General features: G+C 46.1%; 1 protein-coding gene across 2 annotated transcripts; it reads left to right on the top strand.

The window, feature by feature from the left end:
* The first annotated feature begins 23,034 nt into the window (after positions 1-23,034).
* LOC144668992 (CD209 antigen-like protein C) lies at positions 23,035-70,121 on the top strand. 2 transcript variants are annotated; one of them, XM_078531530.1, is made up of 6 exons: positions 23,035-23,138; positions 23,866-23,985; positions 33,305-33,376; positions 44,357-44,508; positions 58,710-58,822; positions 68,128-70,121. In XM_078531530.1, the coding sequence occupies exons 1-6, from the start codon at positions 23,048-23,050 to the stop codon at positions 68,267-68,269; spliced, it is 690 nt and encodes a 229-aa protein (XP_078387656.1). In that variant the 5' UTR covers positions 23,035-23,047; the 3' UTR covers positions 68,270-70,121. The 2 variants fall into 2 exon arrangements, with proteins under 2 accessions (XP_078387656.1, XP_078387657.1); XM_078531531.1 differs by lacking the exon at positions 58,710-58,822.
* Positions 70,122-72,089: the final 1,968 nt, after the last annotated feature.

Raw genomic sequence — 72,089 nt, 5'->3', positions numbered from 1 at the left:
TGTAATTGTTCTAAACACCAGTATCGATCCTACACTTAACAAGGTATTTTTAAGAAAAAGAGAAAAAGGAAAAAAATGACGAGAGACATAAACACAAACTAAAGACCTTACTTTTACTTTAAAGACTAGAAATACTCACAAATGCTACACTGCAATCAGCTGCTCTCTGTGCTCTTTAATTGTCCCTCACTCTTCTCTCACACTCTCACTGTTAGTAGCCCCACTGTTCCTCTCTCTCTCTGTGTTAAACGCCCCACTGCTTTTCTTAATCTTTCACTGTTAATAGTCCCGCTGCTCCTCTCTCTCTCTCATTGTCAGTGGCCCCACTGTTCCTCTCACTCTCTCATTGTTAATGGCCCCACTGCTCATTTCGCTCTCTCACTGTTAGTGGCCCCGCTGCTCCTCTCACTCTCTCACTGTTAGTGGCCCCACTGCTCCTCTCACTCTCTCACTGTTAGTGGCCCCACTGCTCCTCTCACTCTCTCACTGTTAGTGGCCCCACTGCTCCTCTCACTCTCTCACTGTTAGTGGCCCCACTGCTCCTCTCACTCTCTCACTGTTAGTGGCCCCACTGCTCCTCTCACTCTCTCACTGTTAATGGCCCCACTGCTCCTCTCACTATATCATGGTTAATGGCCCCGCTGCTCCTCTCGCTCTCTCACTGTTAAAGTTCATATGTAAACCACCCACTCCCTTACCCCAATAGCCCGCTACCTTGAACCTCCTGCTACTTCAAGGAACCAGCCACCCTCCCTCATCCTTGCAAGAAGACTGCAGTGTCAACCTGCTTGTCGGCATGGCAGAAGCAATTTGCTGGCTCACCCCACGGTTCAGTGTCAACTCCCTGCGTGTTCTCCTCCAGGATACCTGTGAAAGCTGCGAGATCCTCTTCCCCAGGGGACAGGAGGAGGAGGAGACCTCCCTGCCTAAGCCAGCAAGCCTGGATGGAGGTCAGGGAAGAGGCGAGCAGCCTGGAAAACCGTGCTGCAGTGGAGCAAGTGGGTCAATGATCTTCTCCGCCCTGCAAGAGTGAGTACCGCACTGTGGGGAGTAGGAAATGGAAATGTGTGAGGGTGCAGATGCTGGGTAGGGACTGCCCACCATGCTGGTGGCAGTGGATAAAGCTGGCACCATCTCCTTGGAAGGGAATGGGTGCAGTTCCATCAGGAGACGCGGGCCTGATACTGATGCCCTTCGCAAGGTTCTCTAGAATGGCCCAGTTCCAAACTCGCCTTGGCTGGTGCCCTCAGTCCTTAGGCAGCCAGAGGTCACCCCAGGCAATGGGGCAGCAAGGCCAGGAGCCTGCCTCTACCGCAGCAGGTAGTGAAGGGAATGCCCCACTTGGGGGAACACGTAAAAGAATTAAGAAAACACACCAGATACACTTGGGCCTCACAGGTGATTGGTCAATACATGATTAATGTAATAAATATCTGAATCTGGAGGGTGAAAGTTTTAATCCAGTGTTGGCTGGGCCCCTGACATTGCAAGAATGCCATGTGTTGACCCCTGGCCTGCTGGGGGTGACCATGACACATGTGCTGATCATTTGGACACTGGGGAAGTGCCAGGTGCTAGTAGCAGAGGGGCCTGCACTTCCAGCAGAGACAAGTAGTTTTCGTGTGCTTGGAGTGTTCAGCTGGATGGCTGAACTGGTAAAGGTCACCGAGACATGTGAATATAAGTGCCTCCTTGGCCTCCCTTGCGCCTGTATCCTGGCACTCTCCAAGTGACCTCTCACATTTGTCAGGATGCTGCTGCTCCTCTTTGGCTTCCTCATCTTCCATCTCAGCTGAGGGTGCCTCACGCTCCACTACATCAGCGCCAGTGCCAGGAGTACCTTCTGAAGAGGAAATCTGTCATTGCCTTTGTGCAGTGATGTGCAGCTGATTGGGAGATGCTGCACATAGCTCCAGTGGGCCCCTGGAACAAACCTGAGGTCTATAAACTCAGGTTTGCAGTGACCTTGAATACACCAAGGCTTTTTCGACAGCACCTTCCAAACCCATGACCACTATCATCTAAAAGGACAAGGGCAGCAGATAAATGGGGACACTACCATCTTGAAGTTCACCTCCGAGTCACTCACCATCCTGACTTGGAAATATATCGGCCGTTCCTTCACTGTCGCTGAGTCAAAATCCTGGAACTCCCTCCCTAACAGCACTGTGGGTGTACCTACACCACATGGACTGCAGCGGTTCAAGGAGGCAGCTCACCACCACCTTCTCAAGGGCAACTAGGGATGGGCAATAAATGCTGGCCCAGCCAGCGAAGCCCACATCCCGTGAATGAATTTTTAAAAAAATGTGGGACTTTATCAAAAGCTTTCTGAAAATCCACTGTTTTTTTCCTATCTATTCTGCTAGTTACTTTCTCAAAAAACTCCAATAGGTTTGTCAAACATGATTTCTCTTCCATAAATCCATGATGACTTTGTCTAATCCCACTGGTATTTTCCAAGTCGATCTGTAGAAGAGTCATACAGACTCAAAATGTTATCTCTGTCTCTCTCGTCAGAGATACTGTCAGACCTGCTGAGTTTTTCCAGCATTTTTTGTTTTCGTTTCAGATTTCCAGCATCTGCAGTATTTTGCCTTTAATATATTGCCGATATTTTCTAAGTGTCCTGTTATCACACCTTTATAATAGACTGTAGCATGTTCCCTACCACTGATGTTCAGCTAAACGGTCTGTAATTCCCTGTTTTCTCCCTCCCTCCTTTTTTAAGTAGTGGGGTTACATTTGCCACCCTCCAATCTGCCGGGACTATTCCAGAATCTACAGAATTTTGGAAGGTGACAAACAACGCGTCCATTATTTCCATGACCACCTCCTTTTGTACCCTGCGGTGTAGATTATCAGGCCCTGGAGATTTATTGGCTTTCAGTCCCATTAATTTCTCTAGCCCAGTTTTTTTAGTAATACTGATTTCTTTCAATTCCTCTTTCTCCCTAGACCCTTGGTTCCCTAGTATTTCTGAGAAGTTATTTGTGTCTGTCCCCCTGAAGACAGGACTAAAGTAGTTGTTAACTGCTCTGCCATTTCCTGTTCTCTAATATAAATTCTCCCGTTTCAGACTGTAAGCGACCTACACTTGTCTTCATTAATCTTTTTCTTCTTACATACTTATACAGTCTTCTTTTATATTCCTTACAAGTTTATTCTGATACTCTATTTTTCCCCTCTTAATCAATCTCTTGGCCCTCCTTTGCTGAATTCTAAACTGCTCCCAATCCTCAGGTTTGCTACTTTTCTAGCAACTTTATATGACTCCTCTTTGGATCTAATACTTTCCTTAATTTATTTTGTTAGCCATGGTTGGGCCACTTTTCCTGGTGTGTTTTTGTGCCAGAAAGGAGTATATAACTGTTGCAATTCATACATTCATTCCTTAAATATTAGTCATTGTCTATCCACTGTCATGCAGCCTCATACCTTCGTAGTTTCCTTTGTTTAGGTTTAGGACCCTAGTTTCGGATTCGACTGCTTCACTTTCCATCCTCATGAAGAATACCATCATTTATGGTCGCTGTTCCCTAAAGGACCCCACACAATAAGGTTTAAGCCAAATCTAGGATAGCCTGTTCCCTTGTTGGTTTCTTGATGTCCATCCAGGCTATGAGCACTGTGATCACCCACTCTTCTGAACTCATGGCTTCCTCCTTAGAGAGACTGGTGACTGTCACGGATGGCCAAACCCAGGAGTTCACTGATAGGATACTGGGTATGCATCCTGACTTGCATTCTATCACTTTTTATCTGAGCTGTGGTGCTCAGGACCAAAGTGAGAGGGGGACGAGGTGTTAGGAGCCGCAGCCAAGTCCTGGTTCCTCTCAGGAAAGCAGGGAGAGCTAAATGGACCTCACAGTGCCAGATAAGCATTGCCATTGGGTGCTTGTCTTTGGGACATCCTCTCCTCTGCTCCTCTGACATTGATGTAAAAGCCTTAGAGTGCTGTGCCGAGAGATTAGCCTTCTGCCACTGTGCAGGTGACCCCACCACCATGCCCGGGCCCTCAGGCAAACAGAGAATGGCAGCCAAGGTCATCTCAGGCAAAAGGGCATAAGGGTCAGCAGCCTGCCTCCAGCACAGCTGGCAATGAGGGAGGAAGGACCATGCTGTAGAACCTGTAAACGATTTAAGAAAATATATTTGCCACACTCGGTTTTGTTCAGTCTGAAACCTCTCGATTTATTTTGTCAATAAATAACTGTTCTTTGCACTTGCGGCTCTGGCTGCATTAGTGTTCCATGCTTGTGACGTGCTAGTTTCGATTTGGATTGACTGCACGGTCTAAAGGGAGTTTGTGCTCAACTGGGCCCCTCAAGATCGGCCTCGTTTTGTACCTCTACATTGGCACAGGCACAGGCAGCCCTGCTGGTGATGAGTGGGAGGCACCAAAAGAAGGTGAGGCTGAACAAGATGGTCTCATACATCAAATTGCAGATTGCTAGTTAAATCTTTACATTATTAGTGAACCTGGCATTTCCCCAGCACCCAAAGCATCATGGCTTGCGTAACTGGCTGGCGCGGCTTATCCTCCTCATCATCAGACTCACCATCTGACTCCTCGACAGAGGATGAGGTTCGCTGAAATTGTTCCTCTTCTGCCCAGGGTTTCCCTCTCTGTAGCGCCAGGTTGCACAAGCCACAGGCACCACAACCACAAGCGAGTATTGAATCGAGTATCAGCAAAGTATTGAAGAGTGCCATCTGACCAGTCCAAACATCACAGTCTCATTTTTTGGCCCTGGTAGAAATGTGGCTCTCACTGTCACCCCCTCTCCAGTTCAGTGCGTGGATTTTGGATTGGAAACATCAGGCACCTCTTCAGGGGGTGCCCTTTGTCACCGAGAAGCCAGCCATCCAAGGGTTCAGGTCCACAGAACATCCCTGTCACCTGGGAGTGTCTCAAGTATGTGGACATCATGATTGCTACTGCAATAACATGCACACACCTGCCTATTCCTTTGCTTGTGGTCACATACAAGCTGTACATTGATGGAATAGTAGCCTTTTCTGCTAACGAATACCCCTGGCTGTCCCAAAGGTGCATTAGTTGTGACATATGTGCAATCTATTACCCCTCGTGCCTTTGGAACACCTGCAATGTTAGCAAAGCCTCTGGCTCTGTCTGCCTGGCTATGTTAATACCTGTTAATTTATGCACATCTCTGAAATAACATTTTAACCGTCATTACAGGATTCACAACAATACGTTCCATAGTTGAAAACATCACAGAACTTACACAGTGAAACTGCAGTGATTAGAGCCACTATAGACAGCAGGATGGAGAGACCTAGGAGAACGTAGATGACAAGAGGTAACCATTTCCATCGGACAGGCTCTGCTGATTGCCCACCACGTTCTGTAAAGTTTAAGAGAAAGTCATCACTGAAAGGATTAGGGGGACCCATCACGAGAGAAATATCCCAAACCTTTACTAATTTTGATCTGGAGAAGAAACAGGGAAGCTGAATGTTATTGTCAACACTGGAATTTTTTAAGCTTTACCCGGTTGAGCCTATCAAACCCTCATTTCTTCAATTCAAGACCTTCATTAACAGCAGGGCAAAATAACTAAACTGGACAGGAAATTGAAATGTTGTAAGTTATGGACAGTTACAAACAACATCTGCTTTATTTCACTGTTCAGCTCCAAAATCCATCTGTTCTTCTGAAGAAGTGGAAGTCCCTGACAATATATTCTCTCAAGCATTGGACCTTTCATTGTTAAATGTTCTGAAGGTTAAGAAATCCTAGTTAATTTTCTCAGAAGGTATATACTGTACAGTAATGATCAGATCACTGTAATGTACCTGGGTTCAATGCTTCCTGCCTTCCTCCGCCTTCCTTTTGTTGTTCAGGTTGAAGCTCGCCAGGATTTCGATGTTCTCTTAGCTCCATGTTCTCAGCTGGAAGAACATATTGTCTTTGAGGAATAAGTAAGAGGCAACCAGGGAAATATTGCTTTCTTTTAAAATCTCAGCCAATTCCTCTTGCTGGTCTGTCAGTGTTTCTCAGAAAAACCGCAACTGGATTGCGGCTGCTCGATATCAAGATATTTTACTTCTGTTTCTTAACGATAGATTTAAATAGCAATGTCCTGAAAAGAATGAGGGGTCAGCCAGGCAACTCCTGGCTTGAACATGCTTGCAGACCGGGGCGGTGGGGGGTGGGCTTTTAAGACAGACCTTCCTGGGTTTGTAGATTTTCACGGTCAATCTGAACCCATCAGTGAAAGTTGTGGGTGCAATGTGTTGTTCCAATGATAAGAATTATTCCAGGTGTTGTTTAGTTCCCAGTTCGGTATAACCAGTTACAAACACCACAAACTTTAGTAGAATCTCAGGTTCCTCATTAATATGGTCAATGGGTAGTGGTTTTCTACCCAATCTTGTTAAGTTAGCTTCCACCTTGGCACACATTTAACCAAACAGCTCTGCAAGCCTCTGAGTCATGTCTCAGACCTGAACCAACAAGAAGAGTGTACTCTCATTCCACTGAGTGTGCGCTCTCATTCCACTGAGTGTGCACTCTCATTCCACCGAGTGTGCGCTCTCATTCCACCGAGTGTGCGCTTTCATTCCACTGAGTGTGCGCTTTCATTCCACTGAGTGTGCGCTCTCATTCCACTGAGTGTGCGCTCTCATTCCACCGAGTGTGCGCTCTCATTCCACCGAGTGTGCGCTCTCATTCCACCGAGTGTGCGCTCTCATTCCACTGAGTGTGTGCTCTCATTCCAGCGAGTGTGCGCTTTCATTCCACTGAGTGTGCACTCTCATTCCACTGAGTGTGCGCTCTCATTCCACCGAGTGTACGTTCTCATTCCACTGAATGTACACTCTCATTCCACCGAGTGTGCGCTCTCATTCCACCGAGTGTGCGCTCTCATTCCACTGAGCGTGCGCTCTCATTCCAGTGAGTGTGCGCTCTCATTCCACCGAGTGTGCGCTCTCATTCCACTGAGTGTGCGCTTTCATTCCAGCGAGTGTGCCCTCTCATTCCACTGAGTGTGCCCTCTCATTCCGCCAAGTGTGCGCTTTCATTCCGCCGAGTGTGTGCTCTGATTCCACTGAGTGTGCACTCTGATTCCACTGAGTGTGCGCTCTCATTCCACCGAGTGTGCGCTTTCATTCCACTGAGTGTGCGCTTTCATTACACTGAGTGTGCGCTCTCATTCCACCGAGTGTGCGTTCTCATTCCACTGAATGTGCGCTCTCATTCCACCGAGTGTGCGCTCTCATTCAACTGAGTGTGCGCTCTCATTCCACCAAGTGTGCGCTCTCATTCCACTGAGTGTGCGCTCTCATTCCAGTGAGTGTGCGCTCTCATTCCACCGAGTGTGCGCTCTCATTCCACTGAGTGTGCGCTCTCATTCCACCGAGTGTGCGCTCTCATTCCACTGAGTGTGCGCTCTCATTCCACCGAGTGTGCGCTCTCATTCCACCGAGTGTGCGCTTTCATTCCACCGAGTGTGCGTTCTGATTCCACTGAGTGTGCGCTCTGATTCCACTGAGTGTGCGCTCTGATTCCACTGAGTGTGCACTCTTATTCCACTGAGTGTGCGCTCTCATTCCACCGAGTGTGCGCTTTCATTCCACTGAGTGTGCGCTTTCATTCCACTGAGTGTGGGCTCTCATTCCACCGAGTGTGCGCTTTCATTCCACTGAGTGTGCGCTCTCATTCCACCGAGTGTGCGCTCTGATTCCACTGAGTGTGCGCTCTGATTCCACTGAATGTGCGCTCTGATTCCACTGAGTGTGCACTCTTATTCCACTGAGTGTGCGCTCTCATTCCACCGAGTGTGCGCTTTCATTCCACTGAGTGTGGGCTTTCATTCCACTGAGTGTGGGCTCTCATTCCACCGAGTGTGCGCTTTCATTCCACTGAGTGTGGGCTCTCATTCCACCGAGTGTGCGCTTTCATTCCACTGAGTGTGCGCTCTCATTTCACCGAGTGTGCGCTCTCATTCCACCGAGTGTGTGCTCTCATTCCACTGAGTGTGGGCTCTCGTTCCACTGAGTGTGCGCTTTCATTCCACCGAGTGTGCGCTCTCATTCCATTAAACCTCATCTGGTCCCCTCAGGGTCCAGTTAGGTTTAGATTTTAGCTCTCTCTTCAATTCGCATTCACACGGTCCCTTCTTGGAAAACCTCTCGCATGAGTGCTCGTTGTTCCTGGTTCCTACTTTGTCGTCTTAGATGACAAAAGATAAACAGGAGACAGAGCAGTATCACAAGCTGTATTACAATCAATAATGTGAGAACATTCCGATCTGGGGGGAGCCTACACATTCATTCCCCAATCCCATAGATCCTCCCACCAGGCAGTTACCTGGATTTGTTCAATGTTTCACTGCACTGTTTTACTCCTCTGCTGCAAGTGGTAATAGGTTTTCTGCACTCGGTCAAACCCCTGCTTAACTTTTGTCTGGTAATAGGGGTATGGGGTATGAGAATTGGTTTATATATAGGCCCTGTCTGTACCTCAGGCCTTCTGTGGCATTGAGAGCCACTGCCTCTCGCTGGTGTATGTCTACTAGTTCTACCTGGCCTAGCCTCGAGGGGAGCATTGGGGTAAAGCACAGAGTGCTGTCGTTTAAAGGCCATTGTGTTTTACCATGTCAGAACAATGCCCAGGAGGTAGTCACACTGTATCCTCTCTTTCCTACATATACCTGCCGTGTCAGGCCCATGACCACCGATCCGGCTTCCATAGTGCAGTTGGTGCAATGCCTCCACCAATCAAAGACTACTTTCCAACCAGTCAGCACTCTCTTCTCATACAGTACAAATTGTTGTTTTCCCCTTATGTTATTCCTGCCAAGTGCCCTGATGAGGGTGAGACAAAAAGCTTCGACAAGTCTCTTTTCTTCAGTAATTTGCAGCTTGAATGTCAGGCCTGGGAGGTTGGTTTTAGAACATAAATTAAAGATTTTTTTATGGTGGTAGAGGGAGTAAATGTTGAAGGTGGTGGATAGGGTGACAATCAAGCGGGCTGCTTTGTCTTAGATGGTGTCGAGCTTCCTGAGTGTTGTTGGAGCTGCACCTATCCAGGCAAATGGGGAGTATTCTATCATCCTCCTGACTTGTGCCTTGTAGATTGTGGGCAAGCTTTGGGAAGACAAGCTAAGGAGGTGAGTTACTCGCCACAGGATTCCTAGCCTCTGACCTGCTCTCATAGCCACAGTATTTATATGGCTGTCCAGTTTAGTTTCTGGTCAATGGTAGCCCCCCACAATGTTGATAGTGGGGGATTCAGTGATGGTAATGCCATTGAATGTCGAGGAAATGGTTGAATTCGCTCTTGTTGTAGATGATCAATACTTAACACTTGTGTGGCACAAATGTTACTTGCCACTCATCAGTCCAAGCCTCAACATTGTTCAGGTCTTGCTGCATATGAGCAGGGACTGCTTCAGTAACTGAGGAGTCGCGAACGGTGCTGAACATTACGCTATCATCAGCGAACATCCCCACTTCTGACCTTGGGATGGATTGATGAAGCAGCTGAAGATGATTGGGCTTGGTATTCTACTCTGAGGAACTCCTGCAGTGATGTCCTGGGACTGAACCATCTTCCTGAATTCTGAAGAAGGGTCATACGGACTCGAAACGTTAACTCTTTTTCTCTCTCCACAGATGCTGCTAGACCTGCTGAATTTTTCCAAAATTTTCTGTTTTTGTTTCAGATTTCTAGCATCCGCAGTATTTTGCTTTTATTATAACTATCTTCATTTGTGCTAGGTATGGCTCCAACCGGTGGAGAGCTTCCCCCCGATTCCTTTTTTTGTTAGGGCTCCTTGGTGCCACACTTAGTCAAATGCTGCCTTGATAGTATTCAATGAACGGCATGGCACTAGGAAGTTGTGAGGAACAAAGAGGCCTTGGCGTGTGTGTCCATAGATTTCTGAAGGCGGAGGGGCATGTTAGTGGGCTGGTGAAAAAAGACATATGGGACACTTGCCTTTATCAATCGAGGCATAGATTACAAACGTAGGAGGTCATGTTGGAGTTGTATAGAACCTTGGTGAGGCCACAGCTGGAGTACTGTGTGCAGTTCTGGTCACCACATTATAGGAAGGATGTGATTGCACTGGAGGGGGTGCAGAGGAGAGTCACCAGGATGTTGCCTGGGATGAAACATTTAAGTTATGAACAGAGGCTGGATAGACTTGGGTTGTTTTCGTTGGAACAGAGAAGACTGAGGGGCGACCTGATCGAGGTGTACAAGATTATGAGGGGCATGGACAGGGTGGATAGGGAGCAGCTGTTCCCCTTAGTTGAAGGGTCAGTCACAAGGGGACATAAGTTCAAGGAGGTTTAGGAGGGATGTGAGGAAAAACCTTTTTACCCAGAGGGTGGTGACAGTCTGGAATGTGCTGCCTGGGAGGGTGGTGGAGGCGGGTTGCCTCACATCCTTTAAAAAGAACCTGGATGAGCACTTGGCACATCATAACATTCAATGCTTTGGGCCAAGTGCTGGTAAATGGGATTAGATAGGTAGGTCAGGTGTTTCTCACCTGTCGGTGCAGACTCGATGGGCCGAAGGCCCTCTTCTGCACTGTGAGATTCTGTGATTCTGTGTGATTCTGTGTGCTTCTGCGTGATTTTGCGTGATTCTGTATGATTCTGTGATTCTATGATTCTGTGTGATTCTGTGATTCTGTGATTCTGTGTGATTCTGTGTGATTCTGTGATTCTGTGTGACTCTGTGTGATTCTGTGTGATTCTGTGTGATTCTGTGATTCTATGATTCTGTGTGATTCTGTGATTCTGTGATTCTGTGTGATTCTGTGTGACTCTGTGTGATTCTCTGTGATTCTGTATGATTCTGTGATTCTATGATTCTGTGTGATTCTGTGATTCTGTGATTCTGTGTGATTCTGTGTGACTCTGTGTGATTCTGTGTGATTCTGTGATTCTGTGTGATTCTGTGTGATTCTGTGATTCTGTGTGACTCTGTGTGATTCTGTGTGATTCTATGTGATTCTGTGTAATTCTGTGTGACTCTGTGTGATTCTATGTGATTCTGTGTGATTCTGTGTGACTCTGTGTGACTCTGTGTGATTCTGTGTGATTCTGTGATTCTGTGTGACTCTGTGTGATTCTGTGTGATTCTGTGATTCTGTGTGATTCTGTGTGATTCTGTGTGACTCTATGTGATTCTGTGTGACTCTGTGTGACTCTGTGTGATTCTGTGATTCTGTGTGATTCTGTGATTCTGTGTAACCAAGGGCAATCACTCTCATCTCACCTTGATTTGTGAATCAGAAGCCATGATTGACCAATGTTGCAAGTTCCTTCAAGTGATCAACATGCCTGAAGACAGGATGATCTCCAAGTAATCATCTATCTCATTATGAAACTCAATCTAACCACCCCTCCTCCTCTTCCGCTCTGTCACTGTATCTACTGAGTTGTAGAATTCACTCCACAAGTTTAACAGGAGTTCATGGCTGTCCTTCCTGTACTTGTGACATCCCTCTGCCTTTGGCTGCTTCCTCTTCCCAAAGAACAAAGATGTGGCCATGCTACTGGCTAACTAACTGCTCCATTTCACCCAGGTGTGTGCAGTTCTTTCTTTGTGATAATCCTTTCAGGAATATTCTTCCTGCAAACTCTATGATTATTGAGCAGTGGAGGGGTAAAGTGACCCTCCGGTGTGCAAGGCTCCGGGGTGGGGGGGGTGCTGCTGCCGGGAGGCCACACCTACCAGGCTCCAGCTCTAGTGGGGTCATGCCTATTGCCGGTAAGATCCCTCCAGTGTCATCAATTTACCCCTAAATAGGCAATTAATCGCTCCTAATTAGCTTGCTGTCACAGCTGGACAGGCAGCTGCTGCTGTTCTCACCACCACCCCTTCCACACCCGGCAAAAAATTTTGGAGACGGGAACATGTTGGGCAGCTGCACCAACGTGGGATGTACTAAGACTTCCTCACGCCCAACTCTGAAGCCGCCTCTCTGCAGCTGATAAGATCCTGTCCTCAAAGAGCCAGCAAAGGCACGATGAGCCCACTGGCCTTCTGTGCTGTATCATTCTACACGTCTTTGAAGATCCTAGAGGAAATCACAAAATTGTCAAATGCTTGCTGTGCCGATTAACCCACTCCAGGCCACTCCAGAAGAAGCACCATGGATTCTCTGTTTGTTAGTACAGGTACGCATGGTTCTGGGTTGTGCAGTATAATCGTGACTATTTCTTCAACATGAAAGTAGCTTCACAAAATTACAGAGCAGGCTTTGCTCGAAATGTGTTCATAGAGTGAGGAGATCCAGTTATGATAATGAGTGAGATTCATATGAATGTGGCTGTTATGACACAGCAGTTGGTAAAGGCTGAGATAGTTAAAATCCCAGAGGGAAACTTTAAACAACTGTCATAACCTATATTTTCAATTGGTATGTTTGAAATACATAGAAACATAGAAAATAGGAGCAGGAGTAGGCCATTCGGCCCTTCGAGCCTGCTCTGACATTCATTATGATCATGGCTGATCATCCAACTCAATAACCTGCTCCTGCTTCCTCCCCATATCCTTTGATCCCTTTCATCCCAAGAGCTATATCTAACTCCTTCTTGAAAACATACAATGTTTTGGCCTCAACTACTTTCTGTGGTAGCGAATTCCACAGGCTCACCACTCTCTGGGTGAAGAAATTTCTCCTCATCTCAGTCCTAAATGGTCTTCGCCGTATCCTCAGACTGTGACCCCTGGTTCTGGACTCCCCCACCATCGGGAACATCCTTCCTGCATCTACCCTGTCTAGTCCTGTTAGAATTTTATAGGTTTCTATGAGATCCCCCTCATTCTTCTGAACTCCAGGGAATATAATCCTAACCAACTCAATCTCTCCTCGTATGTCAGTCCTGCCATCCCAGGAATCAGTCTGGTAAACCTTCGCTGCACTCCCTCTATAGCAAGAACATCCTTCCTCAGATAAGGAGACCAAAACTGCACACAATATTCCAGGTGTGGTGTCACCAAGGCCCTGTATAATTGCAGCAAGGCATCCCTGCTCCTGTGCTCAAATCCTCTCACCATGAAGGCCAACATGCCATTTGCCTTCTTTACCCGCCTGCTGCACCTGCATGCTTACCTTCAGTGACTGGTGTACGAGGACACCCAGGTCTTGTTGCACATTCCCCTCCCTCAATTTATAGCCATTCAGATAATAATCTGCCTTCCTGTTTTTGCTACCAAAGTGGATAACCTCTCATTTATCCACATTATACTGCATCTGCCATGCATTTGCCCACTCATTCAGCTTGTCCAAATTACACTGAAGCATCTCTGCATTCTCCTCACAGCTCACCCTCTCACCCAGCTTTGTGTCATCTGCAAATTTGGAGATATTACATTTAGTTCCCTCATCTAAATCATTAATATATATTGTGAATAACTGGGGTCCCAGTACCAATCTCTGCGGTACTCCATTAGTCACTGCCTGCCATTTGGAAAAAGACCCGTTTATTCCTACCCTTTGTTTCCTGTCTGCCAACCAGTTTTCTATCCATCTCAATATACTACCCCTAACCCTATGCGCTTTAATTTTTCACGCTAATTTCTTGTGTGGGACTTTGTTGAAAGCCTTCTGAAAGTCGAAATAAACCACATCCACTGACTCCCCCTCATCAACCCTACTAGCTACACCCTCGAAAAATTCCAGTACATTTGTCAAGCATGATTTCCCTTTCATAAATCCATGCTGACTCTGTCCGATTCTGCCACTGTTTTCCAAGTGCTCAGCTATTAAATCTTTTATAATGAACTTGAGGATTTTCCCCACTACCGACGTCAGGCTGACTATTCCATAATTCCCTGTTTTCTCTCTACCTCCCTTTTTAAATACTGGGGTTACATTAGCTACCCTCCAATCTGTAGGAACTGTTCCAGAGTCTATAGAATCTCGGAAGATGAACACCAATGCATCCACTATTTCCAGGGCCACTTCCTTAAGTACTCTGGGATGTAGATTATCATGCCCTGGGGATTTATCGGCCTTCTATCCCAAGCAACTCTGCATTCAGAAATGAAGCCACCAAGCCCCCAGAAGTTTTTTATGTAAATTAATTTACACATTTATTAATTTTACAAGGTATTAAACACATACACATCTGCAAACTATTACCATAATAACTATTAAATGAATCCCCAAATTAATCATTCCTAAAATCTTCACCAAGGCAACAATAACCCATAGAATTTAAACAGGCACCAGGCAAAGTACATTTTATCTGACGAATTCAAAATAAGGTCCCTTTCAATTTGTTCCTTTGCAGACACAGTCGTAGGGCTTACAGGCTTAGATATCACATGCCTCTGACCTCCACACATAAAGCTCTGTTCGGTATATACCCAGCCTCCCCTTTGAATATAAGTTCTCATTGTATCACCAGCCCTTTGAACTCCACCTCTTCTAACAATAAAATGCCTTTCATAGTACCAATTTTATTAGTAATATGAACACATTGTTTGGTGTCTCCTAGCTAGGTACAAGATTTCGCCCTCAGTCTTTGAATGGTTTATTCAACAAAATGCAAATGTACTCTTTACCTTACTGTTTAACATCTCAAAACTATTACACATCAAAGCACCCAGACTGTCTAGCTTTAATCCAATTAACACACACCCAATCAGAGACACAGATGCAGAGCCTACTACAAGTCCAATTTAAAATAATTTCCAATAACATTATACACATTAATATCTCTTCATGACATCCCCCTACCTATCGAAAAATGAACCATCCTAATTCTAAAAGACGGCTTCATTTTTTAATAACCCATCTCACACTATCTCCTATACTTATTACACTGTCAGATGCGTGCATCAACATAACAATAGATATACACAAGTCCTTGGTATCAACAGAAATCACTCCAGTTCAGTGTCCAGGTTTTTCTAAATGTCCAATTTTCCTTTAAGCTTCAACCTCTTGATAACGCATCTGTGAACAGATTCTCTCTACCAGCAACATGTATAATCCATAGATTAGATGGTTGTAATAATAGACTCCACCTGAAAAGTCTTGCACTTTTGTCTTGAAATTTGTCCAAATACTTCAATGGATTGTGGTCTGTATAAACAATTGTTTCTGATGAATTGTTTGCAACATCAATTTCAAAATGTTGCAAAGCTAACACAAAGCCCAAGGTTTCTTTATCGATCATTGAACATCTTCTCTCTTGTACATTCAACTTCCGTGAAAAATACTCTATTGGTTTTTCAATTCCAGTGTCATCTTCTTGTAACAGTACAGCCCCAATAACTATATCGCTTGCATCAACAGCCAACTTAAATTGCTTGGCATATTTGGGTACTGCCAAAACTGGTGTCGTAGTTAATACAGTTTTCAAACTGTCAAATGCCTCCTGACACTCCAGTGTCCATTGAAACTTCTTGCTCTTTTTTAATAGTTCAGTCAGTGGGGCAACCACTTGGCTAAAATTTGGTACAAATTTCCGGTAAAACCTACTCATGCCCGGAAATCTCAAAACTTTTCGTTTTGTTGTAGGCACTGGGAAATCCACGATATCCTTGAGTTTTGCATCTCTCAGAGCCACCTTACCATGTCCAATGGTATGGCCTAGATACGTAACCTGCACTTTTGCAAATTCACTTTTAGCCAAGTTCATCACCAAATTAGCTTCTTGTAATCGAGAAAATAATTCCTCCAAATGCTGTAAATGCTCCTCCCACATAGGACTGAAAACTATTAGATCATCAATATAAACAGCACAATTGATTAGACCTGCAATTACTTTGCCAGTCTTTGAAATGCCGCAGGTGCATTCTTCATACCAAATGGTATGACTTTAAACTGATATAGTCCATTTGGTGTCAGAAAAGCTGATATATCCTTTGCTGTCTCCGACAACGGTACCTGACAATATCCTTTTAGTAAGTCAACCTTAGTGATAAACTTCAATTGTCCCACTTTCTCAATGCAATCTTCCAACCTTGGTGTAGGATATGAATCCGCTTTTGACACCGCATTAACCTTTCAATAGTCCACATAGTTCCATATGGTTTCAGTACCAGTAAAATAGGCAAACTCCAGTTTCTGCAACTAGACTTAATGATATCATTTTGAAGCATGAAATCAATTTCTCCCTATACTTGTGATAAATTTGCCAGATTTAATCCAGAAGGATATTGTCTTATCAAAGGTGAATCTTCTACAGACACATCATGTATTGCTAAAACTGTCTTCCCCAACTTATTTCCACAAATAGGTTTGTGTGACTCTAATAGCTTTTCTAAATTATTTTGACACTTGTCTGGAAGGTAACTCAATATTTCATTTAAATTTTCAAGCACCCCCTCATTATCGAATTTGATTAGAGGAAAATCAATTTCAGAATCCTGCACTTCTACCTCTTTCTCATCATCCACCATCACCTCTTTTTGTTCCTCTTCCCTGTCAAACTACTTTTTAAGCTTATTTACATAACACACCTTCTGCTTCTTTTTTCTATCTGAAGTATTTATTAAATAATTTACTTCACTCAATTTCTTTTTACCCCGTAAGGTCCACTAAACCTTGCATTTAATGAATCACCTAGAACTGGTAACAGAACTAGCACTTTCTTTCCAGAAACAAAACTGTGAGTGGTCACTTTCTTGTCTGCCTTCACTTACATTACTTACTCTGACATCTTTAAATGTTCACTAGCCAACTCACATGCTCTGTTCAATCTTTCCATGAAATTTGATACGTAATCCAAGAGAATTGTTTCTGAATTATGACCCACCAATTCCTCATGAATCAATTTCAGTGGTCCCCTTACCCCATGACCATAAACTAGTTCAAAAAGGCTAAAACCAGTCAATGCATTAGGAACGTCTCTAATAGCAAATAACAAGAATGGAATTCCTCTACCCAATACTGTGGATATTTCTGACAGTACGCTCTTATCATAGTTTTTAAAGTTTGATGCTCCTTGTGACTCTGGATGGTAAGCTGTTGACTTAAACTGTTTTATCCCCAAACTATTCATTACTTCCTTAAACAGCTGTGACATGAAATTTAACCTCTGATCTGATTGTATTTCCTTTGGTAAACCATATCTTGCAAAAAAATTAGTTAACTCCTCCACAATCTTCTTAGCTCTAATATTTCTTAAAGGTATCAGTTCAGGAAACCTGGTAGACATATCAATTATTGTCAGTAAGTACTGACTCCCACTCTTAGTCTTAGGGAGGGCTCCTATACAATCAATCATGACCCTAGTAAAATGCTCTCCAAATGCTGGCATTGGGATTAAAGGCATCGGCTTCATCACTGCTTGTGTTTTCCCTGTTATTTGACATGTATGACAGTTTCTACAAATTTTAGTACATCCCTATGCAATCCTGGCCAAAAAAAAACTTCTGTATCTTTTCCTGTGTTTTCCTAATTCCTAAATGTCCTCCCATTGGGATTTCATCTGCAATCCTCAGAATCTCATTCCTATACCCTAATGTTATAACAATCTGATGCACCTCACTCCAGCTTTCATTTGCTGAGGGATGATCCGGCCTCCATTTTCTCATTAAAATATCCCCCTGAAGGCAATAACATATTGGAATACATTTTGCTTCTGTTTCTGAATAACCTTTCTGATATAACAGTTTCAATTTTTTCTATAACTCCATTAATCTCCTTGAGTTAACACTTCAGCTGAACTGTCCTGTATTCTTTCCTCCTGGACAATGTTATCAAATATAGTGCCAGCTAATGGATTTCAACACCTTCTTCTTGCTTTTCATATGCCTGTCCTCCTTATTTATCTTGTTCTTCCAGATGAGCTTTTGATCTTGTTATCACACAATCAGGAAACAATCCAGGGTGCTCTCTCTGTAACACCTCAGTTGAAAACACTTCTACAGACTGCTCAACTACCATAGGCATCACCCACATTTGTGATCCAGCTATATCATTACCTGGAATAAATGGAACCCCTGCAATGGGCAATTTTTCTACTATTCCAACAACTGGTCTTCCACTTGCTCTTTAAATTTACCTTCCACAATGGAATAGATTTAGCATCTCCATGAACCCCACTTATTGCTCCTGCAATACTCCCATTGAACAACAAATATCACTATCCCACATTAAAGATTGACTAGCCCCTGTGCCTCTTAAAATTTTAACATCTTTACCTACTCCACCCTGTACACATGGAAAGACTTCCCCTTCACACACAAAGTCTTTAAACATTTCTGTAATCTGTTCCTCAGAATTTTCTTGGGTAAATTGTGAACACATTCCCACTCCTTTACCAATTACTGATTCTTCCTGTTTTACCTGTTCACACACCACTGGTTTTCCCTGTGTCTGAACCTCAGAACCCACAGCACTTTTATTTCCAGAGCTTTTCTGCACCCCAATAATTCGAACAGATTTTCCCAGTAATTTCCAAAACACTGACTTCGTGTGTCCCACTTTATTACAATGAAAACACCGCAATTTTCGAATGTCACTCCTACCCTCAGGACCTTCCTTTTTATTATGAGAAAATACATCCTGGGAATTCCCAGCCACTCCTTCTCTTCGCTGACTATCTACCTTCCTTTCACCTTCCCACTTTCTATAATATTCCGATTTGAAAGGGTGATGAGAGAAAGGTTTAGCTCTATGCACTAACTTATAATCATCAGCTATCTCTGCTGCTTGCCTTACAGAATCAACCCTCTGTTCCTTCACATGGGCTCTCACTACCGAAGGGATTGAGTCTTTAATTTCTTCCAAAAGAATTACTTCTCCAAGAGCTGCATATGTTGTCTCTATTTTTAATACCCGTATCCACCGGTCAAAATGACTTTGTTTTACTCTCTCAAACTCAATATAAGTTTGCCCAGGCTGTTTTCTCATATTCCTAAATTTCTGCCCGTGTGCTTCAGGAACCAACATAGCCTCAAAATAGCCTTTTTCACCACATCATATTTCACCGATACATCTTCAGGTAGTGAAGCATATACCTCACGCGCTCTACCCATCAACCTGGATTGCATCAACAATGTCCAGTTTTCCTGCGGCCATTTCATCTGTTTAGCTAACTTCTCAAATGAAATAAAGAATGCTACAACCTCTTTTTCCTCAAACTTTGAAAGAGCTTGTACAAATCCAAACATCTCCCTGCTGAGTTTTAGGTTAAAGGCTTTTTCATCAGCAAAACTCTCCTCGGGATCCGAGATCTCTTTTTTAACTTCCAGCCTTTTAAGCAGCTATTCTCTTTCTCTCCCTTTCTCTCATTCCTGAAATTCCAGTTCCAGCTTCCTTTCTTTCTCCTGCCTTTCTGCTCACTCCCTTTTAAATGTCATTTCTCTTTTTTTGCTTCTAATTCAAGCTTTTTTTCAGTTCCTTTTCTTGTTCAAATTCAAGCTTCTTCATTTCAAATTGAAGTCTCACTACCTCCACCTGTGACTCACTAGTATCAGGTATCACTTCCACTGTAGGTGCCTGTGCTATACTTTTAATTATATCTGATTTCCTAGCCCCCACAGGTAACCCCAATTTTAACTTATATGCCAACTCTATTAACTTCCTCTTGGGGCTGAATCTTCAGCTCGGCGAGCAGGGGTGGGGCCCACTTGCCGAGGTGTAAAATGGCACGTGGTGACGTCGGGTGTGCGTCCCGACATCACGGAGTGTCATTCAGAGTTTCAGTTCGGCAAACCCGCAGCCGACTCGGCTGCGCGCACGCCAACCTGTCAACAGCCTGTTAAGGCCATTAAAAAAGTAATTAAAATGAATAGTGGACCTGCTTGTCCAAGCTTAAGGTTGGCGGGAGGGCGAAGAGCCCAGGCGGCCTTCAGAAAAAAACATGAAACCTCATCCATGGGCGAGATGAGGTTTCATGAGGGATTTAAAATGTTCGGAAATATTTTAAATAAAAGTAATGGACGTGTCCCAGTTCATGTGACAGTGTCACGTGAGGGGACATGTCAGGAAAATTTTTTCTTACCTTTAATAAATTTTCAAAAGTAAAACCGCATGCGTGAAAGAGAGCATAGGCCTGGTCAAGGAATCCCCCCCCACCCATGACACGAGCACACGGCGCTTGCAGGTGGACATAAAATGGCGGCGCGCCACCAACCGGGGGCGCCGATCGGGAACCCACCCACTCACGCCCGCTCCCGCACAACCCCCCTGACGGAGGGGAAATTGCTGCCCTTGGTTATTTTCTACAACCTAATCAGAGTTATATCTCCTACTCCCAGACAAGTCTTAGCAATTGCCAAAGGCAGTCTCACCACTTCCAGAAAAAAAAAGCCTCACCAACTCCTGAATTCAAAGTGCTTCTCATACTCGTAACCTTAAGATTCACCAATTCCAAACCAATCAAGGAATCATGAATATTATCCTGCCAAGAGCCCCCATTCGTTGTGACACAGCAGTTGGTAAAGGCTGAGTTATTTAAAATTCCAGAGGGAAACTTTAAATAACTGGCATAACCTATATTTTCAATTGGCAAGTTTGAGATGCAACTCGGAATTCAGAAATGAAACCATCAAGACTCCAGAGGTTTTTTTATAGAAATTAAATTAAACATTTATTAATTTTACAAGGTAATAAACACATACACACCTACAAATTACTACCATAATAACTATTAAACAAATCTCCAAATTAATCACCCCTAAAATCTTCACCAAAGCAACAATAGCCCAGAGGGAAGAATTTTGCCCTTGGCGGGTGCAGGTGGGGGCGGTCAGGAAGCTGTCTGCCACCCACGAGCGGCACTGCACCGCGATTTCATGCTGGTGGGTCAATTAAGGCCCGCCCAGCGTGAAACGCCAGCAGCAGAGCGAGTGGGGTGAGACGGCCGAGTGCAAGCTTCACGCATGCACATGAGTGAGCGCTTTGTAATCTCCCTGAGGCTCAGAGCTGCATCAGGGAGATGAAGAGATATGAAAAAAAAATTTTTAAATAAAAATGTAATGAAACATGTCCCCTCACGCGACTCTGTCACATGAGCAGGGGCGTGTTATTAATGAAAAATTAAAGTTTTTATTTCATTTTTATTTGCTTTTGGAAACCTTATCCCGCCCGTGGATGGGGTTTCCAAAAAAAACGCAAAAGCCGTTTGGCCTTTTTGCCTGCCCGTCAACCGTTAGGTTAGAAAAAGTAGTTAGTTGATTACTTAATGGCCTTAACAGGCCTTTTAATTGTTGTCAGGTGCTCTGCCAGCTCTAGCGCATACCCGCTGACCCAACAATCACACAACTGCGTGTTGACGACGGCACATTCGGCTGATGTCAACGTGTGTCATTTCACACTCGAGCAGGTCAGGCATGCCCCGTCTGCCAAGCGGAAATTCCTGCCCATAGAATTTAAACAAACACCAGGCAAAGCACATTTTATCTTACAAATTCAAAATAAGGTCCCTTTCAATTTGTTCCTTCGCAGACACAGGTGTAGGGTTTACAGGCTTAGACCTCACATGCCTCTGACCTCCACACACAAAACTCTCCTGTATATACCCAGCCTTCCCTTTGAATGTAAATTCTCATTGTATCACCAGACCCTTTGAACTCTACCTCTTCTAACAATAAAACCCCTTTCATAGTACCAGTTTTATTAGTAATATAAACATTGCTTGGTGTTTCCTAGCTAGGTACAAGATTTCACCCCCAGTCTTTGAACTTATTCAACAAAATGCAAATGTAATCTTTACCCTTACTGTTTAACAACTCAAAACTACTATACATCAAAGCACCCAGGGTGGCTGGCTTTAACCCAATTACTACACACACACACACTCACACACACTCACACACACAGACACAGACCCTACTACAAGTCTAATTTAAAATAATTTCCAACAACATTATATACATTAATATCTCTTCATGACAGTGGCTGATAAACTGGAGAAGCAGGAAGTCAAAGTTTGGGTTGGTTCCTCATCCTCCCTCACATGTTGCTCGCTTAGCTTGAGTAAGAGATCCTGTGTAGGAGTCCCTCCTCTACAATGATGGCCTTGCAGCTGTACCACAGTATTTTTGAGCTTTTTTTTTGAAGTCTTCAGAAGGTGCCTTCACCTTGATGTGCCATCATAGTTCATCGCTTACAGTGGCAGGCACTCCATTGGCCCAGCCAACTGTGCAACATGCCCACTGTCTTTAATTGAATGGGGCTCTAGGTGCAGCTTCTTAACTGTCTCTCTAGAAAGACCTCACAAGCTGGTAGACCTCAGAAACATTGGGGTTAGGACCTGGAAGTGGGCCCAACATCTAATGAAAAACAAAGCTAATAGGATCCTGCCCTATAAGATCTATCCAACTATTCCCACTGTCCCCCCAGGCCCCCTCACCACCCACTGTAACTTTCCCCAAATGGCTGAAAGTTGCTCCATTTTAAAGCATTAAGTTCCCTTCGGCTTCCACCACCCTTTCCCACATTCCGCATTGTAACAACTTGCTGAGTAAAAATGGTTTTCCTCATCTCGCCACTGGCCACTTTACTAATGATCTTCAATTTGTGCCCTCTGGTTATCAACCATCCTGTCAGTGAAACAGTTTAAGCTCAGAGGAACAGAAGAAATCAGAGCAGTGATATGCCAGTGAGCACCTGAAGCTTCCTCTACCATTCAATAGGCTGTAGCTGAACTTCAATAGGAACCCCATTTTCCTACCCAACCCCCATGTCCCTTGACTCCATGGAATTCCAGTGGGATGGGATTATGCAATCAATGGAATGGGAGCAGACACTCAAAGGAAAGACGTTGAAAGATTTCTGTGGATGAACAGAAAGACCTGGAGGTTCAAATACAGAATTCTATGAAAACTAACCTACAAAAAATGGTCAATTACATTTTCAGCAACTGATTATAGAAGGGGCATTAAAAACATCAACAGCAGAAACAAATTCAACAGGGAATGGATACAAGCCCATGGCATCATCAAAAAACAGAAGTGCTAAAGTATCTTGATGCCCAACTAGCATAATCTGTATCTGTGGTTTTTCAGAGAAAACATAGCATGCAGAAAAGGAACCGTGAGAAATAAAATCGTCTTTTGAGAGAAGTAGTTCTTCCAGCTGAGAACATGGAGCTGGACAATGTTTATTCAAATTGTGATCAGATTCATCATAATCAACAAAAAGGAGGCAGAAGAAAAGAGGAAAACGTGAATTCAGGTACAAATCAATGATCTTATTATCACCGTACAGGGTATTCAGTCCTTGATAATTCACTAGAATTAATTTTCATTGGCATTCAGATGAATTCACAACAGTAAAAAAGTAATTTCTTGTTGATTGAGAGAAATCCTCATTAGGAAGTTCCACTTCTTTGGAAGAACTGATGGACTTTAGAGCTGAGCAATGAAATATCGGAATCGGGTTGGAATCCCCGCTGTGACCATCCCTTTAACTGATAGTGAAATAAGCAATGAACAGTGAAATAAAGCAGCGGGGTCGGAATAAAGCTGTGACTGCCCTTTCGATGGTGTTATTGACTCACACTGTAATCTGCGGCGAAGACTTTGAAGTAAAGATGCTGATGAGCATGGTGAAATGTTGAAGAATTGAGAGCAGAGAGGTGTGAAATGGGCAATGGTGTCTATTCCTTGTATGATGCAGATTTCATGAGTAAATATTTAGTGTCTCCGTTATGTAACTATCCATAACTTGCGTCATTTCAGTTTTTTGTCCAGTTTGGTCTTTAAGCTGGCTTTAATGGAGTTCTTAAATTGAAGAAAAGTGTGCCCAGTGGGCCCCGACTGTACAAAGTTTAAAACATCCGGTGTTGACAGCAACACTCGGCTCCCCTTCTCCAGGGCCAAATGAGAAAATGTTTGGAGTCTTTTTAACAAGGTGGGTCCCTCTAATCCCTTCAGTGATGATCTTCTCTTACACTTTACAGAACAAGGTGTCCAATCAGCAGAGTCCGGCCGAGGAAAACGTCCATCTCTGGTCATCTACATTCTCCTGGGTCTCTCCATCTTGCTGTCTGTGGTGATTCTAAGCACTGCAGTTATACTATGTAAGTTATGTGATTTTTCTTGAACTATGGAACATTGGCTGCAAATTCTGCAATGACAGTTAACAAAGTTAATTCAAAGATAAGGATGAATGAACATGTATTAATAATACAGCAGTGAAATGAGGCTGGGTCATGCGAGTGATGATGGTGAAAGGGGACGTGGAAGTTGGACTCTACTCAAAGTGCGTCTGTTTCACCCATTGCCGTGCCACCCTTCACCGCCCACCCCCACCTCAGTCAATAACCCACAAGCTGCCTCATCTCCCGTTGGCCAAGATTGACCCTGCAGGGGCACAGGTGGAGCAGTTTTTGGCACACAGGCTCCAAAACCCGGAGGATGTCATCTAAGAGAATCTGAACACTGAGAGCAGGTATCTGAGCAACCCACCTCTGCCTTTTCTCGGGCTGCACCCATTACACATCATCAGAAAAGGAAGAGCAAAGCTTCGTAGTTACACCAGGACGTATCCGGGTGCATGAGGAAATTCTGTGGACTGGATGTTCCGGTCCCGCCCGCCGTGGGACTGGAAATTCCCACCCGAAGCCTGCGGACCTTTCGCTAGTCCGTCAAATTTTCCGTTCCCGCCCGTGATGATTCCCGCAGTTTGCGGGACCGGAAAGACCCAGTCTCAGTTCCTGTTCTATAGTTCGATCAGATAAAAATTGCTCTGTTGCATCAATTTCCTGTCTGGTCCATTCTTGTGCGCTGGGGGCAAGCCCGTTTTTGACATGTTTGATGATAATAGAGAAGGCAGGATTTAATGGGGCTCAGTGGGATAGTTAGTAGTTGGCAGGACTGCTTTATGTGAGTGGCATTGGTGGAGCGGGGTTGAGTAAAGTTACCGTTGTAAATGCTCGTGACCTGGGTCGACCGTTACAGCCTAACTGAACCTTGCACTAATAAGTACATCCCTGACATCCCACCAGCAGGAGCAGGCAGTTTTGAAGACTGAGTTTTTATTGCCGTATTTCCGTGGGCAGGATTTTTCGCTGAGCGGGTGGGCACGTGCCCAACCTGCTCGAGCATAAAATGGCGAGTGATGGTGCCGGGCAAGCGGGCGTGGCACTGGCTCCCACACTTGCGCGACATTTCGGTTGGCAGGCGCGCGTGGGAGTCGGAGCCATGCCCACCATCAATTATGAGGCCAGTTAAGGCCATTAAAGAGGCAATTAAGCTGGATTTTACACTGCCCGAGTGATTTCGCGCTCATCGTACGGGTAAAACGGGCAGGCGGGCATCTGGCAATTTGCTAAACCTCATCCGCGGGCAGGATAAAAAGGATCAGCAGCATTGCCAGCGAGAGTGGTGAGGACTTTTGGAGATAGTTTGCTGCCGGTTGCTTATTAGTACTTGGCAGCTTCATCTCTGTTTGGGGCTTCATTGTTAGCATTTCCAGGCTTCATTTCAGGACATATTGTTGTCTCCAAGGCCCCCTGAGGATTCCGGCCGTGTGAACCCTTCCAGGTATCAGACAGCCTTCCATTACCCTGGTACTGGGGATTGTGGTCTCCACTGGTGGCGCCTCCTCTTAGGAGGAAGAGAGGGGCAGAAGGGAGAGGAGGCCAGGTGTCCCAATGCAGCTTCCAGGGGAGATACCTGTGGGAAGAGAGGCGCAGGCACAAGGGGCACAGGGCCAGCAGGAAGTCCAAGGCAGAAGGGGCCGCAGAAGATGCCACTATCCTGCTGCCAGGGTTTACAGGCGGCGATGCAGTTGCTTCATTATGTCTGAGGTGCAATGCCGAAGGAGTCACCACCTCTCAAGGGAGACAGTGACCTCCATTTGTCAGATAATTGGGCCTGAGATCAGCTGCGATTGTGTGGGTGGACACCCCATGACAGTGGCTCTGAAGGTCACAGTGCCCCTGTTATGACACAGCAGCTGGTAAAGGCTGAGTTATTTAAAATTCCAGAGGGAAACTTTAAACAATTATCATAACTTATATTTTTAAGTGATATGTTTGAGGGGCAGCTCTAAATTAAGGAATAAGACCACCAATTCTAGAGAGGTTTTACATCAAAATACGAGGCAATTATTAATTTACACAAGTTAAACATATACACATGGCTACAAGTTTCTACTATCATAACTTTTTAACAAATTCCCAAACTAATCTCCATTAAGGCAACAACAACCCATAGACTTTCAGCAGACACCAGGCAAAGCATTTTCACCTTACAAATTCAAAATGAGCTTCCTTTCACTTTGGTTCCTTTGCAGACATAGTGTTGTCTTACAGTTGCCTAGATGTTACATGCCTCTGCTCTGCACACACAAAACTGCTTTCTGTTATACCCAACACTTCTCTTTGAATGTAAATTCTCATTGTATCACCAGGCCCTTTGAAGTCCACCTCTTCTAACAATAAAACCCCTTTCATAGTACCAATTTTATTAGTAATATAAACACATTGCTTGGTGTCTCCTAGCTAGGTGCAAGATTTCACTCCCGTTCTTGAATGCTATATTCAACAAAATGCAAATGAACTCTACCTTACTGTTTACACCTCAAAACTACTATACATCAAAACACCCAGACTAGCTGGCTTTAATCTAATTAACATACACACAGACACACCCACAGGCTAAACCTCTATTTAAAAAATACTAATTTCCAATAACGTTATACACATTAATAGCTTCATGACAGGCCCTCAACTTCTATGCCTCCAGCTCTTTCTTCAGAAAAATTTCAGTGAGGTTTATTGGATATCTTCTACTCTTTACAAATTGATGTTGGCTCTTTCTTACCATCTCAAATTTCTCTAACTGTTCACATCATACTATTCTTAATTACATATTTCAATAACCAAGAAATCCGATAGGGAATTTAACTTTAGCCAGAGTGGTTAGAATGACGAGTTCGCTGACATAGGGAATGGTTGATGTGAATAGTATTGATGCATTTCAGTGGAAGCTAGAAAAGCATAGAAGGGAGAAGGTAATAGAGGGTTCCGATGATAGATTCAGATGAGGAAAGATGAGAGGAGGCTCAAGTAGAGCATAAAAACTCTCATAGGCTGCTTGGGCTGAATAGCCTGGTTCTGTGCTGTATATCTTACCTAATCTTATGTGACTTCTCCACAACAGATGTGAATTTAACAGCTTTATAATTCCCTCATTTCTTTCTCTTTCACTTCTCTGAGTTAAATTGTCTCTGCTACCTGTTTGCTCATTTCACTAACCTGTCTATTTCTAGCTGATCTTTTTTTTTCATTCATTCATGGGATGTGGGCTTCGCTGGCTGGGCCAGCATTTATTGCCCATCCCGAGTTACCCTTGAGAAAGTGCAATCCATGTGGTGTAGGTACACCCACAGTCCTGGTAGGAAGAGAGTTCCAGGATTTTGACCCAGCAACAGTGAAGGAACGGCGATATATTTCCAAGTCAGGATGGTGACTGATCTGGAGGGAAACTTCCAAGTGTGGTGTTCCCTTCTAACTGCTGCCCTTGTCCTTCTAGATGGTAGTGGTCGTGGTTTTGGAAGGTGCTGTCAAAGGAGCCTTGGTGACTTCCTGCAGCGCATCTTGTAGATGGTACACAATGCTGCTACTGTGCACTGGTGGTGGAGGGAGTGAACGTTTAATCAAGTGGGCTGTTTTGTCCTGGACGGTGTCAAGCTTCTTGAGTGTTGTGGGAGCTGCATTCATCAGGACAAGTGTGAAGTATTCCATCACATTCTTGACATGTGCCTTGTAGATGATGGACAGGTTCAGGGGAGTCAGGAGGTGAGTGACTCGTCGCAGGATTCCTAGTCTCTGACCTGCTCTTGTGGGCACAGTATTTATATGGCTAGTCCAGTTCAGTTTCTGGTCAGTGGTAACCTCTAGGATGATGATAGTGGGGGATTCAGTGATGGTAATGGCATTGAACATCAAGGGGTGATGGCTGGACTCTTTCTTGTTGGAGATGGTCATTGTCTGACACTTGTGTGGTGCGAATGTTACTGCCACTTGTCAGCCCAAGCCTGTATATTTTTGGACATGGAATGCTTCAGTATCTGAGGAGTCGCGAATGGTGCTGAACATTGTGCAATCATCAGCGAACATCCCCACTCCTGACCTTATGATGGAAGGAAGGTCATTGACGAAGTAGCTGAAGATGGTTGGGCCAAGGGCATTACCCTGAGGAACTCCTGCAGTGACGCCCTGGAGCTGAGATGACTGACCTCCAACAACCACAACCACCTTCCTTTGTGCTAGATATGACTCCAACCAGCAGAGAGTTTTCCCCCGATTCCCATTGACTCCAGTTTTGCCAGGGCTCCTTGATGTCACACTCAGTCAAGCGCGGCCTTGATATCAAGGGCAGTCACTTTCACCTCACCTCTGGAGTTCAGTTGTTTTGTCCATGTTTGAACCAAGGCTTGATTTGTTACGATCAGGTGAGAAGGGGTGAAATAGCTCCCCTTTATTCAATGTCCTGGGTTAGTCACAACAAATGTTTAAGCTTATTTTTCACGAGGATATGCCTTTTCCAAATCAGAATGTATTTAACTATTTAAGCTGTGAACACGAAGAAGCCAATGAAACAAGGTCTTCAGTCAAAGAAAGAGCAAGTTTACTAACCACTAAAGCCGAGAAAAATAATAAAAAGGTGACATGAAGACAACAAGCATTTGGTCTTCATGCAGGTATTCGGGCGCACACACACACACACACACACACATACACACACACACACAAACACACACACGCACACACATACACACATGCACACAGACACACACACGCACACACACATAAACACACGCACACAAACACACACACACACACACACACACATACACACACGCACACATACACACACACACACAAGCACACATACACACACACACATACACACACACACGCATTCACACACACAAACACACGCATACATGCATACACAACACACACACACAAATGCAAACACACACATGCACATACACATAAACATATACACACACACACAAACACACATACGTATCAGAAATAAGGGCAGTTAGAGTCCAATTTTTAAAAGGTAGAAGAATACATGGTTAAGTGTCCTTTACTTGCTACCTTCGAGCTGCTCTTGCTCCAGGTCTGTGGGTGCCATCCCACCCTTTCGAGCCTCGGGACCTTCCCCAGCTTTCTGCCCATCTGCAGTTCCCTGCTACATGGTACTGGCCTCTTTTCTTTCACTGGCTAGCGCCTTGCAGCCAGCTAAATCATTCCCAAGGAGGAAATCGATTCCTGCTGCTAGTAGTTTAGGGACAATTCCTAGTGTAACAGGGCCTGAAGCAAAGCCACACTCAAGGTGGACCTTATGGAGGGGTGCAAACGCAGATCCTCCTCCCACTCCACTGATCCATGTCTTCTTGGCCTTTAGGGAGGAACCAAGGGCTAGGTTCAGGTTTCCCTCCAACATTAAGGACTGAGTGGCCCCTGTGTCCCAGAGCACCACCATGGACTTGTTCACATTTTGGGACGGGTAGGGGGACACAGTTCCTGACAGGACAAAACTCCGGAAGCTCTCTGGGAGTTTGTCCGGCTCGGACGCACACAGTGCCATGCCCTCCGAAGGGTATGTTTCTGTAGCGAGCAGCCTTGCCTGCTGTGCGGCACTACCGATTGGGGCGCTCTTCCAGGTGGCTCCTCATGTGGAAGCCCTAGTCGGACAACTGGCTTGCCTCGCAATGTCCAACATTCAGGTCTGGAATGGATTATTTTGTTGCAATGAGAACACACCAGCCTCTGGGAATTCCTCTATTGGACTGTAGGGGGCGTTTCTCACACGTCTTTTGTAATTTCTTTTATGAATGGCGATGGAGTGGGGGGAGTCTTTCCAATCTAGGCGGCCCTGCTTATCTTTCCAATGTTCATGGGTGTAGTTTGGAAAGGGTCTGCCTGAGTCTCCAGGCCTATGGGTGAGAGCATAGCTGTCTCCTCCCCTGGCTGTGAGGATTCTCAGCTCTTCTAGGCGTATTCGCCGGTTGGAGGATAGGAAACTTCTTAAATCCTCCAAGAGTACAACTCACAACAGCCCCTCATGGATGCATGAGATTCTTAGGGGTCGTATCCATTGGTCGAACGTGATTTGTTTCAGCTGTTCAAACTTGATGTAGGTTTGCGTGGGCTTCACATGAGCATTCTGGGATTGTTGGCGATGTGCCTCCGGGACTAACTTTTACACACTTAGGACGGCCACATTTGTTTGCTCCTAATTTAGGGATACTTCAGAAAGCAGCATTGAGCAGACCTCTTGGGCTCTCCCAGACAGCTGCCCTTGCATCAAAAATGTTCAGATATCTGAGGGCCATTTTAGCTGTCCTGCTATTTTCTCAAAGGTGGTAAAAAAACAAGAATCCACATCGCTCTCTTCAAATTTGGAATGGAATCTCGCATGCTTGAGGGCCCCAGAGAGTGTTATGGGTTAGGGGGATAAGGGATGCTACTGGGCAGAGAGACATTTTCTCTTGCCGCTTCCAATTGTCTGGCCTCTCTCTCCCTTTGAGCTGCTAGGCTCCATTTCCAATTTTCAGAGCTGGAATTCTCTTTCTCTCTCTCTCTCCTAAGCTTCCCTTCCTCTCTCTCCTTTACCCCTTTCTCTCTGTCTTTCTTTATCCTTCTCTCTTTCATGAGCTTCTCTCTCTCTCTCTCTCTCTCTCTTTCCCACTCCTGAAATTCTAGCTGCAATTTAAGCTTTTCCAGCTCAAAATGGGCTTGGGGAGGAGATTCGGACTCATGATTGCTCTTCAACTAACTGCTCTGCTGGTAACATGAGATACAAATGTTCTACCAATGACTGGGTCAGTTCATTTACCTGATTTTGCTGGGCAATTTTAACTGTACCTCCCTAGTTACAGCTTTCAATTTTTCTGTGCTAAGGGCCGCCAAAATTTCACTGTTTAACTTCCCTTGCTGAACAAACATCTGGGCACCAAAAGTTGCCATTTTTTAATGTTAGGGAAAAGTTATTTGCTGTGTTAAGTTACTTGCATTTTAAAATTTGTCCCGGCACTGGGTTTTCCTCTCAGCTTCCAAATGACTCTTTTATATCAAATTTGGCTCAACTCTTAACTTGGACTCTGGTCAAATTCAAATGAGGTTTTTCCTGGACTTGAGCTCCTAATTTCTGTTACGGACAGTTGGGGGTTAAACTTAAACAGCCCTGATTACTCCTCTCGCCACCCATCCATAAACAGAAAGGCGTTTTTGATTTTTGATTTCCCCTTTTTCAAGTGATGGAGTAATTTCACCAACCCCTCAGTTTTGGAGTGCCCAATCCTCTATTAATAACCCCACAGCAAACACGGGTAAAATCAGAGGGTTAGTTTATTTTACACACGCTCGAAACACGGGAGGAGGTGCTGCTACATAACCCCAGTACATTCACACAATAAAAGAGGGATAAGGAAAGAAGGAGGTACAGGGCAAAGTCCACAAACAAAATAAGAAATATTGTTTCACACAATTCCACAGTCCAGAATCAAAAGTCCAATGGTATGTACCTTCAGAGAGGTTAGTCAGTTTAAACTGATTGGGTGATCCACTTTTCCAGTAGAGCTGACTTCCACAATGGTAGAAACACGTAGAGATGAATCAGTCTTGCAGTAGGCACTGGTACCAAAATTCAGACGTTTCAGTAGAAAAACAGTGTAGATGAGGGCCAGGCAATTTAAAACCTAGACAGAGCTCTGTTTCTGCTGCTGCTCTGTTAATAGAAGGTGGCAGACAGAGGCAGGCTGCTGGCCTGGAGTGTGGTTTTCTCTTCTGAGGTTAAACTGCAATTAAAAACAGAATTCAAAAGATATATAATGTTATGGATCATGGTCGGAAGGCTCTATGGTCAATTCCAGCCCCACTTCTCCACAGGTCACAACAACAGTTTAAATCTTTAATTGGCCCACAAAACTGGCTAATTGTTTACCTTTGATATTGTTTTCCCAGTATAAAAAGAATCCAGCCAGGCTTATTTCAGTAAGCACAAAATTATCAATTTATTATAAAACAAACTACTTTTTAAAACAAGTTAATAAACTGGTTAACATACAAGTTGTAGTTTAGAAGTGTAACAATTTTCCTGTTTATAAATAATAACAGATATTCAAACTCCCATACACTCACACACAAACACAAAACAGGACAAACCAAATACAATCCTCTGCAAAGGCTGAAGTATGGGAAAGTTTCTTTTAAAAGGATAAAATTCAAAGAGATCTCAACTCTGTTGATATAACAGAATTCTGGCCACAATAGATCTGGAAGTTCGTTCAGACAGATTATTTGGTATGACTGTCCTTGATGACTCTTACTTATCACAACTTTATGAATTTTCAAAAAAAAATGTTATCCTGATGAGGTGCTTCTGAGGATAGTTTAACATAAAGGTATGGCAGAGAGAGAGGGAAAGATAGAGTCTTTTTCTTGCAGCTTGTTTCTAAGGCACACCTACTCACTCTCCAACTGAGAGTGCTTTTTAAAAGACTGACATGTTCAAAGACTACTTCTCTTAGGCCAGGTGTTTTTAAGCAATCAGCAAGAATCTTTATCCTGGCAACAGCAGTTATTGTTAACTTAGGTATACAAAATATCTCCTTCCTTTCAAGGTGTTCCTCACTAGATATTTATCTTGACCCATGGTTTTTTGAAGAGTGACATATTTAAAGCTCGAACTAATATGGCAAACTTTTAAAAATGATTCAGGAGGGAGAATGTCCAAAATTCAATGTCCTTCAAATTTTCCAAAAACGGGTTCCTCACAACAATTAAAGCAAGTCAAACAGCTCAAGCCTCAGTCATGTGACAGGAAACTTTCAGGTTGAGCCATTCAGCTGACGAGGCCCCTTGTGAAAACCCATTGTGTTTTGAGCAGGTAACTGTAGGACCGTTAACACAACATTGGGGGTGAGGAATACCAATAGCTGTGCCATTGCCCAGGGCTGGCTGGAGGAGAAGGTTTCATCTACTAATCATCTGTGTTGACTTGGCTGGAATGTTTATACAATGCAAGAAGTGTTACATTCCAGGAGTTTTGATGAGTTAGCCTTTGTCCACTTTGAAGCTGCATAGAAACTACCAGAATGACAATCATTCGGTCAGCTGTAGCCATTTTATCAGTCTGACCATTTGTCCTTTGTTTTAAAAAACAGAATTTAAACAAGAGAGTATAGAAGGGAAACACATTTATTTTAGATTTTGTTTCCTCATGCCTCCTCTACGAGACATTACTTTTATGTAAAGATTGATAATGTGATCAGAAATATCACTGTGTTTTCAAAGTAAACGTGGAGTGAAAGTGATAATGTTTTCTTGGAGAAACAGTGCCACATGATCTAAAGGCTTGTTCCTTTTTCAGTGACAGGAATATCTGAGAAGACAAGTAGATCGCTCGCTGCACTTCGGACTGAAATTTCACAGCTGAAAGAGGGTAAGTTTCATAGCCATCAGAGAGACATTTAATGTTCAAGTATTCACATAGGAAACTATCAGAATATTGAAACAGGAATCAGGTGGATTGATCATACTGTACAGCTACTTATCACTGGCTCTAGATAGCAAACACTTCTGTCTCTGGTGTGAACACACAAATGAATGATTTCTCTCATTTCTCTGCTCCTGGATGGGAGCTCTGATGGCACAGTGGGCAGTGTCCCTGTCTCTGAGCTAAAAGCTCCTGGTCTGAGTGCCACTTCATGACTTGATGGCCATGGAATGCGCATTCATAACACGGCAAATCAGTTGGATTATCAACCCACAAATCCTTCCAACATGACCATGGCAGGTGATAAGAGCGTGAGAGACTCCTGATCAGACATGCTTTTTTAAAAAAATTCATGGGGTGTGAACTTCGCTGGCTGGACCAGCATTTACTGCCCATACCGAGTTGCCCTTGAGAAGGTGGTGATGAGCTGCCTCCTTGAACCGCTGCAGTCCATGTGGTGTAGGTACACCCACAATGCTGTTAGAAAGGGAGTTCCAGGATTTTGACGCAGCGACAGTGAAGGAACGGCAATATATTTCCAATTCAGGATGTTGAGTGGCTTGGAGGGGAACTTCCAGCTGGTGGTGTTCCCATGTATCTTCTGCCCTTGTCCTTCTAGGTGGTAGTGGTCATGGGTTTGGAAGGTGCTGTTTAAGGAGCCTTGGTGAATTCCTGCAGTGCATCTTGTAGATGGTGCACACTGCTGCTACTGTGCATCGGTGGTGGAGGGAGTGAATGTTTGTGGATGTGATGCCGATCATTCAGGAAGCTTTGTGTGTTGGCCTGACTATGGTCACTCCTACCAATGCTGTTCTGGACAGATGCAGCACAGGATAAGGTCGAGCTTATACACCTGTGTAGTGGTTATCTGACTGAGCAGTAACCCTCAGGTCTTGGCAAATTATCCTGAGAATGTTAGTTCAAATCCCACTTAGTGGTTTAAAAATTTGTATTTTGTATAAATAAATCTGGTATCAGTAAGTGACCATGAAGCTTTCAGACTATCATAAAATCCCAATTGGTTCCCCAATGTCCTTGAGGGAAGAAATTCTGCCACCCTTACCTCGTCTGGCCGATGTATTAATCCAGTCCCTCGCCAACATGGTTAATTCTTAACTACCTCTGCAGCGGCTGAGCAAGCATTGTTATTGCGCATCCCTAGCTATCCAGGTAGTGCCAATGGGTTTTTTCCTTAAACTGAGCCATTCCTCTGCTGATGTTTTTTCCCACTATGGGGTTCAATTGAGAATTCCAGGGCATTAACCCCAGGAATGGGAACAACGAGATATCTCCAAGTCAGGTTGGTTTGATGAAACGGCTGAAGGTGGATAGGCCTTTAATGCTCCTAGAGAGGAAGTACTGTAGCAATGTTCTGGGACTCAATTTCATGAATCACTGAAATAAGTGGATAGTGGGAAAGCATTTTTTGATCACGTGAAGTTTCCCAAGAGCCAATCAGATGTTTGTGCAAGACATTTAATATATCATTCAGCTGACCTCCTTTAGCATTGCTCATGGTAAGTTAGAACATACTCTGAGTGTAGGAACACTGCAGCATTTGATGCCAAATGTAGTAATCTGCTGCAAAGATAGCTCTGTGTTTAAATCAGGCCACAATCCAAATGCTGTCAAGAGAGAAATCCTGAGCTCTATTGGAAGTCCATTGCTCTTGGTGAAGAAAGTATAATAAATTGCAGATGCTTGTGTATTTTTCCCTTAAGGTCAGAAAAAAAAGTCAGCACAAATTTGGTCTTTCTCTCTTTTGCTGTTATGATTCTTTGAAATATGATGTTCAAGAGCTGAATGCAAGATTTCTATACTTTTGTATAAACATTGATAATGCGATCGGAAGAATCACTGCAGTTTCAAAGTAAATCTGGAGCAAAGGTGATAATGATCTTGGAGAAAAAGTGCCACATGATCTAAAGGTTTGTTCCTCTTTCAGTTGCAAGAATGTCAGAGAAGACAAATAGATCACTCGCTGAACTTAGGACTGAAATTTCACAGCTGAAGGAGAGTAAGTTTAATAGCCATCAGAGAGACCTTTAACTTTCAAGTATTCATACTGGAAACTATCAGAATAATGACACAGGAATCAGGTGGATCAATAATATTGTACAGCTACTTATCAATGGCTCTAGAAGATACTAAATACCTTTGTCTCTAGTGTGATCATATCAATAAATGATTTCCCTCATTTCTCTGCTCCTGAATGGGAGGTCTGATGATGCAGTGTGTAGTTTCCCTGTTTCTGATCTATAAGCTCTCTGTTTGAGTGCCACTTAAGAGTGCCGACTTGATGGCCATGGGAGATCTGTTCATAACGAGGCCAAACAGGTTGATTAGCAACCTGCAAATCCTTCTAATTCACCTATGGCAGGCGGTAAGAGTGTGACAGACTCCTGTTCAGCTATGCTTGATGTGGAATGGCCCCCCTCAAGCTATAGCTTCTGGCTTTAGGCTAGTGACCTGTTCCAGGGAAAACAAGCTATGGAAGCCAATATAAGCATTTGCTTTGACTGCCTCATGCGGCTCTAGATATGGGAAGGCTTCTAAGTTTGCTCCTGTCCCTGGGGCATTTCCAGTACCTTGACTGATAAAAAGGAAAGGTGGGGGAGGGGGGAAAGACAGAGCTCCTCTGCCTGTAACAGGCAATGCAATCGCATGGATCTGAAGGGGGAGGGTGGGCATCAGCACCCTTAGTCTGAGATTTCTCTGTAGATACCCTTTAGATGCCCATTTTGTGTGGGGGGGGTAAGGATGATGCCTGGATCCCTCAGAGGATATAGGCAGAGTCATGTGTCATGTGCTCAGTCACTTTCTTACCTGACAGGGACATATCAGATCCTTTGGATCTTTTTGGACAGTAGGGACAAGGGGCTGAATTTTCCCATTCCTGTGCAGATGGGCTTGGAGGCAAGACTGGGAGCAAAATTTGAAAATATTGCATCATGGATGTCCCTAACACAACCCCACCTCTGAGTGATGTTGCCAAATATGGGATGTGACCAGCATCAGATACTTGCCCGACAGCGAATGGTGGCTATCAGGCTCGATTAAGTGGCTATGTGGCAATTTTGTGACACTGCCACAATGGCCCTTGTTGATGCTGAAGACTGGCAGTAGTCCAGAGGTGGCCTCCTGCAACACATTTGGGAAAATAACTGTGCTGTTGGTCTGCAGCAAGCCTGGTCTTTCTGGTCCCACTGCTGGGTGCCCACCACTGGCCAGGATCAGGGTCTTGCTAAGGACAGAATTCAGTAATGCAGACAGGGTCAGGTCAGGTGATGCACACGGCCATTTCATTCTGCCCAACTGGGGCGATGTCAGGGTGTCTCCCAACTCTCACCGAATATCTCACATAGATTTCACTGGAGTCTCTAGGAATTGAAAATTAATCATCAGGACATCATTGTGAATGACCACGGAGAAAATTCAGTTCTGCTATTAAGAAAGTTGTGCTACTTGAATTTTCATTTAGACAACTGATCCATGCTGATGTTTATGATCCACTCGAGACTCCTCCCAGCCATATTTCATCTCCCCCTCTCAACATATCCTCTATTCATTTTTCTCACATGTCCTTATCTAGCTTCACATTAAATACATCTATGGTAGCCTCAACTATTCTTTGTTGTAGCAAGGTCTGCATTCTAGACACACTAGTTTTGGACATCTGCACAAGTGGAAACATCTTCTCTAAGTCTATGCTATCTAGCCCTTTCTTAATTTTAAAGATCTCTACTGGGTCACCTCTCAAATATCTCTTTTCTTGAGACAAAGGCCCTAAAATATTCAGTGTTCCCTGATAGGATCTTTCTCACACATTCTACATTGCATCTATTTCTTTTTGAAATATGGAGATCAGAACTGTTCATTGATTTTGGATGAGACACTACCCTGGATAATTTAAATGAGACTTCAGGGCCTCACACTGAGCTCCTCACAGGAGATTTTCCTCTCAGCTTGTGCTCCACCCAATCTGAGAACACCCTCAGTTAAAACTGATCACTCTATTCATCTGAGGTTAGGTCCAACTAAGCAGAGGTAAAAACAAAAAGCTAAAAGCTACTGCGGATGCTGGAAATCCAAAACAAAAACAGAATTACCTGGAAAAACTCAGCAAGTCTGGCAGCATCGGCGGAGAAGAAATCAGTTAACGTTTCGAGCCTTCATGGCCCTTCGGCAGAACTGCAGCATAGTTTCAACAAGGGAGAAATATAAATTGGTTTAAGGTGGGTGGGGGGGGTGGGGGAAGAGACACATTGAGGGTGTGGTGTGAGCAGATAATCAAAAGATATCACAGACAAAAGGGTCAGAGAGGTGTTGAAGGTGGTGGTCTTTGTCTGAGAAAAGTGCTAATTAAGAATGGAAAACAGGATATTCAAAGTACAGCTCTATTGGGGGTGGGGTGGAAAGACTAAGGGTTTTAGTTTTAGATTTAAAAATAATGGAAATAGGTGGGGAAAGAAGAATCTATATAAATTATTGAAAAAAAAAAGCGGGTGGGGGGGGAAAAGAAACGGGGTGGGGATGGGGGGAGGGGGAGTTTAAGATCTAAAGTTGTTGAATTCAATATTCAGCCCAGAGGGCTGTAAAGTGCCTAGTCGGAAGATGAGGTGCTGTTCCTCCAGTTTGCGTTGGGCTTCACTGGAACAATGCAGCAAGCCAAGGACAGACATGTTGGCAAGAGAACAGGGTGGAGTGTTAAAATGGCAAGCGACAGGGAGGTTTGGGTCTTTCTTGCGGACAGACCGCAGGTGTTCCGCAAAACGGTCGCCCAGTTTGCGTTTGGTCTCTCCAATGTAGAGGAGACCGCATTGGGAGCAACGAATGCAGTAGACTAAGTTAGGGGAAATGCAAGTGAAATGCTGCTTCACTTGAAAGGAGTGTTTGGGCCCTTGGACGGTGAGGAGAGAGGAAGTGAAGGGGCAGTTGTTGCATCTTCTGCGTGGGCATGGGGAGGTGCCATAAGTGGGGGTTGAGGAGTAGGGGGTGATGGAGGAGTGGACCAGGGTGTCCCGGAGGGAACGATCCCTACGGAATGCCGTCAAGGGGGGTGAAGGGAAGATGTGTTTGGTGGTGGCATCATGCTGGAGTTGGCAGAAATGGCGGAGGATGATCCTTTGAATGCGGAGGCTGGTGGGGTGATAAGTGAGGACAAGGGGGACCCTATCATGTTTCTGGGAAGGAGGAGAAGGCGTGAGGGAGGATGCACGGGATATGGGCCGGACACGGTTGAGGGCCCTGAGCAGAGGGTTAGTCCTGTTTAAAGGGTTAGATTATGAGGACGGGCTGGTACCAGAGAAAACCAAACTGGTTCAGCAATGCCCTTGAGGCAACAGGAACCTGCCACCCTTCCCATCCCAGTCTGGCTTCAATCATTCTTAGTTCTTTCTGATGTGGATTAGCAAGACATTCAGTTATAAAATTACACTTTAGTAACAACAAGAAAAGTTCTGAATGGAACTTTGTTATTAGGGCAAGATCTTATCCAAATTAAACCTGCAGAGTCATCTTCACCAAGATGTGGAATCCAGATTGCTGATCTACTTCACTCAATGTGTCCTGCTCACCAACAGGACTGACAAACCAGATGTGGAATTAGAGGTATACGGTTTAGTGAGAATGGACCTGGGTGTCCTCAACATTGGCTGTTGGCCTCACAAAGTCACATGGTTTTAGGTCAAGGAAGAGCAAGAATATCTCCCACTGATACACCTGCCATTTATCCTTCAAGTGATGAATCAGCATTCCTCTATGTTGGACAGGACTGGGAGAAAGGACTGAGGAAATCAAATGCACAGAATATATGCGAGTGGGAATTTCAATACCCACTACCTGCCCTAACTCAGCAGTATGGCCAATGGCTGAGCTCATCACATTCTGAGTGACAGGGCTGCTAGAATGGACTTGCAACAGGTGAGGAAACCATCATGAAGTCAGAGTCACTCTGACCTCATCTTCACCAACTTACTCATCAAAGTCTTCTCTGTCAGCCATAACATTTGTACAAGTTAACACTCTACAGCCCAAGAGAAAACAAAGTCCCATGTGCACTGTGAGGACACCCTCTGTTATAGGGTCGATCTTCAGACAACTCAGGTCATGAAATTACGAGTTCAGTCTCTCAGGAGGTTTCCTGATCCGTGTGGAACATCGTAGCCCCACGAGCTCCGATTCTTTTGCAGGAAACACATTCTCTGGAACCGCATTAACATCAGGTACCTCATTAGGCACATGCAGTTCAGTGTCTTCCACTCCAGCTGAGACATCGGGCATGTCTGTCATTGGTTGAGTAACCCCAACAGGAACCACTGGTTCAGGAATAGTTACAGGTGAAACAATATCTTGTTGGGTGATCTCTCTTTTTCTTGAATGATCCACATGCTTACAGGTGATCCAGCCCCCCACTTCCACGTGGTACAACAATGGTCCAGTTACAGAACTGACTTTACCAGATAACCACTTTGGTCCTCTGCCGAAATTCCTTACATATATTGTTTCTCCAGTAGTAAACTGCTGCTCATAACTGCAAATCACGAGTCTATTTTTGGTTCCCTTGGCTTTTCTCCACCTTCTCCAAGTGGAGAAGTATTAGGCTTAGTCTTGTCCGACGATGGCACCTCATCAGTAATTCTGAATCCCCTTTCTACGAGTCTTCTTTTTACCACAGAATTTAGTCTTGGCTTTCGTTTTGACTTCACTGTCAGGCAGATTACTCTCAGGCGAAATCTCAACTTGCTTTGGTCCAGTAGTTGAGTTACCCATGACTTCATATGGACTCGCATCTTGGAAAGTTCTATGGCTTTTCCTTTCAAGGCCTCTTTAGGTTCATTCAGCTGATTCTTCAGCTCTCTGCTAGACAGCTAGTTTCACAGAGCTGGAACTGCCTTGGAGTTTATCCAGACTCCTGTCTCCTGGTTGAATCCAGCTCCCAGGGCTTCCTGTGAGCCCTCTCCAATAACCGGCACTTCCCCAGAGCCCTATTCAATCACCATGGCTTCACCTGAGCCCTGTTCAAGTTTCTTCTGCTGTGCTTCCATTTTAGTCTTTAAGACAGTCTTTATTTATTCATGTTGCTGAATGGTGACAAATTCCTTTTGCATTTTATCTTGAAGGGAATCAAATGTTCTTTCAAATGTTTAGTTTCTTCTTGCCTTCCCTCTTTTGCCCTCTCTCTGGGGTCTCTTGTCACCTTCGACAGAGATGCCCCCTTCAGGCGGCTCTTGCTGCCCTCGGCAGAGTTTCCCATTCTCTTAGATCCCTTGTTTCCTTTGGCAGGTTTGCCTTCCCTTTCGGGTCTCTTCCTCCTTCTGGCAGAGTTGCCTTCTCTCTGAGGTCTCTTGTTCCCTTCGGCAGAGTTACACTCTCTCTGTGGTCTCTTCCCTTTAGCAGAGTTGCCCTCGCTCTGCAATCTCATGTTGCTTTCCACAGACTTGCCTTCTCCCTGGGGTCTCTTTTTTACCTTCAGCAGCATTGCCCTTTCTGTTTGGGGTCTCTTGTTCCCTTCAGCAGAATCACCCTCTCTCTTGGGTTCCTTGTTCCCTTTGGCAGCTTTGCCCTCCCTTTGGGGTCTCTTCTTCCTTTTAGCAGAGTTGCCCTCTCTCTGATGTCTCTTATTCCCTTCGGCAAAATTGCCCCCTCTCAGGGGTCTCTTGTTGCCCTCTGCAGAGTTGACTTCTTTCTGGGGTCCCCTGTTGCCCTCTCTCCGGGGCCTCTTGTTGTCTTCAATGCGTTGCCCTCTCTCTGGGTTCTCTTGTTGCCTTCGACAATGTTTCCCCCTCTCTGGGTTCTCTTGTAGCCTTCAGCAGAGTTGCCCTCTCTCTGGGTATCTTGTTCCCTTCAGCAGAGTTACTCTCTCTCTGGGGTCTCTGGATGCCTTCCGCAGAGTTGTTCCCCTCTGGGGTCCCTTGTTGCCTTCAGCAGAGTTGCCCTCTCTCTTATGTTTCTTTTTGCTTTCGGCAGAGTTGCCCTCCCTCTCTTACGTCTCTTGTTGCCTTCGGTAGAGTTGCCCTCTCTTTGGGGTCTCTTGTTCCTTTCGGCAGAGTTGCCCCCTCTCTGGTGTCTCTTGTTCCCTTCCGCAGAGTTGTTCCCCTCTGGGGTCCCTTGTTGCCTTCAGCAGAGTTGCCCTCTCTCTTATGTTTCTTTTTGCTTTCGGCAGAGTTGCCCTCCCTCTCTTACGTCTCTTGTTGCCTTCGGTAGAGTTGCCCTCTCTTTGGGGTCTCTTGTTCCTTTCGGCAGAGTTGCCCCCTCTCTGGTGTCTCTTGTTCCCTTCCGCAGAGTTGTTCCCCTCTGGGGTCCCTTGTTCCCTTCAGCAGAGTTGCCCTCTCTCTTATGTTTCCTTTTGCCTTCAGCAGAGTTGCCCTCTCTTTGGGGTCTCTTTCCCCCTTCGGCAGAGTTGCCCTCTCCCTGGGGCTCTTGTTCTTTGACAGAGTTGCCCCCTCTCTGAGGTCTCTTCTAATTTTCTGTCCATAGCCATTTTTCTCGTACTCCCCTGTTTAAATGTATTGCCGCTTTTTAGAACAGTGATGGTTTTTTATCTCGGGCTGTATCTGCAGCTGTCGGCTTTTCTGTGCTGTGTTTCCCGCACTTTTCGTGTTTTGGTGGGATTCCTGCGATCGCGAGTCTTTTCTTTTAACTTTGTAAAACCTCGTTCCTATTTGGAAAAAAAAAATTCTTCTCCCTTTCCTGGCCGAGTCTGCAGGTTTTTTCTTGTGTTTAAATTCCGTAGGTTCTTTTGATGTTGGACGTCCAGCACTTCGCGAGACCCAATGGCCCTTATGGTCCAATCGGGGCTGCTTTTGTTTAAATTTAAAACTATAGCACTTCTTTCTGCTCTGATAGCCCTTTTGTTTTTAACTTGCAAGCGTGCCAGTTTTTTCTAACCTGCTGAGCCCATGGGGCTGCTGCTTATTCTACAATGCGAGTACAGATTCTCTTTCTTTTAAGTTTTGCTAGGCCGTCTTGTATATTCTCAATCGGGGTCTTGCAATTTTGTATTTTTTTAGATGTTGGGAGTGCTTCGGGCGATTTCTCAGCCATTTGGTTTGGGGCCCGTTTTTTCTTTAACTTAAGGCGACAGCATACCTGGTCAGTATATCTTCCTTTCTTTTTAATTATCTTGAACACTTGTCGGGTGAGGGACAGCGCCGGATCTGATCCCATCCTCGTCACCAGTTTGTTATAGAGTCGATCTTCAGACAACTTTTCTTAGTGGAAACAATTAACTTTATTTACAAGACAGTAGCAGCAACTTACACGTGTGCATCAAACTGCATAACTAAAGAAGAACTCTCCACGAGAGGCTCTCCTTGCTGCTAACACATTGGTTTACACAGATCATGTGATCTTACAACACAGGATTATTCTTAAAGCTACGGTCTTAAGTTTCCCATTATTACTACATCCTCCATTGCAAAGTATGGCATTGCCACCAGGCTAAATGGGACAGACGAAGGGTAAATCTGGCACTTTGTATTCGTGAAGTTCTGTGGGCCTCCAGAAGCCACAGAATTGTAGATCACCATAGTCTGCAAACTCACGGCCCATAACATCCCATATTCATCCATCATCATGAAGCCAGGAGACCAGCTCTGGTTTAATGGGCAGGGAAGAAGAGAGTGTCGGGAGCAGCACCAGGTAATCCTTAGAATCAAGTAACAACCTAATGGAGGTATTACCCAGGGCTAACTATGCTGAACACCAGGAGAAGTAACTGTGGAAGCTTTAAAAGCTATGGTGTGGTCCCTTTAAGAAAGCGATGCTGAAGATGCACGTTAGATGGAGGACTTTTAATGCTTGAGGTTGAAAGAGTAAAAAGAATAATAGTAAATATGTCCTTGTATAATGATATCTTTGCACTCCTGTAATTTAGTTTGCATGCAGCACCTTCGAAAGAGCCTTTGCTTCAATAGTAGCAATCCTCCTTCAGGGTCAAAAGGAGCTGGGTTCAAACCGGACTCCAGACACTCCCACCGAGTGGAGACCAAAATCTGGATTCTCAATATTGGGTTGACAGTACAAACTGGGCTGAAAGAAAACAAGAAACACCTCAGCTATTCCTTCCTAAAGGGAGGCCCAAAATTAATTGAATCATGCTGAGCCTATTGTACAAGTACCAAAGGGTTCAATATGGTGGCTGGTTAGCTTGCTCATTTGCATTGACCTCATATTGTTAAATGTACCACGCCAGGCATCCAGGACGTGTGCTTGAAATGTGAATTTTATATTTTACATTTGCAAAAAGGGGGCCTGACAATTTTGCACAAGACATCAGGGATTGCCTAACCATCGCTTTTACCACCTCCCAACTGCCTCTCATCCTTCCCCTACTACCGCTCCTTCCCTGACTGTGCCCACCCCCAGCTCTTCCACTATGTTTCCTACTGATTATCCTCCCTATCAAGAGTCTCCCCTCCCCCTTTCCCAACCGGAACCCCCTTCCCCAACTGCGTGCCCCCCCTGAATGACTCTGAATGACCTCTGCGACGTTGAACCGAGCTTGGTGCTTCCTGAGGCTGACGAGTTGTCTCTGGGACTGTAACTAGGGCCTACGGTTCACTGTAACTAACCATTAGGTTGGGCGGTCTGATTTCCCAGCCACAGTGTGCGTTGCCACAGGATTGTGTCTGATTCAATCAAGATCCAATTATAAGGTCCTGGAGTGTGAGACTCTGGGTGGGATTTTCCAGTCCCACCCACCACTGGGATCATCTGGTCCCGTCGAGACTCAATGTACTTTTGGCTGGGCCACCAAATCTCCCACAGCGGGTTCCATTGAACCTGATCTGGGGCAAGACACTTGATGGTCTGTAACCAGTATCTTTACAATGCTGGGTAAACCTTGGTGAATAAGTAGATTTTTTTTTGTGAGGTACTGGAATGTACCTGCTGGTTCTAATATTTATTTAAATTTCTTCACAGAACTATGTCATTCCCGGTGTCCTGGCCAGTGGAGGAAGTTCGAGCAACACTGTTATTACTTTTCAACAAACGAAAAAACCTGGATAGATGCCCAGAGAGCCTGTGCATCAATGGACGCCAATCTTGTTGTCATTAACAAAGCTGAGGAACAAGTAGGAGATTTTCAAATGCACCAACAGCTGTTAACTTTGTAGCATGTTCAGAACCAGAAGGGCAGGGACAAAAGAACACAAGAAATAGGGGCAGTATTAGACAACATAGTCCCTCAGCCTGGCCCACCATTCAAAATGATCATGGCTGATCATCAGCCTTAACTTTACTATCCTGCTCGCTCCCAAACATCCCTCAATTCCCTGAGAGATCCAAAATCTGTCTATCTCAGCCATAAATATATGCAAGGAAGGAGAATCTACAATCCTATGAGGTAGAGAATTCCAAATAATCACAATCCTCTGGTTGGAATACTGTTGGAAACCTCATCCCACCCGTAGATGAGATTTCATAAAAAATCCAAAGGCTGCTTGGCTGATTCGCCCACCCACCAACTGTAAGGCTGGACAGGCAGTGAAAAATTGCTTTTAATTAATTAACTAAGGGCCTTAATAGGCCTCTTTATTGTCAACGGGCACGCTGCTGACTCTCTTGTGCACCCGCCGACTGAAATGTCACACGAGTGTGCGATGGCGTTGGGACGCTTGCCCGTCGGAATCACACACTATTTTACGCCCGATCGGGTTGGTTGGGCGTCCGCCCGCCTGCGGGAAGTAAAACTCTACCCCAAGTCTTTCTGAACATCCACATTTAGGGAGTATCAAGCCTTTTCAAAAACATTCTGCTTTTTTATTCTTACTACCAAAGTGAATAGGCTCACACCTTTTGTGTCTTCCTCACAGCTTGCATTCCCAGCTAGCTTTGTATCATCAGAAAACTTGGATACATTACTCTGATTCTCTTTGTCTAAGATAGATTGTGAATAGGTGACGCCCCAGTATTGCTCTTTGTGACTTTCCACCCAATATAACCTCACAACTTGAAATGTCCCATTTATCCTTACTCCACGTTTCCTGTCCATGAACAAATCCTCCATCCATGCTAATATATTACCCTCAACTCTGAGAGTCCTTTTCTTGCCTTTTGTGTGGCTCCTTATTGAATGCTTTTTGCAAATCCAGGTATACTCCAACAAGTGGTTTCCCCTTTATCGACTAGTTACATCCTCGAAGCACTCTGATGAATTTGGCAAACATGATTTCCTCTTTGTAAAACCACGCTGACTCTGTCCGATCATGCTATGATTTTCTGAGTGCATTATTAACACTTCCTTAACAATAGATTCCAGCATTTTCCCAACAACTGATGTCAGGCTTACTGGCCTGTAGTTCCCTGCTTTTTTTTCTCCCTCCTTTCTTGGATAGGGGTGTTACATTTGCTAACTTCCAATATACTAAAACCATTCCAGAATCTGGGGAATTTCGTAAAATCATAACCGCTCCATGTCCCATAACCATAAATGTCCCGGCGGCTACCCTTTTAAAACCTCAGGATGTAAGCCATCAGGTTCTATTATGCTTCATATGGACTTTATTTGCTGATGCTTTATTACCATTAAACTCTCTGTCCCTTCCTGTTCCACTCTGCTCATCTTTACCCATATCGCCATACTGCTGTGGCATCTCAATGTTTCTTTTCAGATTTCTATATCTCCCTTCATCTGACTCCTCCCACCGACCCCCCTCCCCTCACACCCTCTTTTAGTTCTAAGCCCTATCTGTAGCCCTAGTTTTTTTGATTTGCCAGGACACTGATCCCAGCCCAGTTTAAGTGGAGCCTATCCTAGCAGAACAGCTTCCTCTTTCCCCAATACTGCTGCCAGTGGCCCATGACTCTACTTTCCACACCACTCTCTGAGCGATGTGTTTATTTCTCTAATCTGATTGATCCTATGCCAATTGGTGTGTGGCTCAGGTAATAATCCAGAGATTATAACCTTTGAGATTATGCATTTTAATTTGGAGCTTAACTCCGCAGCTCAACAGAGTATCATTCCTAGTTCTACCTATATTGTTGATTCCTATGCGGATCATGACAGCTGGATCCTCACCTCCCACTCCAGGTTGTTTGGCAGCTGTGAGGATCCCAGGGAGGGAACACATGCTTTGAAACTTTTGGTCGTGGGTCTAAAGTACAGTGTCTACACCTTCACTATAATGTCTCTATTACCACCCCTATTCCAAACCTGCAAGCTCCACCATCTGGAAGAACAAGGGCAGCAGACACATGGGAACATCATCGCCTGCAAGTACCCCCCAAGCCGCTCACCATCCAGACTTGGAAGTATATCTCCATTCCTTCACCGTCACTCGGTCAAAATCCTGGAACTCCCTCCCTAACAGCACTGTGGGTGTACGTACACCACAGGGACTGCAGCAGCTCAAGAAGGCTGCTCACCACCACCCTCTCAAGGGCAATTAGAGATGAGCAATAAATGCTGGCCTAGCCAGTGGCGCCCCCATCCCATGAAAAAATAAAACAAAAAACGCACTTTCTTTCTCACCACTCCACTTTAATGGCTTCCTGCAACTTAGTGCTTTGGTTAGTTTTCCCATCCACATAAAATGCTCCATCACTACATCCTGAATCTACATATCTACACACCTGCCTGTCTCACAGTCACACCCTCCTGTTCCCTAAAGTTCTACTTAACCTAAGGGACCTCCAGGGAAAAAAGTGTCCACATGATTCTCCTCCTTCCTGATGCCCTGCAATGCTTGTAATTCAGACTCCAGTTCAACAAGTTTCTCCAGTTCCTCATAACGTTTAAGAAGTATTTGGATGCGCACTTGCAATGCCATGGCATACAAGGCTATGGGCCTAGTGCTGGAAAATGGAATTAGAATAGTTAGGTACTTGGTTGACCGGCACAGACTCGATGGGCCGAAGGGCCTTTTTCTGTGCTGTAGACCTCTATGACTTTGTGACTCTAGGTCTGCGCCATAGTCACTTGAGCCACAAACGCTTGATGCTGATACTGTTACCTGAGAACATAATGTTCTCCACAAACTGTCACATGCTGCAGTTACCGCACACCACCTGCCCTACCATCTCTATCTAGTCTTATTTGTTTACTTGATTAGTTAATTGGTTACTAATTTAGTAAAGTAATAACAAGGTACAATCTCTTGATTTAGAGACAAAAGTAAAACACTCACCAGGTGCTGTAGGTGAAGCACCAAATTCGCACTTGAATCAAATTCCCAACTTGAGCACTCTGTGAAGTACACTATTCACTGATCATTCTATGCTTCAGAGACAAAGGCCATTCTGCCCTCGCTCCTGTGCTGATACTAGTTGTTCAACTGGGCCTATCTGCCACAAATATATTTCCCCCTTTTTCTTTTATATTCCAGTTCAATTACTTCCTTAATCGCTTTTTAATTCATGACGTAATGTCTGAACAGCCTATATCTTTGCGGTTCCATTAGTGATCCTAGTTTCTGCTGCTTTAGAATGAACATATTGTGCTTCAACCCTCTGGGCAGTGACAATTCAGCTGCACAATCCCATCTGATCAGAGTCACACAACATTTGCACATTTAAGGAGCAATAACCTTCCTTCGTGAGTATCCCAGGGGTTATTGATAAACATCACTGTATCCATGTGGACAGATAATGATTCCCCTTATTGAGGAAACAGCAATACTTTGGGGAAGTCCTGCCCTAGCCGTAGCCACAGATAACTGCTGAAGGACCTGTAACTGAGTTAACAGATGTCCCTGTGGATACCTAAAAGAAGGATATAAATGTTGAGGATTGGTATGCCTTCACTGTCCCAGTAGTGCAATGTATGTGTGACTCACTGTCCCAGTAGTGCAATGTATGTGTGACTCACTGTCCCAGTAGTGCAATTTATGTGTGACTCACTGTCCCAGTAGTGCAATGTATGTGTGACTCACTGTCCCAGCAGTGCAGTGTGTGACTCACTGTCCCAGCAGCGCAGTGTGTGATTCACTGTCCCAGCAGCGCAGTGTGTGATTCACTGTCCCAGGAGAGCAGTGTGTGACTCACTGTCCCAGCAGCACAATGTGTGACTCACTGTCCCAGCAGCACAATGTGTGACTCACTGTCCCAGCAGCACAATGTGTGATTCACTGTCCCAGCAGCACAATGTGTGACTCACTGTCCCAGCAGCACAATGTGTGACTCACTGTCCCAGCAGCACAGTGTGTGACTCACTGTCCCAGCGGCACAATGTGTGACTCACTGTCCCAGCAGCGCAGTGTGTGACTCACTGTCCCAGCAGCGCAGTGTGTGGTTCACTGTCCCAGCAGCACAATGTGTGACTCACTGTCCCAGCAGCACAGTGTGTGACTCACTGTCCCAGCAGCACAGTGTGTGACTCACTGTCCCAGCAGCACAATGTGTGACTCACTGTCCCAGCGGCACAGTGTGTGACTCACTGTCCCAGTGGCAAAATGTGTGACACACTGTCCCAGCAGCACAATGTGTGACTCACTGTCCCAGCGGCACAGTGTGTGACTCACTGTCCCAGTGGCACAGTGTGTGACTCACTGACCCAGTGGCACAGTGTGATTCACTGTCCCAGCAGCACAATGTGTGACTCACTGTCCTAGCAGCACAATGTGGGACTCACTGTTCCAGTGGCACAGTGTGTGACTCACTGTCCTAGCAGCACAATGTCTGACTCACTGTCCCAGCGGCTCAATGTGTGACTCACTGTCCCAGCGGCACAGTGTGTGACTCACTGTCCCAGCGGCACAGTGTGTGACTCACTGTCCCAGCAGAACAATGTGTGACTCACTGTCCCAGCAGAACAATGTGTGACTCACTGTCCCAGCAGCACAGTGTGTGACTCACTGTCGCAGCGACACAGTGTGTGACTCACTGTCCGAGCGGCGCAATGTGTGACTCACTGTCCCAGCTGCACAATGTGTGACTCACTGTCCCAGCAGCGCAGTGTGTGACTCACTGTCCGAGCGGCGCAATGTGTGTCTCACTGTCCCAGCAGAACAATGTGTGACTCACTGTCCCAGCGGCACAGTGTGTGACTCACTGTCCCAGCGGCACAATGTGTAAATCACTTATGCAGTGGCACAGTGTGTGACTCACTGTCCCAGCAGCGCAGTGTGTGACTCACTGTCCGAGCGGCGCAATGTGTGTCTCACTGTCCCAGCAGAACAATGTGTGACTCACTGTCCCAGCGGCACAGTGTGTGACTCACTGTCCCAGCGGCACAATGTGTAAATCACTTATGCAGTGGCACAGTGTGTGACTCACTGTCCCAGCGGAACAATGTGTAAATCACTTATGCAGTGGCACAGTGTGTGACTCACTGTCCCAGCGGCACAATGTGTGACTCACTGTCCCAGCAGCACAATGTGTAAATCACTTATGCAGTGGCACAGTGTGTGACTCACTGACCCAGTGGCACAGTGTGATTCACTGTCCCAGCAGCACAATGTGTGACTCACTGTCCTAGCAGCACAATGTGGGACTCACTGTTCCAGTGGCACAGTGTGTGACTCACTGTCCTAGCAGCACAATGTCTGACTCACTGTCCCAGCGGCTCAATGTGTGACTCACTGTCCCAGCGGCACAGTGTGTGACTCACTGTCCCAGCGGCACAGTGTGTGACTCACTGTCCCAGCAGAACAATGTGTGACTCACTGTCCCAGCAGAACAATGTGTGACTCACTGTCCCAGCAGCACAGTGTGTGACTCACTGTCGCAGCGACACAGTGTGTGACTCACTGTCCGAGCGGCGCAATGTGTGACTCACTGTCCCAGCTGCACAATGTGTGACTCACTGTCCCAGCAGCGCAGTGTGTGACTCACTGTCCGAGCGGCGCAATGTGTGTCTCACTGTCCCAGCAGAACAATGTGTGACTCACTGTCCCAGCGGCACAGTGTGTGACTCACTGTCCCAGCGGCACAATGTGTAAATCACTTATGCAGTGGCACAGTGTGTGACTCACTGTCCCAGCAGCGCAGTGTGTGACTCACTGTCCGAGCGGCGCAATGTGTGTCTCACTGTCCCAGCAGAACAATGTGTGACTCACTGTCCCAGCGGCACAGTGTGTGACTCACTGTCCCAGCGGCACAATGTGTAAATCACTTATGCAGTGGCACAGTGTGTGACTCACTGTCCCAGCGGAACAATGTGTAAATCACTTATGCAGTGGCACAGTGTGTGACTCACTGTCCCAGCGGCACAATGTGTGACTCACTGTCCCAGCAGCACAATGTGTAAATCACTTATGCAGTGGCACAGTGTGTGACTCACTGTCCCAGCAGCACAGTGTGTGATTCACTGTCCCAGTGGCACAATGTGTGACTCACTGTCCCAGCGGCGCAGTGTGTGAATCACTGTCCCAGCAGCGCAGTGTGTGACTCACTGTCCCAGCAGCACAATGTGTGACTCACTGTCCCAGCGGCACAATGTGTGACTCACTGTCCCAGCAGCGCAGTGTGTGACTCACTGTCCCAGCAGCACAATGTGTGACTCACTGTCCCAGCGGCACAGTGTGTGACTCACTGTCCCAGTAGCGCAGTGTGTGACTCACTGTCCCAGCAGCGCAGTGTGTGACTCAATGACCCAGCGGCACATTGTGTGACTCACTGTCCCAGCAGCACAATGTGTGACTCACTGTCCCAGCAACGCAGTGTGTGACTCAGTGTCCCAGTGGCACAATGTGTGACTCACTGTCCCAGCGACACAATGTGTGACTCACTGTCCCAGCGACACAGTGTGTGACTCACTGTCCCAGCAGCACAATATGTGACTCACTGTCCCAGCAGCACAATGTGTGACTCACTGTCCCAGCAGCACAATGTGTGACTCACTGTCCCAATGGCACAGTGTGTGACTCACTTATCCAGTGGCACAGTGTGTGACTCACTTTCCCAGCAGCACAATGTGTGACTCACTGTCCCAGCAGCACAATGTGTGACTCACTGTCCCAGCAGCACAACGTGTGACTCACTGTCCCAGCAGCACAATGTGTGACTCACTGTCCCAGCAGCGCAATGTGTGACTCACTGTCCCAATGGCACAGTGTGTGACTCACTTATCCAGTGGCACAGTGTGTGACTCACTTTCCCAGCAGCGCAGTGTGTGACTCACTGTCCCAGCAGCACAATGTGTGACTCACTGTCCCAATGGCACAGTGTGTGACTCATTTATCCAGTGGCACAGTGTGTGACTCACTTTCCCAGCAGCACAATGTGTGACTCACTGTCCCAATGGCACAGTGTGTGACTCACTTATCCAGTGGCACAGTGTGTGACTCACTGTCCCAGCAGCACAATGTGTGACTCACTGTCCCAGCAGCACAATGTGTGACTCACTGTCCCAGCAGCACAATGTGTGACTCACTGTCCCAGCAGCACAATGTGTGACTCACTGTCCCAGCAGCACAATGTGTGACTCACTGTCCCAGCAGGACAATGTGTGACTCACTGTCCCAGCAGCGCAATGTGTGACTGACTGTCCCAGCAACACAATGTGTGACTCATGGTCCCAGTGGCACAATGTGTGACTCACTCTCCGAGTGGCACAATGTGTGACTCACTGTCCCAGCAGCACAATGTGTGACTCACTGTCCCAGTGGCACAATGTGTGACTCACTGTCCCAGCAGCGCAGTGTGTGACTCACTGTCCCAGCAGCACAATGTGTGACTCACTGTCCCAGCGGCACAGTGTGTGACTCACTGTCCCAGTAGCGCAGTGTGTGACTCACTGTCCCAGCAGCGCAGTGTGTGACTCAATGACCCAGCGGCACATTGTGTGACTCACTGTCCCAGCAGCACAATGTGTGACTCACTGTCCCAGCAACGCAGTGTGTGACTCAGTGTCCCAGTGGCACAATGTGTGACTCACTGTCCCAGCGACACAATGTGTGACTCACTGTCCCAGCGACACAGTGTGTGACTCACTGTCCCAGCAGCACAATATGTGACTCACTGTCCCAGCAGCACAATGTGTGACTCACTGTCCCAGCAGCACAATGTGTGACTCACTGTCCCAATGGCACAGTGTGTGACTCACTTATCCAGTGGCACAGTGTGTGACTCACTTTCCCAGCAGCACAATGTGTGACTCACTGTCCCAGCAGCACAATGTGTGACTCACTGTCCCAGCAGCACAACGTGTGACTCACTGTCCCAGCAGCACAATGTGTGACTCACTGTCCCAGCAGCGCAATGTGTGACTCACTGTCCCAATGGCACAGTGTGTGACTCACTTATCCAGTGGCACAGTGTGTGACTCACTTTCCCAGCAGCGCAGTGTGTGACTCACTGTCCCAGCAGCACAATGTGTGACTCACTGTCCCAATGGCACAGTGTGTGACTCATTTATCCAGTGGCACAGTGTGTGACTCACTTTCCCAGCAGCACAATGTGTGACTCACTGTCCCAATGGCACAGTGTGTGACTCACTTATCCAGTGGCACAGTGTGTGACTCACTGTCCCAGCAGCACAATGTGTGACTCACTGTCCCAGCAGCACAATGTGTGACTCACTGTCCCAGCAGCACAATGTGTGACTCACTGTCCCAGCAGCACAATGTGTGACTCACTGTCCCAGCAGCACAATGTGTGACTCACTGTCCCAGCAGGACAATGTGTGACTCACTGTCCCAGCAGCGCAATGTGTGACTGACTGTCCCAGCAACACAATGTGTGACTCATGGTCCCAGTGGCACAATGTGTGACTCACTCTCCGAGTGGCACAATGTGTGACTCACTGTCCCAGCAGCACAATGTGTGACTCACTGTCCCAGTGGCACAATGTGTGACTCACTGTCCCAGTGGTGCAGTGTGTGACTCACTGTCCCAGCGGCACAGTGTGTGACTCACTGTCCCAGCGGCACAGTGTGTGCCTCACTGTCCCAGCAGCACAGTGTGTGCCTCACTGCCCCAGCAGCGCAGTGTGTGACTCACTGTCCCAGCAGCACAGTGTGTGCCTCACTGTCCCAGCAACGCAGTGTGTGACTCACTGTCCCATCAGCGCAGTGTGTGATCACTGCCCCAGCAGCACAATATGTGACTCACTGTCCCAGCAGCGCAGTGTGTGACTCAATGACCCAGCGGCACATTGTGTGACTCACTGTCCCAGCAGCACAATGTGTGACTCATGGTCCCAGTGGCACAGTGTGTGACTCATGTCCCAGCAGCGCAGTGTGTGACTCACTGTCCCAGCAGCACAATGTGTGACTCACTGTCCCAGCAGCACAATGTGTGACTCACTGTCCCAGCAACACAATGTGTGACTCACTGTCCCAGCAACACAATGTGTGATTCACTGTCACAGCGGCACAGTGTGTGATTCACTGTCCCAGTGGCACAATGTGTGACTCACTGTCCCAGTGGCACAATGTGTGACTCACTGTCCCAGCGACACAATGTGTGACTCACTGTCCCAGCAGCACAATGTGTGACTCACTGTCCCAGCGACACAGTGTGTGACTCACTGTCCCAGCAGCACAGTGTGTGACTCACTGTCCCAGCAGCACAGTGTGTGACTCACTGTCCCAGCAACACAATGTGTGACTCACTGTCCCAGCAGCACAATGTGTGACTCACTGTCCCAACGGCTCAATGTGTGACTCACTGTCCCGGCAGCACAATGTGTGACTCACTGTCCCAACGGCTCAATGTGTGACTCACTGTCCCAATGGCACAGTGTGTGACTCACTTATCCAGTGGCACAGTGTGTGACTCACTTTCCCAGCAGCACAATGTGTGACTCACTGTCCCAGCAGCACAATGTGTGACTCACTGTCCCAGCAGCACAATGTGTGACTCACTGTCCCAACGGCTCAATGTGTGACTCACTGTCACAATGGCACAGTGTGTGACTCACTTTCCCAGCAGCGCAATGTGTGACTCACTGTCCCAGCAGGACAATGTGTGACTCACTGTCCCAGCAGCACAATGTATGACTCACTGTCCCAGCAGGACAATGTGTGACTCACTGTCCCAGCAGCGCAATGTGTGTCTGACTGTCCCAGCAACACAATGTGTGACTCATGGTCCCAGTGGCACAATGTGTGACTCACTGTCCGAGTGGCACAGTGTGTGACTCACTGTCCCAGCAGCACAATGTGTGACTCACTGTCCCAGTGGCACAATGTGTGACTCACTGTCCCAGCGGTGCAGTGTGTGACTCACTGTCCCAGCGGCACAGTGTGTGACTCACTGTCCCAGCGGCACAGTGTGTGCCTCACTGTCCCAGCGGCACAGTGTGTGCCTCACTGCCCCAGCAGCGCAGTGTGTGACTCACTGTCCCAGCAGCGCAGTGTGTGCCTCACTGTCCCAGCAACGCAGTGTGTGACTCACTGTCCCAGCAGCACAATGTGTGACACACTGTCGCATCAGCGCAGTGTGTGACACACTGTCCCAGCGGCACAATGTGTGACTCACTGTCCCAATGGCACAATGTGTGACTCACTGTCCCAGCAGCACGATATGTGACTCACTGTCCCAGCAGCACAATGTGTGACTCACTGTCCCAGCGGTGCAATGTGTGACTCACTGTCCCAGTGGTGCATTGTGTGACTCACTGTCCCAGCAGCACAATGTGTGACTCACTGTCCCAGCGGCTCAATGTGTGACTCACTGTCCCAGTGGCACAATGTGTGACTCACTGTCCCAGCTGCACAGTGTGTGACTCACTGTCCCAGCAGCACAATGTGTGACTCACTGTCCCAGCAGCGCGGTGTCTGACTCACTGTCCCAGCAGCACAATGTGTGACTCACTGTCCCAGCAGCGCAATGTGTGACTCACTGTCCCAGCAGCACAATGTGTGACTCACTGTCCCAGCAGCGCAATGTGTGACTCACTGTCCCAGCGACACAGTGTCTGACTCACCGTCCCAGCGACACAGTGTGTGTCTCACCTTCCCAGCAGCACAATGTGTGACTCACTGTCCCAGCTGCACAGTGTGTGACTCACTGTCCCAGCTGCACAGTGTGTGACTCACTGTCCCAGCAGCACAATGTGTGACTCACTGTCCCAGCGGCACAGTGTGTGACTCACTGTCCCAGCAGCACAGTGTGTGACTCACTGTCCCAGCAGCACAATGTGTGACTCACTGTCCCAGCGGCACAGTGTGTGACTCACTGTCCCAGCAGCACAGTGTGTGACTCACTGTCCCAGCGACACAATGTTTGACTCACTGTCCCAGCAACACAGTGTGTGACTCACTGTCCCAGTGGCACAGTGTGTGACTCACTGTCCCAGCAACACAATGTGTGACTCACTGTACCAGCAACACAATGTGTGACTCACTGTCCCAGCGGCACAATGTGTGACTCACTGTCCCAGCTGCACAGTGTGTGACTCACCGTCCCAGTGGCACAGTGTGTGACTCACTGTCCCAGCAGCACAATGTGTGACTCACTGTCCCAGTGGCACAGTGTGTGACTCACTGTCCCAGCAGCACAGTGTGTGACTCACTGTCCCAGCAGCGCAATGTGTGACTCACTGTCCCAGCAGCGCAATGTGTGACTCACTGTCCCAGCAGCGCAGTGTGTGACTCACTGTCCCAGCAGCGCAATGTGTGACTCACTGTCCGAGCGGCACAATGTGTGACTCACTGTCCGAGCGGCACAATGTGTGACTCACTGTCCCAGCAGCACAATGTGTGACTCACTGTCCCAGCGTCACAATGTGTGACTCACTGTCCCAGCAGCGCAGTGTGTGACTCACTGTCCCAGCGGCGCAATTTATGACTCACTGTCCCAGCGGCGCAGTGTGTGACTCACTGTCCCAGCAGCACAATGTGTGACTCACTGTCTCAGCAGCGCAGTGTGTGACTCACTGTCCCAGCAGCACAATGTGTGACTCACTGTCCCAGCAGCACAATGTGTGACTCACTGTCCCAGCAGCGCAATTTGTGACTCACTGTCCCAGCAGCACAATGTGTGACTCACTGTCCCAGCAGCACAATTAGTGACTCACTGTCCCAGCAGCGCAGTGTGTGACTCATTGTCCCAGCAGCACAATGTGTGACTCACTGTCCCAGTGGCACAGTGTGTGACTCACTGTCCCAGCAGCAGAATTTGTGACTCACTGTCCCAGCAGCACAATGTGTGACTCACTGTCCCAGCAGCGCAGTGTGTGACTCACTGTCCCAGCAGCACAATTTGTGACTCACTGTCCCAGCAGCACAATTTGTGACTCACTGTCCCAGCAGCACAATGTGTGACTCACTGTCCCAGCAGCACAATTTGTGACTCACTGTCCCAGCAGCACAATGTGTGACTCACTGTCCCAGCAGCGCAGTGTGTGACTCACTGTCCCAGCAGCGCAGTGTGTGACTCACTGTCCGAGCAGCACAGTGTGTGACTCACTGTCCCAGCAGCACAATGTGTGACTCACTGTCCCAGCGGCGCAGTGTGTGACTCACTGTCCCAGCGGCACAGTGTGTGACTCACTGTCCCAGCAGCACCATTTGTGACTCACTGTCCCAGCGACACAGTGTGTGACTCACTGTCCCAGCAGCGCAATGTGTGACTCACTGTCCCAGCAGCACAGTGTGTGACTCACTGTCCCAGCAGCACAATGTGTGACTCACTGTCCCAGCAGCGCAATGTGTGACTCACTGTCCCAGCAGCGCAGTGTGTGACTCACTGTCCCAGCAGCACAATTTGTGACTCACTGTCCCAACGGCACAATGTGTGACTCACTGTCCCAGCAGCGCAGTGTGTGACTCACTGTCCCAGCAGCACAATGTGTGACTCACTGTCCCAGCGGCGCAGTGTGTGACTCACTGTCCCAGCGGCACAGTGTGTGACTCACTGTCCCAGCAGCACCATTTGTGACTCACTGTCCCAGCGACACAGTGTGTGACTCACTGTCCCAGCAGCGCAATGTGTGACTCACTGTCCCAGCAGCACAGTGTGTGACTCACTGTCCCAGCAGCACAATGTGTGACTCACTGTCCCAGCGGCACAATGTGTGACTCACTGTCCCAGCAGCACAATGTGTGACTCACTGTCCCAGCAGCACAGTGTGTGACTCACTGTCCCAGCAGCGCAATGTGTGACTCACTGTCCCAGCAGCACAGTGTGTGACTCACTGTCCCAGCAGCACAATGTGTGACTCACTGTCCCAGCGACACAGTGTGTGACTCACTGTCCCAGCAGCACAATGTGTGACTCACTGTCCCAGTGGCACAATGTGTGACTCACTGTCCCAGCAGCGCAATGTGTGACTCACTGTCCCAGCAACGCAGTGTGTGACTCACTGTCCCAGCAGTGCAATGTGTGACTCACTGTCCCAGCAACGCAGTGTGTGACTCACTGTCCCAGTGGCACAATGTGTGACTCACTGTCCCAGCAGCGCAATGTGTGACTCACTGTCCCAGCAGCGCAATGTGTGACTCACTGTCCCAGCAGCGCAGTGTGTGACTCACTGTCCCAGCAGCACAATTTGTGACTCACTGTCCCAACGGCACAATGTGTGACTCACTGTCCCAGCAGCGCAGTGTGTGACTCACTGTCCCAGCAGCGCAGTGTGTGACTCACTGTCCCAGCAGCACAATTTGTGACTCACTGTCCCAACGGCACAATGTGTGACTCACTGTCCCAGCGGTACAATGTGTGACTCACTCTCCCAGCAGCACAGTGTGACTCACTTGTTGGGGCTTGGGCACATGTAGATAAGGACGGCAGATTTCCTTCCCTAAAGGCCATTAGTGAACCAGCTGGATTTTTAATGACAATCGATGGTAGTTTTATGGTCACCATTACTGAGACTAGCTTTCATATTCCGGATTTATTAATTGAATTTAAATTCCACCTGCTGCCATGGTGAGATTTGAACCCATATCCCCAGAGCATCAGCCTGGGCCTCTGGGTTAGTATAATAAACAGGTTGTTGCTTGATTAGTCTGTGAGACTGCTTTTCCAATTTTGGTACAAGTCCCCAGATGTTAGGAATAATGTTTGGAAAATACTGCAGATGCTGGAAATCTGAAAGAAAAACAGAAAATGCTGGAGAAACTCAGCTGGTCTGTCAGCATCTGTGGAGAAAGAAACAGAGTTAACATTTCGAGTCCAACATAACTCTTCTTTAGAACGCTGGATGACCAGTCGAGTGACATTACCACTCTGCCATGGTGAGACCTCAAAACTCAGCCAAAAGGCTAGAAAATGAGCTAAGCTAAAACTGCATTCATCTCACGTTTCAGTGCGGAGGAAAGTTGGTTTGAAATCAATGGGTTAAGGCCTCAGACAGAAGATTTCCAGAGGAGTGAGTTTGTCACTAATATTGCCTACAATCTTTGTATTACCGTATACTGTAACAACACCTTTATTTACATGACAGGCAGCCGTAGGAAGCTGGCTTACAAACAAATATTACTGGATTGGACTCAATGATTCGATCTCTCAAGGTGACTGGAGCTGGGTGGATGGAACAGATTATAATTCCTCTATAAAGTAAGTTCCCTTTTCCGTTGCACATTTTAGACAATATCTGAGACGTTGAAAATTAAACAAAAAACTGGATTTGTTTTTAAACTTCAGCTTCAGATATTTGGCTGAACAGGAGAAACGGGTTTGAGACAAAGGAGACAAGTTGGGCTCAGAAGCAACTTTCTATTGGGCACTATGACGTCCCTTCAGGATCCAAAAGGGGGCATAAACTATTTACAGGATAATTGCTGAAATATTTGTTCTGGATGTTGTTACGGAAGTATAATAATTTTCATAATATTTTTCTGGTTTGTTGCGAAGTAGGTTTATGGGTATGAAGGTAGGTGGTTCTGTCTGTGTGATTAAATTACATTTGGAGCCAGGTAGACTGCAAGCTTGAAATTATCAAAAGAAGCTAGGTATAGAAATGTGCTTGAAATGCTAATGAGTAAACATAGATGCTATCTTAGCATATAAGGTGCGAAGGGAATTTGCATTTTTAGATAAGTGAAGGGATTGATTGGATTTCAAAGGGATGTTAGTCTGTTTGCAACTAGCCAGATAAGCAAGGCTAAGGAGTGTATTTATTTTTCCCAAAGGGTACTGAAAATATTGCCAGCAGGAAAATGTTTATATTATGGGAAAGGTACAGTTCGAAAGATATTGAGAACAATGGAATTTACATATTAAAGAGAGAGGAACATATATAAAGGAGAATGAAAGGCTATGTTAGGGGCCATGCAAGATTTAACAGGTGTGTGTGAAATAGCCTTGAGGAAGTCTCCAGCCATTTGTGCATAGGTCTGTTGTGTCCATTAACTGAAGCTGGAGAAAACCTTTTGGAATTCCACTGTCAAGTGGGTACTGTGTTAACTTGCTGGCTTGTTTTTTTTTTAAAATCTAAAATCTATTTTGGATTGTTGCCTTAAAGTGGGTGTATAACTGGGAGTCAGGTTAATTACGGATTTTAGATGTTATTATAATATTAAGTATTTGTAGTCTTATGTATGTGCTTGAAATCTTTTATTTTGTTAATAAATATTTTAATTTAATTTCTAAGATCTCTAAAGGTCTTGGTGGACTCATTACTTCTGAATTCAGTGCAGACATCTTCTCGTACCAAATACAAATTACAAAACCGTTGTGATAGCGTGGCCAAGTTTCCCTTGTAGATTTGGTTCACCTGGCACACATCATCTGTCACAACATAACAGTGTTGCTACAATTCTTTGAGTTTGCAGTGTTCTTCCATAGTTGCTAAAAGTTTCAGTAGTTTAGAAGAAGTGATCTGACTGGTGCTGAAGTACGTTTTTGGTGACTTAAAGGCTTATCCACAAACCAGTTAAATACAACCATAGGTGTGGCCTAGGAGGGCTTTCTCTTGGCATTAATCATGACTGGGAGAATGAGCAGGGACTACACAGAACACAACAAGCTTCAAGAAGAGGGTGGAGGGGGATAAGAGCTCTCAGCAGGAGACCACAATGACAGAGGGACTTTATGGAGCAGATGTGTTATTGGACTGGTTTTAAGTATGCTCTAATGCCCTGGAAGCCCCATTGTACACTGGTATGCAGAGCCATGATGACAGCATTTTGAGCTCCTGCTGCCGCACTAAGACATTGAGTGGTTGGTACCAGTGTTGTAATGGATTCTGTATCCTGGTGGGCTCTACAGGTTCGATGATGGAAGTGAATTCCCAACCTTTGTTGGAAAGGATGGGCTCCAATCTCTGCACAAAGCCCTGTGCCAAGTTGGTTCCGTACTCTTTCATGCTCCTCAACATTGAATGCAGGCTTTCTGTCAGTATTCCCAATGCACTGAGCACCTCGGTGTGTATACCATCAGCCTTATTCTGTAGTCTGGCACATTGAAGTCCTCCTCTGAATCCTCTCTAGAAGAAGTGGTGTGTGAGCTGGCATCTGTGCTCTCCATTCTCCCTGATCTGCCTGCAATGAACTTTTAGCCAGTGCCTCAACAAGTACAGATCCCATTTCTGTCCTATTTTCTAAATTACAAATAAGTGTCAGACTCTGAGCTGGTGGTTGTGAATGTAAGATCTCGTGACAGTGTACCATCATCTTCACTGTCTTCCTGCTCTTCCACCACTGCCTGGGTAGATTGCAGTATCGTAAATGAAAACTGAACAAGTGCTGTGATTGAGTTGAGGGGAAAGGAGAAAGTAAGAAGCAGATGTTGACACCATTCGGTTTTCGATTCAAAGAGACTGTGGAAAGATTTATGAAGGACTGAGAATGCCGATATCCTCATCTTCAATGTCTTTAAACCCCCTGCTGGTCACAGTCTCAGCGATGGCCCTTACAGCATGCATCACCTTCTCCATGGAGGTTAGATGATGCAACTGTGCCTCTCCCCCTCCATTTATTTCTTGCTGCCTACCATTGGCTGCAAGTGAGAAGGAAGGGTTTCAGCAACATGTTACGGTGCTGTAGTTGTCATGGTTGAATAGCTGTCATTTGTACAGGCTGTAAAATTTTGGTGTAAGATTCGCTACATTTCTAAGTGTGTGAGGGAAAGTTGAGGCATATGAATGTTAGGTATTAATTCTGTTTGACAGAGGTTATTGGTAGGTGATTGATGAGGGTGTGAGGGTATGTTGAATTGAGCAGTGGGTGAGGCTAGTGTTGCACTTAGTAAGATTTGGCATTTGAAGATGCATTCACTGACCTTGACCGCTTGAGTGAAATCATTAAACTTCTTGCATCCAGGTTATTGGGGCTGTACCCCTGTCATTGGTTATCTCTTCCCACTGCCTTCTCATCCTGTGCCTGGAGATCCTCCCGCCCCAAACCTTCTGCTCCTCAGAGGGCACAGGACACCTCTTCATCTTTTCACCTCCTCTGACATGATCTCAAGTGCCATGCCCAGTAACCTGGGTGCACAATTTTTTTATTCTTTCATGGGATGTGGGAGTTGCTGGCAAGACCAGCATTTGTTGCCCGCCCCTAACTACACTGAGAAGGTCATGGTGAGCTGCCTCCTTTGAACCAAGGAAGTCCATGTGCTATAGATACACCCACAGTGCTGCTGGGAACAGAGTTCCAGGATTTTGATCCCAGGACAGTGAAGGAACAGCGACATAATTCCACGTCAGGATAGTCTGTGAATTGGAGAGGAATTTGCAGGTGGTGGTGTTCCCATGCATCTGCTGCCCTTGTCCTACTAGGTGGTAATGGGCAGGGATTTGGAAGGTGCTGTCAAAGAAGCCATGATGGATTGCTGCAGTGGACATTGTATATGGTACACACTGCAGCCATGGCCATTGGTGGTGGAGGGAGTGAATGTTTAACTTGGTGGGTGGAGTGCCAAGCAAGCGGGCTGCTTTGACCTGGATATGGTCAAGCTCCTTGAGTGCTGTTGGATCTACACTCATCCAGGCAAGTGGAAACTATCCCATCATATTCCTGACTTGTGCTTTGTGGACAGGATTTAGGGAGTCAGGAGGTGATCTGCTCCTGTAGTCCAGTATTTATATGGCTCGTCCGGTTCAGTTTCTTGTCAATGGTAACCCCCTGGATGGTGATGAATTCAGCAATGCCTTTGAATATCAAGGAGGGGTGGTTAGATTCTCTCTTGTTGTGGATGCTCATTGTCTGGCACTTGTGTGTCACGAATGTTACTTGCCGCTTATTAGCCTGAGCCTCAATGTCCTTCAGGCCTTGCTGCATATTGTCAAGGACTGCTTCAGTATCTGAGGAGTTGCGAATGCTGCTGAACATACTGCAATCAGCAGCAGGCATCCCCTTCTGACCACATGATAGAAGGAAGGTCGCTGATGAAACAGCTGTAGATGGGTGGGCTTAGGACGCTACCCTGACAAACTCCTGCAGCAATGTCACAGGACTGAAATAAATGGCCTCCAACAACTTCAGTCATTCTTCGTTCTTTTGTGCTGAGTAGGACTCCAACCAGTGCAGAGTTTCCCCCCGCCGATTCCCATTCACTTCAATTTTGCCAGGGCTCAATTTCATCCTCCTCCTGAGGTCCCCAGCATCACAGATGCCAAACTTCAGCCAGTTGAATTTACTCCACATAACATCATGAAATGGCTGAAAACAATGGATATTACAAGGTATGATTCATTAAGTATGACTGTATCAGGCTTGACAAGTATATGGGACAGCTCTCCCAATTTTGACACAAGCTCCCAGATACTAGGAAGCAGGACTTTGCAGGGCTGGTTGTGCTGTTGTTGTTTCCAGTGCTTAGGTCAGTGCCAACTGGCCCATCTGGTTTTATTCCTTTTTGACTTTTCTGTAGCAATTTGGTGTGGCTGAGTGGCTTGCTAGACCATTTTAGAGGGCAGTTAATAGTCAACCAACATTGTTGTGAGTCTGGAGTCACATGTAGGCCAGTCTAGGTAAGGATTGCAGATTTCCTTCCATAAGGGACATTAGTGAACTAGATGGGTTTTTATACAATCGAGGTTAGTTTCATGGTCACCATCACTGAGACTAGCTTCATATTCCAGATTTATTAATTGAATTTAAATTCCACCAGCTGCTGTGATTGGATCTGAATCCCTGTCCCCCGGGCCTCTGGGATTACTAGCCCTGTGGCATTACCATCAGCAATCATTATAATTTGCAGCACCAAGTTGGCATGCTGCCTACTTTCTACTCAATGGTGCAGTTTAATTGCACATACTGATCCCCTCATCTGGTTTCAGAGGCTAACCAATTTACCCCTACCCTCCAAGTGCATGTCCGGAGCTGCCCTTATTTATAAACTAGGCGAGGTATATTATTATCTGAACCATCAAACCAGAAGACTCAAACTTGTAGAGGCTTGTGGTTTGTAAGTCTGTGAGATGTTTCTGAGTGACAAGTAACTTTTGCTCTTATTTGTTTGTTGGTATAATAAATTCATTGCTGAAAGATATGAAATTTCCTTTTTGTCTTCAGATGGCTTTTGTGATTGTTCTAAAACTTTGATATAGTCGAGTAGAGGATCAATCCACCATTCTACATTTGATGTTTTTCAATAATTGTGTGTGCCGCTGTATAAACAGGGTTCTGTGGAGTCTCCAGGGGTGAATCTTTACATGAACAGGAATGTAAAACAGGTGAAATGGCATCAGCTTCCCCATGATACACCCATCTGATGCTCAGCTCCATTGATTTCAATAGATCAGAATATATGTGTCACATAACCTGTGGTAATTGTGATTCTGGCAATTTTGCTGCACCCCCTCTAAATGGGATCGAGCCTCTGTAAACGGTTATAAGTTTGCCTGTTACGAGCAAGTTAATTGGCTCAAGCCTTTTCAGCTCCCATAAGTTACTATGTGACTAAATATACATCTGAGAGTGTCTTCAAAGAATGATTATGTTTTGAAATTTATGGAACAGAGAAAAGCCACTTGACCTATTAACGATGAAATTGGTTTCAGGTGGTAACTCAGTTTTTTATAAACACAAAAATCAGATGACTGTTTACAGCCTGCCTGGCTTTCTTTCTTGCCGATTTCAATGGTGATGAAATCAGACTGGGCATAAATTGGGCTCCCAATTCGTTATCTGCAAGAAAACTGCAAATACCCTATGGAATTTCATTGCAATAATTCCCTGAAATTGTGAGGTCATGATCCTCCTGACATCATGCAGTCATAAGAGGAGGATATTAGGGTTCTAAACATTATTGTCAGTGCAGCTGAATGCAAGTAATGCGACAATTGGGGATGGGATTAAGGTTCTCAGATATTGGGTCAGGTGGCAATGAGGATCAACAGCTTCAGCAGCAGAGATGGAAGTCTGGACATGAGCAAGGCAGAGAAGAGGAAGGAGGATCAGGTAGGCAACAGAAGCCAGAGATTCAGCATTGGGTGTACAGCAAAAGAAGGCACGACATGGAAATGTCAGTAACCTGTCAGCAGAGTCTCTGAATATTTTTAAGGCAGAGGTAGATAGATTCTTGATTAGCAAGGGCGGGGGTGGAATGTTATCAGGGGTAGGCAGGAATGCGAGGTTGAAGTTACAGTCAGATCAGCCATGATCTTATTAAATGGCAGAGCAGGCTTGGGGGACCAAGTGGCCTACTCCTGCTCCGAATTCGTATGTTTGTATGTAGTGCCGCAGAAGGCTGTGCCTATCCAGGCAGATAGTCACTAAGAGTTGTGTGCTGGTAGCAGAAGACCTTGCACTTCACAGCACTACTCACCACTCCTTGCCAATAGCCATCAAAGTTGCTGTTGCACTGACCTTCTTTGCCTGCAGGTCCTTCCAAGGATTAGTTGTGGGGCCTGGTGGCATCGTTCAAGCAGCAGCACACCATTACATCCCACAGGTTACTGACGCCCTATATGTGAAATCAGCACTGTAAGTATAATTTCAGGCAGTTGCAATCTTGCAAGTACAAAGGGCAGTGGGATTCGCCTCCATCGCTGGATTTTCCCAGATGCAAGGGATCATCAATCGCTCCCTTCCTAACAGCACTTCGGGTGTACAGTACCTGATCATAGTGGACTGTAATAGTTCAAGGAGGCAGCTCACCAACACCTTCTCAAGGACAAATGGGGAGGGGCAACAAATGCTGACCTTGCTAGCAAAGCTCACATCTCATGAAATAAAAGAAAGAAAAACTCAGGTGGCCATAAAGTCACTGAGTAACCAGACAGTGAGTTTCATAAACTGGAACGGCTTTCACTCCTTCAAAGTTCTGCTGATCTGCAACAATAACCGAAGCTTCCTGATTTTGCTCACTTTCCTGGCAGCTGTCATGTCTCCCTCATCCTCTGGCAGTCCAGTGTTCCACAGCTCTTCACTCCAGCCCCTAAGCTTCATGAACGGATTCTAGGAAACAAGGCTTGTCCCATGAAGAGATGACTCCTCAAATCTTCATGGATTCACGAGATGGAGGCACAGAGTTGCTACAACCAATCAATCTGCTCTGAAGGACCGTCATCGAGCAGGCCACCAGGTCTGAAGATGGGTCTTCAGTGCCTGGACTGGCCACATGGCAACTTGCAGATCACCACGTGTCTCACACATTGTGGTGATCAGCTACAATCTTCATAACATGTCCCTCCATAGAGGAATGAACATTGAAGAGGGTGAGGCCCTGTAAAGACAAAGTTCTTTGGAAGAAGTGAAGGAGCAGGAAGTTGAAGAGGAGGAGAAAGAGGAAGATACAGGGCAGAGAGGTGCAGAGAGGCTGTGCAGGGAGGTGGCCGGGGCTCGAGGGTCTCTTCAGGATGCCGTCAACATCAGCGACCATCTGATCCAGGTACATTTCAGATGATCCCTTCTAATCCAGGTGGACAGCACGGGTTGGGAATCATATTTCTGAGAACACTTCCATTGAAGACGCAGACTTGTTTGGATCACTCTTACCATCACTGAATGCTGTACATCCATCCAGCTTCTCTCTGTTCCCCCTTCAAAGACCTTTGCTTCACTTTATCACTTCATCCCTTCTTTCCAGTCCTGCCATGAAAGAATAGAAACGCAAACATCTGGAGTTATGTGTCAATACTTACAGGGTATTCCAAAAGTATCAACGTGCATTTTAACAAGTGAAATAAAACCGAGTGAATCACTCGCTGCTCTGACTGACGGTGTGGCCTCCGCTCTCAGCCACTTCATTGCAATGCTCCCCTTGTGGCCTCAGATGAGGTGGAGGCAGTCTGCTCACATGTGTCCACTTGTGACTGAGGTGCCCTTGATGGTCATCCTCAAGTGCCAGTAGGGACCCCTCCCAGAGACTGCTGCATTGGCTTCAATGCAGGGGCAACTTCCACTATAGGGCTCTGCTGCATAGATAGTTCCCCAGTCAGAGTGGCCAAGGAGGCCGATGATGATGGTGGTGCCTTGAGAGGGGTGGCACTTTCATTCCCCTCGGTGACATCCTGGATAATGCTGTGGGTGGCTGGAGTGTACCACTGGTTGAGGCATAAGTGACATCGACTCCATGCTAAAGAGTTAATTGCATCCTGTGCATGTAATGCACTGCTCCTCAACCCACTCAGAGTGCTGCCATATAAGGCTTTCCATGAGGTTGCTCACTATCTCAGTGGAGGAGCTCATGCAATCAGCTCTGAGCTAAGCTTTGTTAAAAAGCTAAATAGCCTCTTTCATTCCCAAACGATGACACTGCACTGCCTCAGGGAACTGTGACATGTGAGTACACATCTGCTGCTGCTGGTCCAGGAGAGCCTCCTTTCTTGTAGTTACTGATGCTCTTCATCTGTGCCTAGCTACACATGGCTGTGTTTGTCCTCTATCCTCTGAGGTGGACTTTCCAGAGGTGTCACTGCCTCTCTCCCCTTCTCCTGCATTTAGTACCATGCCTTTCCAGTGCCACCCTTTCTAAGCATGTGCAAGGACTATTGACATGAGTGTATCTGTTCTGAGGGAGGGCGCACTTGTAAGATGTGATATACTATACTTAGCCTCCTGATAAATCTATCTGTATACGGTCTTATCTGCAAATAAAGAACCCACATTATTGTTTCACCAAAGCTTGTGTATGATTGATACATTTACGTTGAAGAAAAGAAGAACGTAACAAAGGGATCCTTTCTCCTCCCTCTCACTGCTACCAGGAGGAGCCCTAGGTTAGCATCAGTGAAGCAAGGGGCAGTCCTGTCCCAGGTGCCAGGCCTTTGCCTCTCCTTCTGTTTGCATTCCTTCTTCCAAATGGCTGCCACAGCACTCCCACCTCTATCCCGCATGCATTGCCATTGATTTTCTGCCCAATCCACCCTCCAGCCAATTAGCAGCAGACCTCTGCAAAAATCGCAGGCTGTGACTACTTCCTTCCATGGAAAGGATCAAGAACTGGAAATTGTCCCAATGTCTGGTTCCAGCCTTCAGAGGGAAAAGCCTGCCCTCAGTCTCTCCACTGTCACTTATACTGCATCAGTCTATTTGAGGTCACTGCCTGCATTTTCTATTGTTTCACATTTCAACAAGTATCATTCCTGCAGTGAAAGCAGCTTAAGTTTCTGCATGGATCCAGTTGTTTGATGATTGAGAAGCTTGGCTCTGCATGTTAATATGTCCAACTGTTCGGCTGTCAGTAGAATTCATGAGTCAGGGGAAAAAGGAAGTCACATTATGTTCCTGTCAGTGCACAAGATGACAGCAACTTATAAATGATTTTTTTATACCTACTAAACACACAGAAAATTCAATGCCCATGTGCTGAGTCCTTAATATATTGTAGAAACTACAGGGACTCTGTGAAATGGTTAAACATCAGTTTACAGTGGAAACTCTTGTGGCACTGTGTACATTAGAGAAGGTGCTTATGCTAGATTTAGTGTCCAACAGTCCATTCATTCTGTTTTATTTTATTTTCTCATTCAGGTTTTGGGGGATTAACCAGCCCAATGATCAAGAAAATGAAGATTGCGTCACGATGTTTGATAAAGGAGAATGGCACGACTGGCCATGCAGTTCCTTACATCCCCCGATCTGTGAAAAAGCAGCATTATCCTGTATTCTTTAATGTTACAGTCAGTGGAAAGTGAATCTATTTTTAAATGTTCACTCCATGTACATTAGTCAGGCAGTCCTGGAACTGTAATGATATGGAGGGTGTGTGTGGCCAGCGATCTCCCCCCTCCATTTCCTGATTGGGATTCTCCTAAACCCACAGGACACACTCAGTTTTGCTCCTTTGTCTTAACCAGCAATCCAGAATGACCCTATTATCCTGTACTTTGTTGAATCAGATCCAATCTTCCAGAACGTTGAAAAGAGCCAATGCAATGTTTGTACACCCACATGCCTGATTGCTCCCATTCTATTGGAACAAGCTGCTCTGGCTATCTCATACTCACAGGACTGTTTGGAAACTGATATGTGATCACCCACTGTGAGGGATGTAATAGATTTTCAACATTTCCTGCTCTCTTCAGCCTAAGAGCGTAGACAGAAAAGCCTATGGCCTTGGATTCACTCAAATTAAATGATTCAATCACTCTGCCCCACCTCTCTCCAGTTTCCACCTCCCCTCCACGCACAACTTCCATTTTCACCCCAACTCCTCCTTTATCTCACCTGCCCCATCCAGACCCCTTTCCCCTTAACCCCCACCACACCCTAAACACCACCTCCTCAGTAAACCCACCTACTCCTCCACTCCACACTCCCACAAAACATCTCTTCCAGCCCTACCTCCTCCTCCTCTTTGTCCACCACACACCTAGGAGTTAGCCACAGGCCAGATCAGTGTTGGAAGCAGACGGGATTGGTCAGACCACAATTGATGAGTTGCATCAGGATACCCGACTGGCCCAACTTACTGTTTAAGAGTGAGTAATTGAGCCATAGGGCAGCGGAACCAACACACAAACCAATTTTTGGTCCATTTCTCAGCCATGTCTTCCTTGGCAGCTAATGGGCTTATTGAAAGGTATGACTTGTCCAGTTTAAAACTTTAACCAACCAACACACACAATGTTGTAAACATAAAAAATAAGGACAAAAGGTCCTTGGACCCTTTTCTGCCATTCAATAAGATCAAGGCTGAATGTTTACATCAATTCCACTTTCTTGTTGATTCCTTAAGAGTCCAAAAATCTCTGAATCTCAGTCTTGGTTATGCCCATTGATTGGACATCCGCAGCCCTCTAGGGGGTAGCGAATTTCAAAGAAATGTCTCTTTATTGCAGATCAACATTGACACCCTTTTCCTGAGATTACGGCCTGGATTTTCATCCTTCAGTGGGTAGGAGGAGTTCTGGAAAATTCACGGCTTGGGCCCGCCTAACGCGGGAGAAAGTGCCCGGCAAGGCAGGATTTTTATTGCTGGGGGCCAGATGCGAGCTGGAGTCGAGCCAGCTGAATAAATACAGAAGCAGCCACACTGTGTGATGAGGTGGGCAGTTTAAAAGGCTGCCTTGATGCCATGGAACTTTGTCCCAATGGAAAAAAAACACAAAGCCCTCCAGTCCTCACTCCTCACACCCCGCTTCACCCTCAAAACACTCCTCAAGCCCCATCCATGCCACCTCACGCTTCCACTCACCACCAAGCATGAAGGTCGGCTGAGATCCCAGACATCAATGAGAATAAGCTCTGAAGAAGAGTCATACGGAGTCGAAACGTTAGCTCTGTTTCTCTCTCCACAGATGCTGCCAGGCCTGTTGAGTTTTTCAAGCACTTTCTGTTTTTATTTCAGATTTCTAGCATGTGCAGTATTTTGCTTTTATATTATGGACATGCCAGAGCCTGGCATAGAGGCATAAGAGGTCTGAGGTGGTTTGTGGAAGAGCACAGCCTGGCATAGGGGCCACAAAGGGATATAAGGGATGGTTGGAAGGGCAGAGCCTGCCAGAGGGGGCATGAGGGGACATAGGGGGTGTATGAGGGGATAGAGCCTGGCATAGGGGGCATGAGAGGCTTGAGGGGGTGGGTGGAAGTGCAGCCTGGCAGAGGGGGCATGAGGGGACATACAGAGTGGGTGGAAGGACAGAGCCTGGAGAGAAGGCATGAGGGCCCTGAGGGGGTGGGCAGAAGGGCTGAGCTTGGCCTCGGGGGGCATGAGGAGACATAGGAGGTGGGTGGAAGGATAGACTTAGCATGGGGACATGAGGGGCCAGAGGGGGTGGTTGGAAGGGGAGGGCTTGCCATAGGGGGCATGAAGGGGCATAGGGGGTTGGTGGAAGGACAGAGATTGTCATGGGGGCATGAGGGGGACCTTTCGGACTTGGCTTTTAAAAGGTCTTCTCATGCACACTAGGGTTCACGAACCGTGGCACTTTAAAATCCTTCCCCACCTCCATGAAAATTGCAGAGGAGTAGGAGACACTTATCTCTATGATGGAGCCAGCCAGGGTGGGAGTCCAGATGCAGGTTTCAGACAGGAAGCAGCATGCATCCTTCAAAGGCACTTCTGAAAACCGCACAGCCCGGGAATGGGCTCAGCAATCCCAGAATCGGGACACACCTGCCATTTTTAAAGGGATCCAGAGCTAGCATGACTTGATGACAATCCAGGTCTATGTTCCCCAGTTCTAGACTCTCTAGAAAGCAAAAACAGCTTCTCATATCTATTCTTTCCAGCCCTTCAAGAATTAGTTTGATTTGTTTGAATTAGATCACCTCTCATTTTTCTAAACTCCAGAGAGTATAGGCCTATTCCACTTGTTCTTTTGTCATACTCCATGTATTGTCTCACCAAAATGCTATATAATTGCAGCAAGAATTCCTCACTCTTGTACTCCTTGCAATAAATGCTATAGTACAATTTTGTCTTCCTAATTGCTTGAGTACCTCTATGCTAGATTTCTGTGATTCATATACAAGGACAGTCAAGTTCCTCTGAATACCAATGTTCACTAATCTCTCAATTTAAAAAAAAAATCTGCTTTTCCATGCTCCCTAATAATGGATGAGGTGTGAAGAGACAGAGGGGGTTCATTTATATAGATCTTTGAAGGTTTGCAGAACAGGTTGACAGGGTAGATGGCAACACATTTGGGATCTTGGGCTTCATAAATAGAGGTATTGAGTACAAAAGCAGGGAATTTATGCTGAACCTTAATAAAGCTCTGGTTAGGCTACATCCAGTTCTGGTCCCCACACTTTAGGGAGGGTGTAAAGATTGTGGGGAGGGTGCAGAGGAGATTTATCTCAATGATTGCAGGGATGAGGGAATATAACTACAAGGTTAGGTTGGAGAAGCTGGGGTTGTTCTCCTTGGAACAAAAAAGGTTGAGAGGGGATCTGATGGAGGTGTACAAGATTATGGCCAGAATTTTCCTTGCTTGTTGGCATCAGGCGTTATGGCGGGCGTGAGCAGACAATATGGTGCGAAGGCCAAAAATTAGTTTTGCAATATCGTGAAACCAATTTGTGTTCGTCCGCTCCGCCCATTAATGGCGGGCCACCTTTCCCACTGCCACATGTCGGGAATGCTGTTTTAATATATCTGCATCTCATTATAAGCCCTATTCTCTGGAATCATCCCCCCCACATTAAATTTACCGCCCACATCGGCAGGAAAACACACCAGGCCCAGAACACGTTTTGACAAGTGCAGAATTCGGGACTTACCATTCGAGCCTTGCTCATATCGCAGACATCCAAGAAACAGAAGATGCTGGAATCCTACAGCTACCGGATCCTGGAAGAACATGTACATGGCACGCTGGGTGGATTGTGATGGACATGGCTCTGCTGTGAAGCAGCTCATGGAAAGTGGAAAGTCACCGCTGATGTCTGAGGTCTGCCTCAGGTCATCAGTGTCTTGGCCATGCTCTGCTACGGATGATTCTTGAGGAGGTGGAGAGGAAGATCTAGGTTTGACTGGGAGATGAAGA

Source organism: Cetorhinus maximus, chromosome 28 (assembly GCF_964194155.1).
Source record: "Cetorhinus maximus chromosome 28, sCetMax3.hap1.1, whole genome shotgun sequence".
In the NCBI taxonomy this organism is placed as follows: domain Eukaryota; kingdom Metazoa; phylum Chordata; class Chondrichthyes; order Lamniformes; family Cetorhinidae; genus Cetorhinus; species Cetorhinus maximus.
The sequence above is the reverse complement of the archived record's forward strand: the minus strand, read 5'-3'. Positions and strand labels throughout refer to the sequence as shown.

Excerpts from the sequence above, each read along its gene's own strand:
- LOC144668992 (XM_078531530.1), top strand. The coding sequence starts at position 23,048 with ATGGAGCTGGACAATGTTTATTCAAATTGTGATCAGATTCATCATAAT. Across the intron at positions 23,139-23,865 it reads AGAGGAAAACGTGAATTCAG|AACAAGGTGTCCAATCAGCA; the intron begins GTACAAATCAAT and ends TACACTTTACAG. Across the intron at positions 33,377-44,356 it reads AATTTCACAGCTGAAAGAGG|AACTATGTCATTCCCGGTGT; the intron begins GTAAGTTTCATA and ends ATTTCTTCACAG.